Raw genomic sequence first — 71,024 nt, forward strand, 5'->3', positions numbered from 1 at the left:
TTAATATGGAGAAGGCTTAAATGGGTTTGCCTGACCGCTGAATAGTGTTCCAGATAGTCAGTGACCATTGCTCTGGTCCTCATCTCCACTGTGCCTTTTGCAGGGCTTTCACTTACATAAGCTTCAAAGAGAAATTGAAGCGCATGAAATTGTAATGAAAACGTCTAATCAAATTAGTCTCTCAGTGAAGACAAATGAATCCTTATGCCATTTGGGTGCAAACAGGCAGAACTGTCGCCGAGAGTATGTCAAAGATGTGACCCTTTCACATGATGTTCAAGGGGCTTAGACTGGGAGTAGGCAAAGGCTACAGAAGTATTCTGTTCTTAACTCCATTTCAGTGGGTTTGCTTTGGGAACTTCTGTCTCCTTCTCGTGTTCTATTGCCACACATAAGTTAGAGAAACAATTTCACAGCAAAGGTAATCCTGGAGGCAGTGAATTTTAGTTGAAGATGATGTCCTAGTTGAATCAAGTGATTTCTGAGCTTATTTACATAGATGTTTGTATAGGTGTTCTCAATACAACCCTTACTGTCATAAAGCTGCACCACTTCTCTGTTTAATCTGTATTTGCAAAGTGGCAAACATGGGAAATATGCTCCTTGTGAGAGAAATTCAGGAAAATGTAGTAACATCAATGATTCATTCCTTTGTTTTAAATTGTCCTAGTCTGGGTCATCCCATTTAACTGCAGGTGTCTGGTGTCGGTACCAACATCGGGTATGATTTGTACTAGTTCCTCTCAAAAAATGGAAGAAGAGACAGACTGACAGCAGAAGTACAAACCTCTGGTTGAGGTGAGGGCTGAATCTCCCCTGAAGCTACAGTTATCCACTGGTTACAGAGGAAGCCTCTGGCAGGCAGATGCTTCGGGTGTTTCCCCCGTCCTCTCACACTGGGGGCTTTTATTTTTAGCTTTTTCAATTTCAATAAGGAAAATGAAGACAAGCCAGATTTTTGTGGCATCCCCAAAATAGGGATCAAGATCTGCTGGCAGGGTTGAGTTTGCACTGCTGAGCATTTCAGGACCAGGGGAAGGCACTGGAGAGTCTGGTTACTTATTTCTGTGCCCCCTGGCTAGCAGTAGATGCAATAGTAGTAAGACTCTTGATAAGGGAAGCTCCTCTCCAGCTCATGTTCACTGCTGAGACTGCTCCTCACCTCTCTCTTTCCCCCTTTTTCCCTTCATCCTGTGCTGTGTGTGACCAGAGCCGGCCATTGGTATCCAGTGCTTCCCTAATGGGACTGGAGAGCTGTTCTGTGATGTGACCAGCAACGAGAGCACCAGCTTTCGGTGGCTGCTGAATGGCACCGCGCTGAGCGCCCCTGAGGCTTGCGTTAAGGATGGCGGCAAGAAGGTTCTCCTGGACAAAACCGTGCCTGGGGAATTTGTGTGTGAGGTGTACCACGGGAACAGCGTCACGAGGACCAGGCCTGTTGTGCTGTCCTGCAGCTATGGTGAGTAACAGTGTCTGCAGAATACCTCCCTCTTGGTCTCTTACAGGGGAAAAATAAGGAGTTGTTGCTGTGCTCTGACAGCTGCCTTCCAGACTTACCACATCCTCAGTTTAGAAAGTGTCCCCTTGACTTTCCTCTCCCTCCTGTGTCTTGAACTGACACAGCCTACAGCCGCAGAAGGGATGAAAGTTTGGTCAGAAGGTCCTTTTACCCAACTCTGCGGAAAGTCTGTCTGTGCTTCCCAGTGATGGAGACTTTGCACCCTCCTGTGCACAGATCCTCTGCGCTGGTTTAGAAACATGAGCTGCTTCCTACTCTGACATTCATCCATTACCCAGATGGCCTTCTTATTTCTGCAACATCCCTATAAAAACTCCTCCGTTAGTTCAGCCCTGTTGCAGCTGGACTTAGCTGAGGTGTTTTGCCTTGTCTCTTTTCTCCCTGTCTAGGCCAACTACACAAAGATTTAGCAGCCTATACAAATGTCTCCCCATCAGCCCCACGTCATCAGAGGTGGGGTAAAGACACAACCTGCTCAGATTTGTAGTTCTGTGAGAAGGCTGTGACTTTATCCAATGGCAAACTATCCGTAACTGCTGAGTACTCTCCTTGGATGAGGCCATAGTTTAATGAGACAGAAAATCCATATCCTACAACTGATGAAAACTGCCAGAACCTCACGATGCAAAGCACTCATCTGTGTTGTAAACTCACATTCATTAAATAACAACAAATTTTTGGATAAGCTTGAGTGTGATTTCACTTGCATCTCCAGTAGTGAAGGCTTTTTTCTTCTCTGGCAGTGAATATGGTCATCAAAACTACATCAGGATGGCATAATTTAACTATAAGGTTTTTGATTAATTTAGCTGTAATTAATTTAATCACCTTTGCTACTAGAGAAATTGTCTTGTGCAATAGCACCTAGCATTTTAGAAATTAGATCTGAGATGTTCCGGCTCCACAGCAAATATTGCCTTTTCTTCTATGGTTGGCATACAGTTGGTGTGAAAGCAAAATTACTGACATAAACCCTGTATCGTGTGCTGGCATTCAACGGAAATGCTGTAGGCTGTTCACGCCTGATCGCGTTGGTGCCGCTGGCCAATCTGTACGAGTTTGGCACTTGTGATTGTAAAGCAGCGATTTTAATTTTTGTCCAGTTAAACTGGTCAGAGGTTGTTCGGTGTAGTCAGACCCAGGTTGGATGAGGCGCTGGGGAGTGAGGATGCAAACATCCACGAGTTGTTCAGTCAAGCCTTGTGATAAATCACACAAGTGCTGACAGTTACCATTGTTTATTCTGGGTGGCTGCCCAGTCCCCTGGGTGTGATATCAGTTCCCCATTTCCTCCTGAAAAGCCCACAGGGGAATTTAGTGATAGCTCTGTTGGGATGGACACGTGCATGACCACATATTTGGAAGGGTCTGAGAGCAAGAAAGCAGCAGCGATTCTGCTTTTTAGTCACCAAATGTAACCACAATTGTAAAAAGTGAACTAAAGCAGTTCTGAATACTAGTAAAATGAGTTGAAGAGAGAAATGAGTTCAGTTAAATTAAAGACAAGTTCACTACTTTCGTGGGTTTTTATTTGCTCCAGGCAAAGGGGTGAATGTATTTTTTTCTGCTGTAGGTATAAGGTCTATATAAAAGGTCTATATAAAAGCACGTCTTTAGGCAACCTGTTACGCTGTTGTAATTAATCTTGAATAATTGTTAGAGTAAAACAATTTAGCAGAAATACTGTAAACTTCCTAGGCACCAAAGGGCTCTGATTGTCTAAAGCAGAGGATTCAGAAATCAACAAATCAATATATACAGAACGTTTATATTGATTCGTTACTTGTTTTATTACTTGTTTATTACTGATTTTTAGTGCACTATTTTATCTCAGAAGAGACCATTTTAATAAAGGGCAATTTTTTTTTTTACTAAAAAAATATTCAGAAAAAATAATTCCAACAGCCTTTTACAGTATTTTCTAAGCTTTCATCAAAAAGGAAATAAAATAATTATGGAAGTTATTTCTCAGTTGCCAAAAGTTTGATTTTGAGTATAGATCTTTTTGGACTTGGTAACTGTTCCTAAAGAGACTGTAACAAGCACTCTGAAAATACTTTTGAGTGTGGTTTCACTCTCACACACAGGATCACCTGTCTGCAGTTGTTTTTACTGTTCTGGCAAGTATGTGGACTATGACAGCGTGTAATACGTCCTGGAACATGTGAAAAACTTCCTAGCCTCAGGATATGCAGCAATTTGTGTGTTCGGGCTCTTGAAAAGAAGCTGCAAATGAGCCTGTTGGTTTCTGCAGTGCGATGCTCTGCAGGCATGTGTGCAGCCAAAAAATAAGCCAAATGATTCAAAAAGGGATGGTATAGTCTTATCCTAAGGAGTTTTAAGGAATTCATATTATCGCAATAGTTGAGCTGTGTGGTTTTTTTTCATATGGGACGAAGAATTTTCCTACTGGCTGCCCCAGGTTGGAGCAAATTGTCTTGGTGGAGGAGCGACTCTGGATGGGTCTCTCTTTTTCTGCAAGTCTGTGACGGCCTCTACCAGCTCCCCTGCTCTGCACCGACGTCGGTGCAAGGCTGACCTGTCAAAATAACCCTGAGCAAGGGACTCTGATCCGGGTAGTCATTACCACTGACTTGTGTGTGGCCTTCTGCTCAGCCATCTGCAGCCTCTGCCTCCCGCCAGGCGTTTCGCATGGTCTCAGTTGGGAAGGGCAATAAAGAGAAATCTTTCCTCCAGCAGCAGTGAAGCTTCTTTTCCACAGCTCTGACTTGGGTGGCTGGAGTCGCTGGTGCCTGAGGAAGTAGAGGCTCTGATCAGACTTGCTTTGAGATTGGTGTAGTTGTTACATCGCTGCCCTAAGTGGATTCTCTGGGGCCTAATGCAAGCTCGGAGGGTAGACTTGGCAGCTTTTCTTTCAGCTGGAGATGCTAGCCTAAGTCTCCTTCCTCTTCTCAGCTGTTTGTTTTCATAAAACTTGTTGAAATGTTGTATCTTTTAAATCACCACCTTCCCTGTTAAATTTGATTAAAACTTACAAATTATCTTAGATGTTACCGGTCAGAGTAGGCAGAAACAAACACACACAGCTTAGTCACACAAGCCTCTTCTCTTAACAAAAAATTCCATACCATAATTAAACGATGTGACATAAATCATGATGTGCCACAGCTTACAGTATCATCTCCCCTGGTCCAAACCAAAGCAGCAGTAACACCCACATGCTCTGATCTGTCTGCAGGGTTTCTCCTGTTTGCAGAAAGAAGCTTGTCCACCCTGGTGTTATAATTAACAATGCCACATCCTTCTTGCAGGAGACCTGCTGCAATACCCGTGGTTCATTTACATCCTGGCAGGGTGTGCAGGGGGCGTGGTTATCCTGGTGGTGTTTGTGTCCTCAGTCACATGTTGCTGCATGAAGAGGAAACACAAGTTCATCCCAGTGCCTTCAGGTGAGTGGAGCAATCTGTTGCCCCCTGGGGTGAGGCTCATGGAGGACTGTTTCTGGAGGCTGGAGTTGAAATAACCTTAGCATCAACTGGCCTCAGCTGGGTGGCTACTTGTCTTCCAGCCAGCCCTCCCTTGACCTGGTGGAGCAGAAAGCTGCTTGCTCATAGGCAACTGTTCAACCTGTGGGGTCTTGAATTAAACCTTGCTTTTCAATTTTTTACCTCATGCCTTACCACCATGTGCTTCTGGCCACAAAAATACACAGCAAAATATTTCCTATGGGCAAGAAAATTAAGCCTCATTCAGGTCTGATCCTGGAATGACCTCAAGGCTTCTGATGGGAGTCCTTTGTCAGTGAGGCCACCTCAAGCTGTGACGCTGCCAGCACGGCCAAGATGGTCTCTGACAGGTTGGCAATGGCCCTCTGTACTCGGTGTCTGTCTGCTCAAGGAATGGAGCCAGTGCCACAAGAGGAGGTGCAGGCATGTGGTGGTGGTCTGGTCAATGAACATGCCAATGAATGTGCCAAGGCTGCTGGGATGTGGGGGACGCCTTTCCTTCAAGTCTCTGGTTTTGGTTTTACAGAGGACGAGAAGGATGATGGACTAACAATGTCCGTGGTCTCCAGCGAAGGCGCGAAGAGCCCCCCCAATGGAGACCATGTCGAGGCTCAAGCTGCCCAAACTGCTTGGCCTCCTAAGCCTGGTGGGTCCAGTGAGTTGCTCTAAGTTGGACAGGTAGCATGTTTAGGAGGGTGAAGGACAAAATGGAGGTGTGTGGCTGAGGGGGGAGAAGCTGACTGTAGAGGGCAGCCTGGGACTCACTATTGCAAGGAAGCTGCTGCAACTTGTCCAGAGGACAGAAGTTGCAGCAGGTCTTTCATCAGTACCTTATTCATGCTTGTATCCCAGCAGGCTGTTCCAGTATCTCCTGTGCCAATTAATATATACATCTCAAAAACAGCAACCTCTCCCAAACCTAGCAGTCTTCCTGCAGTTTTATGACACACACCTTTCTCATCAGTAACGTTTTATAAGAATAGGCATTGTTTCTGTAAGCAGTCGTCTTCAGGACAGCGTCCACAAATATGCTGAGCCATAAACACAGCTAAATCCCATCAAAGTCAGACGCATGTGTATTTCCTCAAATTTGGGCTAAAGTGAAAATACAGTCACATTTTAAATCCTTCAAAGAAATGGAGAAGGACACCTCACAGCTTTAGCACAATATGATCAAGAGACTGCAGCGATAAAAACCTTTCAGAAATCTCCCATTCTGTGAGTGCTTGATACTAATACTCCTCTTTTTTATTATGTTTTCCTCAATTTCTTTTCACAAACATGAACACTGGCAACACCTTCCCTAGTAACTCACCATCATCAACTGAAGTAGATCCAGCAGAGATATTGTGAACTGGAGCAACATTACGTATGTCATAGCCTGGTCACAGCACTGCTGTCTCCACTTCTGGTGTCCTTCACTGTACATGGTCTCTCAGCAGCTCAGCTATGCTTTATGTCTAACTTTAGATGCTACTTTTCTCTGCTTTCAAAACATTAAATGCTAGTCATGAACATAGTGGAAGAAAGAAAAAAAAAAAAGATATGTCATTCAAGTAATTGTTTAATATTAATAAAGTGTAGAACCTTTTTTTAAGTAAAAAATGTCTACATTGTCAGTTTGGCTAACAAAATATCCCATATTTAAATTTTCTAAAAATAAGTAAAAAGCAGAGGTGTGTGTCGAAAATATTGAGGTGAAAACATATTAAATGTGTGCAGTTAGCCAGCTTTAATTACTCAGATGTAACTGAATAGATTTGGCTTTGATATTTTGGGCAGCTGAGCCCAGAGAGCTTCGGCACCAAAGTGTCTAAAGCCACAATGAACAGCTCAATAATTGAGTAGTTACAAAGAAAACTGAAATTTGGCCTGCAGAGGCCTGGGGAGAGGGGACTGAGTGGCTTAGGCAGCCCACAGCATCAGGGAATGGGGGGAGGATTTCCGTGAGGGTGGGCATAGTGTGAGCAATTATAAACAATTTCTCCCTTCTTTTCCAGATGCTGCCCAGATTGGTCAAGGCATTGAGCCCCAGCCACTGGTGGAAGAAAATTTACCAGTGGAGATAGAGCCTGAGGAAATGCCAGACCCAGAGGTCATAGTTGAAGTGGAAAGTCAGGAAAATGCCTCGGACTGTTTCCTGGATCCAACTGATGACTGATCTGGCGTGCTTGCTGTTCCACCCTGTCTTGAAGCCTATGACACCCATCCTTTGCATCCCATAGTCTCACTGTGTGTAAGAATTGGTCCAGAAAATTTTAGCAGATGAAAGATGTGAGGTGTCAGGCCTGTTAACTTCATTAAAAAAAAAAAAAAAAGAAAAAAAAAAAAAGAAGAAAAAGAGAAAATAAGGAAAAGCACATGCATGGCTTCAAGGCCACACTGCCGTGGGCTGACAGGTTCACTAACAAACAAAACTGGGCAGCTCTTTGATGCTTTAATAGACCTGTGGTTAAACTGTGGAGCCCTAGAGGACAGCCTGAAATGAGACAGGCTTCTCCTCCTGCTCCCTGCCCACCCCATGTCCTCACCAGCCAGCAGTTCCTGCAAGGGGCAGGCTTGACAGAGAGATCAAGGTGGCCAGTCAGTCCCAGATAGGAACAAGGACCTGCCAGAAATTTCCTGAGAAAGCCTCTTCTCAGGAGATTTCAAGGCATTTTTCACAGCTCCTGCAAAAACAACAAAAAAATCCTCAGTGGAGGTTTCAGCTGGCTATCTGCTGTGCTGGGTGTTTATCTGAATTGCTCCTCGGAGCTCCAGACCCTTTGTGATTTGTGCCTCATCTCTCACTGCGTGGGGTCAGGGGTGGTGTTAGGGGCTGCTGTGTGCACACCCCGGGAGGTGACGCTGGCTTGTTCGCCTTGCGTTGCCCTGTAATGGCAGAGGGCTGCCAGTTATCTTTCGCCAGAATTTAACTGCTCGGGTTGCCAGTGAGTTAAAACAGCTCTGTCACTTGCTTGCTTGCTTGCAGCAGAAGGGTGTCTGGGGCTTGGGTGTGTAATTTTGGCAGAAACGTTGATTATAATGTTGAGATCATTCATCAGTGTAACTATTGGTGCCTTTAGTTTAATGATTTAGTTACTGCAAGCTGATTAAGCTGGCCATCTGCCTGTGCTTGTAGACTTTTTTGGTGCTGTGTTATTTGCACAGACAGCAGCAATTTACAGAATCTCTTAGGCAGGTCTTGCTGCTAACGCATGTCCTGTTCTGCTCAGTGGAGGTTTGCGAGTAGAGCAGCTGGGGTAGACTTGCAGGCAAGTAGGATGAAGTGAAGAGGGGGCAAGGACTTGGTCCCAGGCAGCAGGTAGCTGAGTCCCTGGAAAAGTGGCCAAAGCTGCCAGGGGCTGCAGGGCTTTCTGTCCATGGGGAGTGCTGCAGGGTGCACCGCCAGAGCAAGATATATGCTGTACAAGTGCGTTTTGGTAGTTGGAAGCGAGGCATGCTCACGTTAAGCTAGCCCAATGGGCTGGAAGGGCATGGTGAAGGAAAAGCAGAGATGGCCAAAAGGGTTGAGAGGGTGTATATTGCATTCCTCTCTTCCCTTGTCATTTAGTCCCTGTTTTATATTGTGCTAATATCGTGCCATGAACCCCTCAGAAATGGATTTAAGGTATGCCTTGTAAATGCTGCCCAACGAGGTCTGCAAGTACCCCAGCAAAATCAAAACTGAGCTGAACACCTCTTTCCCAGGCAAGGGGGGCTGGTGGGATGGCTGCATGCTTACCTGGAAGTCCTCCATGTTTGTGTCCACAGCAAAGCTCTGCATTGGTGACACCCAGCCATAGGTGGTTGTTCATGTTGTTTCCTTGTCCTGTGACTCTGTTTAGAAGATATTTCGGATCTTGTGCGCTGTGTTGGTGGTGATTCAGCCTGTCTCTGCTTTTTAAGGCTGCCATAGGAATCAGATTTTCCACGGTAAGAGGAAGATAGTAATTCTTTTCCTCACGGTGCTGTGCTATATCCTTTCAATATAAACATTCCTCAAAGGCTGTGAATTGAGTGACCAAAATGTGATGCCGAGCACTTGGGGTGGCAGCGACACTGGGTGAACAGGGGCCAGCGTCCCTGAAATAGGGGGCCGTAGTCAGCTTTGCTTCTCTTCTGCACTTTCTGGCAGCAACAGGCAGGGGTCAGTCGACTCCAGTACATACTTCAAAGGTTGATGCGTGCTCTGAGCGGCACTGGAATAGTTGCTAGCATTTTCGGTGCTGAGGGTGACAGAGCTGGCCCAGGCTTGTCCTGCTGGGCTGGGGCACCCCAACCGCAGCTCACCATAGTGCTGCCTGGCTGCTGTTCAGCCCTGGGAGGGCTGGGGATGCCCCGGCAGCTGTTAGCACCACCGCTGGTGTAACTCCACTCTGGGAAGGATTTTTGCTATTGAGATGGGAATCCGAGACTCGAGACATCTTTATGAGGCTAATTGGACACAGCTGTTTTTCTGCCCTTCCCTGCTGAAGATGTCGTTCAGCAACAGGGCAGAGGTTTCTGTTACTGTGAGGTCGGGAAAGAGGTTGTGCAGCCTGTGCTCTTCCTATAACTGTGTGTGTTCATGCTCAGCTATTGTTCTTTTGTGGTGGTTTTTTTTTATTTTCTTTTCTTTGCAATGGTTTTGTTCCTAATAAAGATCTGTTTTCTAATTTTTTGGGGAAATGTTTAAGTTCTGCTATTTAATAATCGTTTCTTTATAATTTTCACTGAAAGTGTAGAGTGGTTTCCAAATTTTCACCTGACCAAATAAAGGAAAGGTTATAACAAGTTACTGCTGACTAGAACTGACTTGAGTGGTCTAGGGAACAGAGACCACAAGGACTTTTCTTTATAAATATCTCGAGAGTGGGTGTCAAGAAGATGGGACCAGACTCCTTTCAGTGGTGCCCAATGACAGGATGAGGGGCAACAGGCACAGACTGAAGCACAGGAGGTTCCATCTGAATATGAGGAGAAACTTCTTTACCATGTGGTGCCAGAGCACTGGAACAGGCTGCCCAGAGAGGCTGTGGAGACTCCTTCTCTGGAGACATTCAAGACCCGCCTGGACACATTCCTGTGTGATCTGCTCTGGGTGAACCTGCTTTAGCAGGTGGGTTGGACTGGATGATCTCCAGAGGTTCCTTCCAACCCCAAATATTCTGTGATTCTGTAAGTCAGTTCAGGAGAGGCTGTAGGACAGTGGCACATAACCACTCCCCATAGATTTGTGCGTGCTAATGTGCCTGTACATCCATGTGCACTAGCAGCTCACCAAACCCTGCTCTTGTGCCTTGCCTGAACTGTGAGGTGCATGGAAGGGACATAGGGAGATGGTCTTGTTTTATCCATCTCTATCCATCTGTATTTTTTTGGTGACACCTAGGTCTGTTTAGCTTTCAGAACACAGCTCCATTTGCAAGGAGGAACTGACTCTCTCTTAGAATCATATAAGAATTTGGGTTGGAAGGGACCTTCAAAGGTCATCTAGTCCAACCCCCTGCAATGAGCAGGGACATCTTCAACTAGATCAGGTTGCTCAGAGCCCCGTCTAGCCTGGCCTTGGATGTCTCCAGGGATGGGGCATCTATCACCTCTCTGGGCAACCTGGGCCAAGGTTTTACCACTTTCATTGTAAAAAATTTCTTCCTCATGGTCACTCTTACACAAGTGGGCCCAGAGGGTGGGTAAAACCAATGTCCTGATGGTTTGTGATCATACAAAATCCCTTGACTTTATGATTACAGAGTTAGCCCTGGAACAGTGATTTGAATGGATTTGCCTGATCGTTGCCCTTGGGCTCCTCCCTTGAAGCCCAGCATAGCAACAGAAGCATGAGGGCAAGAGCCAGCAGTTTGCGGGGAGCTGGAGTACCAAGCTCTCCCCACCACTATTAGCTCTACAGAGACAATAGAGTAGAAGCTGGGGAGTCTAAGAGCAGATAAGCAAAGCTGACAACGGGCCAGTTTACAATAGCAAATGAAACATTAATTGTAAATATTGAAGACGTGTGTGAGCAGTGGTTGTGTTAACTTCTGATGAAAATGTCAGTGTAGTTGAAAAAACCTCTAGATTTTAGGCATGTGCATAGTAAATTTGTGTCACTTTTTATGACTCATTGCAATTAATTTCAAAATAAGCAAACAAAACTTCATGCGTAACTCAGCTGTAGGATACAGTGTCACTGATAGATATCTTTAACATAATTTCCTTAATATTATCCAACAAATTCTGGTGTTGCTATAAGATCCAGTAGTGTAGGTATTGCTATCACCAGGTGAGGAAGAGCGAGATACCCCATGGACTTCCACAGATAAACACACAGAACTGGTAACAGAAGTGGACAAGAGCAGTAGCATCACCCATTTCTGTCTGAGATGGAAGCACAACTTGGTGGTGTGTCAGTGCAGAAGCTTGTATTAGCATTTGAGTATTGCTTTTGCCTTCGGCCAGGCTGCTCAGTGCCTGGGTGCAATCAAACCCTGCCTGCATGAGGCTAGCGGTGGTGAAGTCCCTCCTGAGCACATGCAATGCTCCTTCTTGTTCTCAGGCATAAAACAGTCTGGGGAACAACATCATTACCCGGTGGGGACCCATGACTTTTGACAACCAGTAACTGCATCCTGTGTTGGTTTTGGTCACAATGAGCACTGCATTTCCTTTCTGCAAGATTGTGTGACTCATCTCTCAGGCAGGGGATGTGGCTGGAGACAGCAGATGAGTCTTTAGTGGGAACCTAGAACCTTAGATTAAGCCGTTCTAAATATTTGTACTCTTTCAGCAAGCAAATGGCAGCAGATGTTGCATTAATTGTATCCAGGTTAACTCAGTTAAGAGATGTCTCTGGGCTGTGCACGAGCACTGGGAAGTGCAGCATCTTTCTGGCTGACCTCCCTCAAACACCCCTTGTGTGGCTCCAGGCTGCCTGGTGGGTTGATGTGGAGGCCTAGGACAGCTCTAGGACTGACAGACTTTTCCTCCAGCCCTCTTGATCACCAGCAAGCGACGTGGGTGAATCACACGGCCATCCACTGTTGATAAAGGCTAAAGAAACTGTTCCCTGTCTGTACCAAAGCACACGGCCTGGAGGGCAAAAAATATTTAATGATAAGGAAGATGAGGGGGAGAGAGGTAGAGACACTCCCCTAAACTCTTCAAATATGGCTTAGGAACTGGATAGCAATTACATTCAAGTAGCATGTGAAGAGCCCAGAGCAGTTCTGCCTATGTGTGCTGACAGCATTACTGGCATTTTCATGGGAGTTTTTCTCAACTCAGCCAGGAGTTGAGATTTCAGTCCCAAACAGCACCTCATCCCTGGGGTTCCCTCATACTCCCATCAACCGTGAAGGCATGAGGGGCCTGGCTTCATCAAATCATTCGTTATGCTTGGAAGTTTAGGTGCCTGACTATACCCCTCCCTTCTCAGCGCACCTACAGATGTGTGCTTGTCAGCTTGGTTCCTGACCCAGGAGCTAGCATTGCCATCTTTGCTCCACACCTCCTATCACCTTAAAGAATCATAGAATCATTTTGGTTGGAAGAGACCCTCAGGATCATTGAGTCCAACCATAACCTAACATAACTCTGGCACTAAACCAAGTCTCTAAGAGCCTTGTCTAAATGCCTTTTGAATACCTCCAGGGATGGTGACTCCACCACTTCCCTGGGCAGCCTGTTCCAATGCCTGACAACTCTTCTTGTGAATAAACGTTTCCTAATATCCAATCTAAAACTCCCCTGGCACAACTTGAGGCTATTTCCTCTCATCTTATCACTTGCTACTTGGGAGAAGAGACCAACACCCTCCATGCTACAACCTCCTTTCAGGTAGTTGTAGAGAGCGATAAGGTCTCCCCTCAGCCTCCTTTTCTCCAGGCTAAACAGCCCCTCTTCAAGCTTTGCTTAGAGAAGGGGCCCTCTGTCAGCACCATGTCTCCCCTTCTCTCAGAGAGCTTGGTTTGGACCTGCTGCCCTGTGACCAGGTATGCCTGATACTGCAGCCAGAGCTGGCTGTGGGTCTGTAGGCAGTGAGTGGAGTGATTTTTGGGTTTTCCCTTCACTCTTCATGTGGTCTCTGGGGGCTGGAGGGGTGGGTGTTGTGAATATGGGGTGAGTCTTTGCCTCCTGGCAGATGGGAATACTTGGCCTATACCCACTTGACATTTTGGGACAGAGGCTGGTCCTGGCACATGTGGAGACATCTGTAGTCTGCTCCTCATAGAATAGTTTGGGTTGGAAGGGACCTTCAAAGGTCATCTAATCCAACCTCCGTGCCATGAGCAGTGACATCTTCAACTAGATCGGGTTGTTCAGAGCCCCGTCCAGCCTGGCCTTGAATGTCTCCAGGGATGGGGTATCTACCACCTCTCTGGGCAACCTGGGCCAGAGTTTTACCACACTCATTGTAAAAAAATTTCTTTGTCATGTCTAGTCTGAATCTCCTGTCCTTTAGTTTAAAACCATTACCCCTTGCCCTGTCACAACAGGCCCTTCTAAAAAGTCTGTCCCTGTCCTTCTTATAGGCTCCTTTTTATTATGCTGTTGTACCAAACACTAAGAATGGTAAGGAATGGTTCTTGTCTATAGAGGTAGCAAATACAGGTGGCTAATGTCAGTTTATTTTTAATTGATTCATTTTTCTGGTTAGCATATTCTATATCACATTTAGCCAATGTCCATGATAAAATATTGGACAGGGCTATAGTATAAAGTGTGTATTTTATAGTTAATATTGGAAATGAGAGAAAAAGCAAAACTGGAAACCTGAATTCTATGCAGAACTTTTAAAACTCACCTTAACTGATGATAGCTACTGATAATTTTAGTATTGTTTAACACTATAGGAACTAGATGTATTACAGACCAAGAATTACTTGGAGACAATTTTCAGTGCAACTTTTGGAATTGCAAATACAGTACATTAAAGAAAATTACTACCTGCTCCTGTATCATATGCAAATGGAATAAATAAATACAGTTTAGTGGCTATCCTCTTGCCAGCATTGCTGTCTCAGCTTTGGTTTATAGAAGTTCTTCTTTGAGAGCAAAACATATTTCCTCAAAACTAAGGAATGAAGCAGTTTTAAAAGGGGTGGTTTTTTGATAATAAAAGTTGTGTAATAAGATATCTCCAAACAAACAAAAAAGGAAAGAAAAAGATGATGTGATGGTGTTTTTGTCTATGAAAAGAATTGCAATAGTGACTTCAAACATGGCTTGAAGCAAAGAGCATTAAGAGTTTGTCGTACTTCTGTGGAAGCTTTCCATCACAGAGCAATAGGCCTCAGAGATTTTTCCTCTGATACAGCAGACAAACCCACAGTTAGGAGATTTGGGACAGAAGGGATGGGATTCAGTGGGGTATGTGAATGGGTAGTCAACTGTCTGACAGTCAGTCCCAATTCACCTCCAGCTAACTGCAGCAGCTCTGGAGGATGGAGGCTTTTCCAACACGGCATATGGGCCTTGGAGCAGGTGATACCTGCTGGATAGGACAACCTCTGCTGCTAGTGTTTGTGTCCTCACAGGGACAAACCGTGGCAGGACTGAAAGAAGAGGAGGATGCTGCAGAAAGAGAGTGACTGCTGCAGATGATCTAAGAGGAAGAAAGGGCACAGACTTAATGGCTGAGGGTGCAGAAGTGATGGTGAGTAACAGCAGTTATAGATGTTGTTTTTTCCCTCAAATGTGTGGGGAGGCTGCAGAGGTCTCAGGCAAGGTCTGTCCTCCATCATCCTGCAAACTCTTTGGGTAATATAAAGCATTCTCCAGAAAGGAGCAGTTGCTGCTGCTTTGTCCTCACACCTACTGTCCCTGACATTTGTTGTGAATTACGTTCCCCAGATGGATGCACTTGTGTCCTGATGGTAGATCACAGCTCCCCTGAGCCCCTCTGGCAATGCTTAGCCTGGGGCACCAGGGACTCCTTACTCTTCTCTGCCTTTCCCATTGACCATTTTTAGGGAATGTGCTGTGCTAGTTTTGGTAAGCCCGAGAAGAGGAGTAAACACAAATCTTTCCATGGCAGTGAATGGAAACAACTTTTTTTTCTTTCCACCCTCCCCCACATTCTCTACTCAGGCCTTTCAGGATTTCTCTCCTCACCTCATTTTCTGGTGTGAGTTTTGCCAAAAGAGATGGGAGAGGGTGGTGGGAAGGCAGGACCCTGGCCAGCTTTTTAGGTATCCTGAATACAGGTAAGAGCTTGCCTATTCCCTTTTCTTCCTATGCACAAGCTGCGCCTGAATTTCTGTTGCTGCCATAGAAGGCCATGGTGAAAAATATGCAAATTAAGCTTCTATTTTTTCATATTCCTGCCCAGCTTTTGGGGGTTTGGAGCTCTTTTTCATCAGATAATGTATTTTCTGTTAAGGAGTTTTGTTTCCTTACCTTTCATTGAGAGTTTAAAGCTTTGTTATTTGGAAAATGCAGATGACTGTTTGTAGCTTTCTCTGGAGAACGAGCTGTAGACGTAGAAGCTGGTTCTCCAGCAAAGGAAAAGATCAGAAGCAGTCAACACTGCCATAAATTTGATATAATCTATCTTAAAAACCCAATGGTTAAACAGCCTCAGTGAGAGAGGAAAGTAGATCCCTGTTTTTATACCGAATGACTGATGCTGCAGAACTAAAGCGAACTTCCAAGATAACACAAGTAACGAGCGCAGCTGTAGTTCCAACCCAGTACATCTTACCTATATGGGCACAGTAACTTTCCACTGAGGCTGAACTGTAAACTTGCAGCTCTGCAAAGCAGACACTAAGGTTCAGCAAATTTTTGCTAAGTTGCTGAAAGCAGGGCATGTAGGGGACATGAGAGAAACGTAGTCAACAAAAAACTCACTCTTCTGTGAAGAAAAAAAAAGGGCTGAAAAGAATGGTAACACCATCCTGAACCTGACCACTGAGACCTTGCTTGTGGCAGTAGATGCTCTGAATAGAAGGTGGTTTTAAACAGCACTGTGCAGACAGGTGGTTGGGAGCCAAGAGTTTGGGTCATGGGAGCATCTGATTCAATTTGCTGTCCTTCTTTGACTATCTGGCTGTCCTTAGAAAGTCCTTTCATCCTCCTCTGCCTCCTCTCCCCATCTGTGTTACTGAGGTGATCACACAGGCCTCCTCTCTAAAAGGGGTTTAAGCCTTGCTGATACACGGCAGCACCTCGCACCTGCGTGTTCATGTGGTGGAGAGCTGGGAGACCCCGTGTGATGCTGCGTACGAGTGTCTGTACGGGCTTCATCGAGCATTGTGGCCCAGGTGCCACAGGATGCCTGAGTGCACAGGATGTGAGGAAGGAGGTTTACTAAAGCTGTTGTGGGGGACGGTGCCTCTCTCACTAAGCTTGCTAACTTGTGAGATGCTGGTTTTCTTCTGACTCTCAAAAGTGTGCCAAAAGGAGCTGGGCCTCATTCATTGCCTTGGTAGAAATACTGTGAAAAGCCACAGCTTTCCTCTATCACCCTGGTGCTCAAATGCATTGTGCAGAACATCCCCTCCTTGCCTTATTGAGCTGTTGAGGCACAGACATTCTCAGATATGCAATGACACAGCACTTTAGCCATCACCCTTCCTGGCTGACAACAGGAGCTGTGGGCTGTAAAGGTTTATAAACATGGGCAATTACGTGCCTATACTTTCTCCTGCTGTGGAAAAGGCCCACTCTTTGCCAATGTTTGTGTAGTTCTGTCCTGGGTTTGTTAAAAAACAAGTTTCTCTTTCAGGGAATTTTGCCTGTCAGCTAAAGGCTTCATATCAACTGCATTTTCCTGGAGAACCAGATACATGTTTTGGTAAACATAGCAATGGAATGCAAACTTATTGATAAGGACAGATGGTTATCTCACAAGAGGGGCGACGAGAAACAAGTGACCAAGAAACTGACCAACTGTGTATAACATTGCATTCACATGAATACTTCATATAAAAGTGGGAGATCATGAGGATCTCATCCCTTTTCCCTTTGCTTTTTCCCTTCTGCTTATGGCCGACATTAGGAGAGGACCTTGCTAGTCGTCCCTGAGAACTGAGGCCTAGTGACAGACTGAATCCAGCTCCGGTTGGCTGCAGAGTCCAATCCAGGACTTTGGGTGCCGGCTCTGCAGTTGCTGAGACTTTCGAGATTGGTTTTGTATATTTTGTATTATTCCTCTATTCTTATTAGTAGCATTAGTAAAACATCTTTACTTTTTTCCAACTCTCTTCTCTCTGTCCTTCATTTCCTCCCGATCGCCTGTCCTGAGTGGAAGGGGGGAGAGGGAGGGGCAAAAGGGGGAAGTCGGGGGGAGAGGAGGTTAACAATACATCTGCCAGGGTTTTATTGTCACCTCGCAATCTAAACCTTCGACAAGTTCCCTGTGGCAGCTGCCCAGCATGTTGGCAGCAGAGCTGAGCACGGTCAGGACAGGGGCAAGCCCATCCTGCTGCCCTGTGCCCCGCATCTTGAGGAGATTCCCACCTGGGTCTGCTGCTGCTTCTCAGACCCTAAGCGGGGCTAGGTCACTCAGCTGAGAGGGAGGGCTCTGCCTGGTCTGATCAGACTGGGCTTTGGTCCTGGTGTGCCTCCTCTGCTTGCTCAGGGCTGCCAGGGAGAGCAGGGTGTCCTGCCAAAACCATGCTGTCTTGCCAAGGCAAGGGTCTCAGGTCCTGCCTTCTGCCCCACTTTCTGTCCTCACGTCTTGCTAGCTGGCAGGACTAGATGAGTTGTTGAATTGGAATGGTTGTACCTCACAATGGATGGACATCAGAGAGACCAAAACCAGGTTCACAGGGCACAAAAAACATATGGGACCAGAGAAGAAGTAGAGGAAACTGAGCTGCCAAGTTGTGGTCCACACTGAGCAGCAAAAGAGCCTTTGTATGCCTTTGTGTGTGGGACTTGTATAAAGGCCATTCAGGGCCCCTCCTAGGAATAAACACCTTTAGTACTGAAATATATTACCCAGTTGTTTGTGCTCAGTCTCCTGGATCACTTCTCATCCTCCCACTCACTCATTTTGGACTGTCCCTCACTCCTTTCTGGAATTAAATAGTATATAAAATAAAACATTGTAAAAGATTTTTAAGTTTTTAATGCATTTGTTAAGGTGGTGATTTCTTGAGAGTGTCAAATCTTGATCGAGAGATTACTTAGATGGTAGCAGCAAGTTGTCTTTCCTGGATATATTTCTAAGAGCAGTTGTTCTTTTAATATCTTCCTTGGGTAGCTAGTTCCTCCCCTCTCTGGTGAAGGGGCATATTATATTTAATACAGGTCTTGTGTATTTGTCACTTCTAAGACTGGAAGAGGCTATTCTATCTGTCTATCTAGCTTCCTGTGTAAGACAGATTGCATCATGCCAACAAACTTTTGGCTGGACTGCAACGTGTTTTACAGTAGTAGTAACATCACTGAAATTGGTAGGATAAGACATTGAAGATCCTAAATCTAGAATTATTGTGGATGGTGGAAATCAGTGTCAGACAAGCAAGACTGAAATGCAAGAAAAACTGCCTGGTGGGATGCTGACATCTGCTCTAGCCTCAGTTGCTGTTGTGAACCACAGATTGTCAGACTGCTTTGAGGAGGTTGCATTCCTTCAGACCAGACTTAAACTTGGGTGTCTTTTGTGAGGTTTGGCTGTGGACACATGCTTACAGGTGGAAAAGAAGAAAATAAGTCTGAGAGATCAAACACTTGGGGCTGATGATGTGGTATTATGGACATCACAAGGGAGCCATTTATCTTCAAATAATCAGCCAAGGACTGTTCTGCGTGACTCTCAGTTTGAAAGCTTCCATCTACCTCTGTTTAGAGAAGGATGAAAAAATTTCTACAGACAGCTGTTTCAACATTGACAGAGCACGTCACTATCTTTGGAATATTTCCTCTGTGTACAGGCAAAGCAGTGCTCTCAGTTTGCATGTAGCAGGCTCCAAGCCGCTGAGTCAGCATCCACACCAAATGTTGGGCCAAAGCTTTATTTAGAGTTCATTAACTTCTTATTTGCACCACTTCATTCAAGCTGGACTTCTTCCTTTCTTGGCTCTGTGTAGGAATAGAAGTGGAGGGGATATGTGTGGCCTTCATCAGCCAAATGGCTGAAACTGTCTGTGAAAGCCAGCATTTCCTCGGCATTTCACAGTGCAGGGGCAACTCCAACGGCCAGGCCAAACTTTGCTTCTTCCCCACTCCACCCACTGCCCACAATTCACCCCATCCTGCAAAGTTACACTAAAGGAGAAGGGAATGTGCCATTCTGAAACCCTCAGCTACCACCCAGAGCAACCCAGATGGAGCCCAGCTGTTAAATCTTGCAGGGTAGGGTGCAAACCCAGGGGAACTCCCAAGAATAAGGTTAGCTGTATCCAAAGCTTCTGCTTCATGTGATATCATCCATCTAGTGTTTCAGTCAAGATCATTCACTCTTCTCCTCACCAGCTGTGCCTAACTGTCTTTGTCAGAAATTTAGAGGTGTGAATTTGCAATACTCTTGTCATCTCTCATGGTGAGGGTCTCAGGTGGTGGTGAGTGCAGGGTGTCTGGCACTTCTTTTAGAGAAGACTAGCCCATGCAAATTCCATTTAATATGACCTAAACTTCATCCCAGAGGAGATGATGCAAATTAGCAAATAGGCTACAAATCCACACCGGCTTGTTGCACACTGACTTTCCTGAGAAGAACACACTAAGTGTATTTGTACTCTTCCTTTTCTAGTATATCTAATAGCGTTCTCATTTTTTTTTTTTTAAGTAAGCCCCAGGCATGCATGTTTATTGGCTAATCACTAAGTTGAGGACTTGAGCTGGGAACAGCTACATATTGTCTCTTGAGATGTTGCCTTTAGATGTGTGGGAGTCCGTCACCTTTACATGGAAATGCAAGTATGATACATTCTCTGTGAGGAAACTGCTTAGCGTATTACAAAGAAGAGACGAGTAAAAGAGAAAGCAGCAAAAACAAGTGTATATGACTACAGCACTTTGTGGCTTTTGCAGTGGAAACAATACCACAGAGATAGCAGTGGCTGCAAACAAACACCCCATTGTCACAGCTGCTTTGTTCTGCTGCATGTCAGAAGATGGAGGTGTCTGGCAATGCAGTTGGCTATCCAGAGGTCAAGCATCCCCAGCCATGGGCTGACAGGCCTGACTGAAGGCATGTCCAGGACCACCATACCAGGAGACATCTTTTCTGTCTATGCCCTAGTTTTCTATATGGCTCGTTCAGCCCAGCAGTGTTATTTCCTGTGTGACGGGTAGGAGGGAGGGTGTCTGCAGCGAGCAGAAGAGCGTGAGGCCATGGTCATCTGCAGGCCTGGCACACCTCACCTTGTCCCACCCAGCACAACCTGGGTTGGTGTTTGCGCTGTGGCAGCACACAGCTGTGAGCAGCAGCTCCCACCGTGCCTGCCTGGCTCCTTGGGGGACATCGCTGCCTGGTGCAGGGGTCGGTCTGCCAGTGCTCCCTGCCATAGCTCTTTTCAGGACGTGCATCCCATGCTGCATCGCCGAAGGCACATGCTGCTCTCCAGGGCTCCTTTGTGGCAGTAGCCCAAAGCTGCTGTGCTTTCCAGAGATACCTTCAGACACCCCCCCCTTAATACCTTTACTTAGGGCTTTCTATTACATGAACCAGAGACATCAATGAAGGGACTTCCAGTGCTTCCCTCCCAGTAACATCCAGAAAATCCCTTGCTTCTTCTAAAATAGGGATCAAAGCCCTCAGGGCTGCAGCACAGCATTATCTTGTTCCTCAAAAGAGGGAGGATAAAGCCACAAGGATATTGCCATTTCCATACTTCTCATCTGGAAGGAAGGCTGAGGTTAGAGACATGGGCTGCTTTCTCCTTGTCTAGTTGTGTCTGATGGTGCAGGAGGTTTCCAACATTGGTTAGAAGAGGCGTTGCTTGGTGGGACGGAACATGCACGTGCTAAGATCTCATGGGCAATCCTTGGTGCAGCTGCGTGGTGTGTCCCTTTGCTGGCTTGGCTGTGCTTTTGTTATACAAAATCTCTAAGCAAGTTGATTTTGTGTACATGCATCCAAGTACTCAGAAAAAGCAAGGCCTGGTGTCAGTTCTATGATGCACAGTGGACAGGAGACATATGCTATTGAGCCCTCAGCACCTCTCTTGAGTGCCTCTTCACTGCTCACAGCAAACTTATTTTTAAATAAACCTTTTATATCCTCTAGGAGTGGTTTCTTGCTCCTGTCTGCCTGTTGCTCTAACAGGGAAAAGGATGCCACATTGGATGTACTGTAACTGATCTGGTGGAGCATAGGGGCTGCCAGTCTGAGTCATGCCAGCTGTGATTTTGCAAGACTGCAGGCATCTAGGCATGACAAACTTGATTAACTGGAAGTGGTGGCCTTCATTATAAATACAGGACACCCTTTAAAGCCTTGTTCTGCTGCTGTGGAGCTTTACCTCTCTTCTCTCTCACCTTCACACACATGTATCTTTCCATTTGCGTTTCATTTGTACCAATCCCCATTACTGCCTGCAGTTCCACAGCGGGCAGTATCCACTGAGCAGGATGGCACCGAGCAAGTTCTGTGTCTGCAGAAGGACAGTCCCTGCCCCAGCACATTTGCAGTGAGTGTGCCAACAAACAGACAAAGCACAGGGGTACGTTGGAAGCGGGTGGTGGCTTTGAGGGATGTTATCTTGAGAAAGAAGCGAGACAAGGTTGAGCTAGAGTGTGGGTAGTGGTTTCAGCATGGTGGGAGCCTCCTTCTGCTCTGCTTTCTGAACCTTGGGGGAAAAAACAAAAGAGAAGGTAGGAGATACTGGGGTGACTGCCTTTGTCCAAAACCCTGTAGGTGCTCAGGCTGGAAGCAGATGTGTCCAAGCATGCAGAAATTGCATGACCCTGCCATCGTGCCCAGGGAGAGAGGTCCCCACAGCTCCCCAGAGCCGGTGCTGCTGGCAGAGTCTGCTTGGCTGGGGAGATGCCTGGGCACAGCAGACTCTCTCTCGCATTGTTTTTCTCCGCAGAGGGTAGAGGTCGGGCGCAGAAATGTCATCTTGCTGCTGTTGCTTCCTCTCTCCTTTTGCATGTGCCTCCCTTGTGCATTCCTTGTAAGGAAACAATAATAAAAAAGAAGAATGAAAAGTGAGGTTTTCCCACGATGTACAGAGGCAGCAATACTGTGATTTTAGTGTGTTTTAGCTCAGGTAACTTTTTCTCCTTCTGTGCAAAAAGAAGTAGTTTTTACCAGTGTTAGTACCAGTTAAAGATGACAAAGCTGGAGAAGGGAAGGTGTCTTACAAGACCTTCCAATAATTGCAAGGAAGAAGAATGAGTGAGAAAGATTTACCTAATATTGTACATCTCCTGTGCCACAGCTTTTCCTCTGTCTTCTTTCTTGGTTTCCATCTGCGATGAAAAGCTGAAAGATTTTAGCAGCTGCTATAGCAGAGGGATTGTGCCGGGGATGATGTGATTCAAAGTCCTCACCACCCCATCTGTTTCATGTTGGAATGAGGAATAAAGATTGTATTAGCTTCTTATGTGTTTTTGGACCTACCTCCCATGCCTTGTCCCAGCTTCCTTCCTCACCATCTTTCTCAGACTAGCCAGCTTCAGGGCTGGTTTCTAGCTAGACCAAGGCAATGTTTTCAACCCTTCCATGTTTGTTCCTCTTTCAAAGCTTGCTCAAGTGGCTTCCATGCCTGCAGGACACCTTTGCATGGCACTAGCCAGCCCCTCACAGATCAGACATTGATGCAAAGTTGATCCTGATGGTTTGCAAGGGAAGCGTGTCTCCTTTCTACATGTTGCCCAACAGCCATCAGCTACCTGCTCCCTTCTGGGGATCCTGGGCTTGCTGTCCCATTGATGCTGATGAGGCTCTGGGGGAGCAGAAGGATTTCCATCACAGCCCCCACCTCAAAAACCACATTTGTCCTATTAGGATGGTGGCACGTGGTTGCTGGATTTGAACTCTTTGTGCGAACATTAAAGAGGACGAGGGGCACTGGCTGGCCCATCAGCTTGATAAACAGACCTTGGGGACATTCCTGCATTTTACTGTGCCTTTTCCTTGCCACTGCATCTTGTCCCCATCCTGACAAAACAACCCATTGAGAGGTACATCTCGGCCATATTTTTTGTGACTGTGCTAGAAACGAGAAGTGCTGGGCTGAGAGCTGGAAGAGGGGAGGGGAGCACGAGGGTTGTACTGACACGTCCCACAACTGCCTGCTCACAGCAGAAAATCCTTTCACCTGCCAGGAGCTATCATTAGACAAGGCAACACTGGATTTTTTCACTCTGAAAATGAACTTTAGGAGGATTTTCCTAATCAAGTGCATGCTGCTTTTATTTCCCAGTGTAAAATGTGAGTTTTTCTTACTTTTTGGGGGACTAATGTTGTTGAAATTGTATTTTAAACCATTTACAAGTTGGTGGGATGTTACTGATAAGAAACTAGTTCCACTTACCCAATGAGTGAAGACCTTTGGGTTATTGCTGTTTTTATTTGATTTAATTTTCAGCCAAAGGGGAGGGCAGGATCTAAGTTTCCTATTCCAGTTATAATAATAAGCTGTAAACAGTTTTGGTTTTAAATTAATGAGCCTTAATTTGACACATGTATAATGAGAAATGTCAGCATGCAGTTTTCTTTCTGCCCTCGAGGTAGCTTGTACTACATAAGAGATCAAGTTCATGGTGCATTATCGCATGTAATTTCCTTTTCTTATCAAAGATGAGCAAATCTTTTAAAAGTGCAAATTATATTCTTCCATAAATATTAACAGAAAGAGTGATATATTTCAGTGTCTTTGGTGCAGCTGAAGAAGTCTAGGATGTGAAAACAGCAAGCAAATACAGGCATCTTTTATATTTTGTGTATTATTGCTCTCATTATTTTTTAAAATATTAATCTAAAAACTTAATCAAGGTGTTAACTCATAGATTAGAGAAGGTTGTAAAAGATAGAGACAATACAATCGTGCATAGATATTTTTTCACCCCTGTTCATTCCACTATAGATTGTGTGTATGGCTGTTTAATGCTTTTCTTTTCCTCCAGAACAAAATTGATAGATAAATAAGGAGGTGTTGTTGGTTTTTTTTGTTTTGTTGTTCTTCTGTACATGATATATAAAACATCTTCCCTGGCAGAAATGAAGATTATTCCCTTGAATGGAAAACTTATGTCAAAGACTTCCTTCTCTAAATTTATTATTGAAGCTTTTCTTTTTAACTCTTTCCTGTGACTGTGAGTTCTATGCTGCCAGATCAGATCTTTCTGCCCCTTGGGCAGCATTTCAGTTGGCACTACCAGAAACGTCATTGCATTAGCTAAACAGATTTTTAGCATCATATGCATGGAATCCTGAGCTTTCCATTAGAAAGACTATGGAAATGGGATAAACATTCAGAAATATGTCTAAGTGGTCTGTCCATAGAGTCGCTGTTGAATTAGCCCTGAAAACGTAGATTTGGGTGTTTTTTTACTTCCAGAGGGAAAAGAAATCCTATTACTGGCTCTAAATATCTGTGCATGACTAAGCAGAAACAAGTATCAGAATTCAAATGTTTTACTATAATCTGTAGTGTCATCTATGTGGAGGATAGTTACTTCCAAGGCTGTTTGACAGCTTGTTTTCTGAATATTTCAATAGATACGTCAAATACATTGTAAAAAATGCAATAGAGATATAATGGCCTCTCCCTAGACTGAGAGTGAATTGCCAAAAGCACTTCAGTATTAATTTTCTTGTTGCAGAGGCACACTATTTTAATTCTTTGATTATCTCTAGTATTGTTAGTTTAATGAAATAGCAACTGGATTTCAGTTCCCCCCCCGTGATGAACTTGTCATCGTCCTAGATACCAGGAATGAAGGACTGTAATAAAAAGACACATCAACATAGTTTTTCTCTCTGTGGGGAAAAAGTGCCTAAAATATATAAAATTCGAGCAGAATCAGGTCTATCTGGTAATGTGAAGACAAATCCTCTCCTGCCGATCAGCTTTATCCAGTAAATTGAAGAGGAGTGATATAAGAAAATGACAAATGAAATAAGCCGTGGCTCTGAGCGCACATCCAGTTATCAGTGACAGCATCCCACCTGGCACTTGTGAGCACTTTTCTACCTCCTTGTGCACATTTTCTACCTGTCACTATCGGGTGGATATAGAATCTTACTTGAAGTGTCCTCCTGCCAAACTTTGGGCCCAGAAGTCCCTGTTCACCAGCGACGGACCTTGCAAGGGGTGTTAAAGCAGCCTGGAGGGGAGAGAGCATGCCCGAAGAGTACATCATCTCCACGGGTAGTAACGTGATTGATGCTTAGCAGCCTTGGCTTTCCTGATTGTCACCTTCAGCAGCCACACACTAAGCACTGCCCAGTGCTGGCAGCACCTTTGGGAAGCACCTACTCTTACCTCTTCTGGAGAGGGGACCTGTCATCGAAGGAGACCTTCAAAGAGAAAAGTTTTTCTTTGGCCTTTGTTTATCTCCTGATGTCTCCAGTGTCCGATCAGTTGACAGGATGTGGTTAGCTGTTTGTTTCTCCCAGCCTTACTTGCCCCACTGTGATCCTGAGCTAGAAAAATCAGGTAGATATATCCCAGAAGGGCAGGGTGCCCGGGATGGGTGAGGAGGGGGCACTGCAAACTGGCAGCACTGGGTCTGCCTCCAGTTCAGTGCCTTACACTCACTGCTTAACATGAGCCACTATTATTAATATTGTTATTGCCATCTCTGTTATTACTGCACTGATCCTTCTGTCCAGGGCCACTACTTGTTTGTGTACTTGCTGTCCACAGTAATGTTTGCAGTGATGGGTGCTCTGGGTACCAGACTGTGCCATGTACAAAAGACACCAAAGTGACCTTATTTTTAGGAAGGGTTAAGTCCACAGGCAGCCATGAATCTTGGCATCCAATATCACTCCAAATGAGTCATGCAGAGTATAAATTCAGCTTTTGAAAGCTGGACTCTTAGCTTCCTTGCCTCTCAGAATTAAACTGGGGGCTAACATTTATCTAATGAATGATCAAGTGATGCTTTGGAGCAGGGGAATAAAACAGCATCAGTAACGCAAAAAGGTTTGAGCAGCTCAGAGTGGGTAGCAAGTGGCAACCTTTTGGGTCACTGCTGTGGCTCCCAAGTATGGCAGTGGGGACGTGAGACACATAGAGACATGCTGACAGGCTGCTTGTCCTTCCCTTTACAGGCTCTGTCAGCAACTTGATTTACACAGCCGTGAATGAGTCAGTTTTTCTCCACATCGCTGTTGCTTCTGAGAACATCTATGATGCAACGTGGCTGAGAGACAGAAAAAAGTTGCTCCAGTTAAAAGATAACAAAGTTAAGTACTACGTAAACAAAGACCAGTGCAGGTGTAAGGTATTCCTCAATGGGACTCTGCGAATAGAGCATGTGGTGAAAGAGGACAGTGGAAAATACACAGTGACTGTTTATCGGAAGGATGGAAAATTGTCAGCAGAAGAAGATAAAATGTTCATCGTTCAGGGTGAGTATTTGCACTGCCCATACCATTTCCAGCACAGCTGAATAAGACTTGGTATTTCTGCTCTCTTCTACAACTCCCCTTTCTGTTCTGGGGGTACTTCTGTGAGATGCACCTCTTTCCTCCCACTGCTGACAGCAATCTGCCACTCTTCTCCCTTCTCTTGCTCCAGCTGATGCCCGCTGGTCCCCTGCTTCTCTCTGGTTCCCCTCTTTGTCAGCCACCAGGTTTCTACGTGGGCCCAAGCAAGCAGCCATGAGCATGACCATGCTGAAGCAGGGTGGGTGTGGATGGCCCCACTGCAGCACTGCAGGCTATGCTGGGACCCCTGGAGCCCTGAGCTGGGGCAGCACCATGGGAGTGGGGCTGTGCCTCCAGCAGCATCCTGCTGCCAGAAACCGCTTGTGGGAGTGCAGAAACCTACATGAGGTATGCCTGTGGCTGATGCACTCTGCACTTCTGGCACTTCTGTTGCTATTTTGTGGGCACTGAGTCATGACTTTTGGACTGTAGCTACTGTTCGAGAAAGGTGAGCACTTTGTATAGCATCTGCCCACCTCCTGAGGAGTGCTCAGGAGCCCAGGTGGCAGTAAATGTTTGTATTTCATAAAATCATAGAATCATTTTGGTTGGAAGAGACCCTCAAGATCATTGAGTCCAACCATAACCTAACTCAGGCACTAAACCATCTCCCTAAGAACCTCATCTACGCATCTTTTAAACCCCTCCAGGGATGGTGACTCCACCACTTCCCTGGGCAGCCTGTTCCAATGCCTGGCATCTCTTTCAGTGAGAAATTTTTCTTGATATCCAATCTAAACCTCCTCTGGGGCAACTTGAGGCCATTTCCTCTCATCATATTGTTTGTTACTTGGGAGAAGAGACCAACAACCTTCATGTTACAGCAAGGCAATCTTATGGGCAATGTGGTCCCACTCGATTTTTGCTCTAACATAAAAAATAGCCAGTAGTCACCTCCCCTGAGATACATCACAATAGGGAAAGAAGACTCCTGCACCCTATCCTTTCATAGCATAACACATAACATTACATCTGCTGCTTCCTCTCCAGACCTCTAAGCTGTAGGGCAGCATGGGCTTTTTTCCCAGGAAGAGGATGATTTTGTTCTGTCCTTCTTCAGCAACCATTCACACCTCTGCCAGCCTCTTTGAGTTTGTGGGCACCATCAGGCACTACAGAAATGATGTACTGATGATATAACAATGACAGCTGGAGCGGTTTTAGCAGGGTTTCTGCACAGTGGGAGGCCCCATGGCTAACAAACTGCTGAGCAGTGTGTCACTACTTTGGGAATTATTGTTGCAATCTGCCTACAGATTCAGGAAGTCATCAGGGCCTGATACTGCTTACTCACGCCTTAAGCCACTGAACTGTCATTGGCATGTCCTGGGTTCAACTTCAGGCTATGTGCTACATCATTTTATCTACTGTTCAGCAGAGAGATGGTCTTACCTCTGAAAGTAGTTTTGGAAGTAAAGTCCTTTAGTAACTGCTGGGCATTAGAGTAATTTGTCAGCCAGATTATATTTTGTTCCTAGGGTTGGACAAACGGTTGTTCCAAAACAAAAAATAGTTTATTATCATGCAACTCCATCACCAGGACCTGGACTCCAGTGTTTCGCACTGGGATGTTCCCCTGAACTAAAGGTTACAGCTTGTGGAAGAGGAGTGGGCTTAACAAAGAAAGGATGGCGGCGGATGTCACATTATGAACCTATACTGCATTTGATACAAGTGACCCTTCTTGGCTTTAAAATTTATGCTCTCTATAACTTACACTGCCTACAACTAGAAGTGGCCCTGCTATGTTTTTGTTTACCTGGTCTAAAAGGCAGAAATCTATTTTTTTTCCATCGATGTCCCTGCCAGCTGCCTCTAGTTGAGGAAAGTCCTGCAGGCTTTTCTGGCTCTTTCAAGGCCACCAGTGATAAGAGAATCTGGAAATGAACTGTAGCTAGGTGATGGCAGAACATAAAAATAGACAGAAATCAGTTCTCTCTGTCTTAACCCCACTGAGAGCTAAGAGGTTGTCCGTTTTATGTTTTCCACTCTGTTTTGATGGGTGTTCATGCTGTGGCTGTTGTGCTAGCTGAGTGTCTTTGGCCACAGATAAAGCACCGTAAATAACTGTTTGCCCTGTCCTAGAGGAAATCTCTCCTGACAGGCATGGCTCTGATCACAGATGACTTCATTTGCACCAAAACTTTGGGGCTGGAGTTGGAGAGGGCTGTGGCTCTAAGTTCCTCCCATCTGTTGCCTCCTTGAAAACACAGTTTCCTCTGCTCACCTGCCTGCCTGCCTGGCTGTGAACCAGGCTCAGCTTGTTGGTGCAGCTCTGCTTTGCTAGGCCGAATATGTAGGCTAATATACTGCATTTCTTTATTATTGCTGCACTACTTCTATACTAGAAGTCTAATTTGCTCTTAATTCTTCTCCAGTCTCATTAGCTGGTGTTATTCCCTTACTGCTTACTGGGAGCTAATTCTCTGTTCTGCTTAATAATGGAGGTTTTCAAAAAGAGAAACCATCTCAGATATGCCTGTCCCTTCTCTTCTTTTTCAGAGCCTGTCCCTCAGCCAATCCTCAGTTCCGAATGCATAAATAAAAGTGCATCTGTCAAGTGCGAAGTAAAGCAGAAGAATAAAGACGAAACATTTATAATAGAACTGACTCAAGATAAAAGCAAAAAAATCCAAAAGAATGCAACAAGGTTGGAATTGCACACACGGTATTCTGGGATGTTCAGATGTGTTGTTAAGAATGAAGTCAGTGAAAAAGTGACTGAAAAAGTAATTAAATGCTCAGGTAAAAACATCTATTTTTGCCAGAATCTGCTAGGGCAGACCCATAAAGCCTTATGAAGTTGTATGTATCTGTAGGACTGATCCAGGTGTCAGGAGCCTCAATTGTTTCTGGTACCCAGTATCACAAGTCTACCACTGCCGTGGTTATTGGGAGCTGATGCTATTGTGGTAGCCAGGATATGAGCTGTACTTTCTGCCTGGCATTCCCCAGCCTTGTGGCACCTCCATCCACCCCACCCTGCTGCTGCCTGCGCCCCACTGCTGCCCTTGTGGCATCCCTGCTCTAAAAGCAGGGTGACCAAGCCAGAGACAGTGAGATGTGAGGTGGGTCATGCTCCTCCTCTTTTTCTGCAGCCGAAGATGTTTAGCCCCATGCTCAGTGGGCCCTGAGGGTTTGCTGGAAGAGGGAGAGAGGTTTTTCTGGCACCAAGAACCTTGTGGGTAGCAGACAGGTGCCCAGGGTGCTATGAGATGCTGCTTCCACCAGGGATGAAGTCTCCTGGGGGAAACTGCAGATTGCCTGCAAGGTCAGGCTGGCTGAGGGATTAATGAACAAGACAGACAGTCTTGCTCATTTTCTCCCTCCCATCCATCACTGCTTAGTCTTCTTCCAAAAGTTGCCAGGGGTACCCTAACAGACTTTCCGGTATGAGCATCCTGACAGACTCCAGTGGTGTCAGTCATCACTAGTGGTAGACCAATGAAGTAAAGGAGAAAGTGGGGAGGTGGGTCTGAAAGTTTTTTAATGACACACAGTAGTCTGTAAAAGGCAGAATGCATTTTACCCCTCATTTTGTATTGTCCTTTATTCCTTTAAAACTAATGGTACTTCACAAAGGTTAACTTCAGTCAAAGAGTCCAAAGCCAAAGGGTTGACTTTAGTAAGATAATATAAAACTATACAAGCTATCATGACATAAATTAATGGCTTATTTTTGGAAAATATGGCTTGGGGTCTTCCCTACATATACGAAGCCATGGCATTGATTTCAAGGGATTTACATGGCTGGGAAAATAGTTGAACATTATTTTTCTCCTCTTCATGTTCATACCTGTGAAAGTGGTTGTTGCCCACTACATATGGATATGGATGGATGCTTTGACAAGTGGAAGAATAAACTGAACTCTCCCACTAGGCCTAGAAATAAGGAGGAGGTTTATGATGAATTTAGCTGAGCTTTGGGGCTGCATGGCTCAGATGAGCATAGCTCAAATGTGCCATGGATTTTCTTACTCACTTGAAGTGTCATTGTTCTAAGCCACAAAGCCAGCAAAAGAACTGAAGGACTGCATTTAAATGAGCAGAGTCAGACGGAAAATGATTAGATAGGCAAAAATGCCATCGCTGTTCCTGGTAAAAGTTTGAACATTAAGGCAAAAACAAGGGACAGACCATCATGGTGTGACACCGGATGTGGTGTTCAGTTCAAAGTTCAGATTCCCAGTGCAATACTAGGGAAAAGTTTTTGAATTTGCTAGGCTTGGATTCATCCTACCTAACTGTGAGCACTTTGCTCAAAGCACTCTCTTTCTCTAGATTCCCTGTAGAGCCAGTGGAGAGTGTGGGGCTCACGAGAGCTGGCTCAGTATTTCCAATTTCCAGCTATTCCTAACATAGTGAATTTAGAGAAAGTCCATGGTGTGAGAAGGGAGGGAGCAAGCTTTAAGGTATAAAGGCCTTACTGAAGTGACCCAAGATCTGCTGAAGCTGATGGAAGGGCAAAGAACTGAGGGACAGGATGGTCTTTGCTCTCCTGTGCAGCCCGTACTTCCTGAAGGATCTTCCTGATGCTTAAAATAGCCATTAAAGGGTTATTTTCTGCTGCATGAGTGCCTGACCTGGTGGGCTGCACAGTCCTGTTGGTGCTGGCACTGGGAAAGGTCTGAGGTGTGGGGGACTGGGATGTGACGTGGACTTTGGAGCCAGGCGTGAAAACATGCCGCTGGATTAGGTCCATTTAAGGTAGGGCAAACTAGTCCAAACACTTTGTCTTAATGAGGAAACACTGGCTGAAGCCCACAGGCCAGGCTCACATGGGCCTACCTGCATTGCTGGTATAGGCAGCCATTAGCCATCAGCCAGTTACTCTGAGTTCACTTCTTTTCACCCTTGAGAAATGTTCTTCTTTCACAGGGTGAGTTGGATGGGAGAGTTTGTTTTTTCTCAAATCATTAACAAAGAAGAAAAAAAAGGTTTGCCACACTGATCTCTAAGGTACAAATATATCATATCTCAGACATCAAAAGCCACTAAACCCACATAGCGCTACCCTTCCTACTCAAACAAAACCCCTCGAATATTTCTGTGTGGTGGCAGGAGTCTGTCAGCTCCATAGCTGATTAAAAATCTCTCAGCTTGCAGTCCTGCTTCCAGTCCTGCTGCCTTCTGTGAGTGTCTGGTCTTGCTTTTTGCATCTGGTCTTGAATTTTGACCTTTAGCAGGCAAGGCATGCTTCAGATGGGCTTCAGTTCAGCTAACTTTTCATATAAGCATAAATATTTTTAAGTCTGCCTGGGCTCACCTTATAGTCAGCTGGGAGAAATAGGCACAGAAAGGGCAAAATACACCTCAATGTGACACTGGCAGCTAAAACAGTTGAGAAGAACCATATCAGTGAGGATGCCAGTCTTTTTTTTGGTGGCCTTTATACTGTAGACATCTCGACTTTGGTGTCATCACTCTTTGCCCTCCATGTGCATGCCCACAAAATGTTAAGGGTGGTACCAGTGGTATTATCTCCTTTGGAGCTCTGTCTCCCAAGAAGGAAGGTGCACTTCTGCTGGGTTCAACTCCACAGTGCCTGTGCTGGAGCATGAACACCAAATGTCAGGACAGCCAAGCAGGAGGTGGCAAAGGAAGGCCAGTGTCCAGCAAGCCGTATCTGGCCAAAATAAGGAACATTGATACAAACTGTTCTTCACCAGGCAAATCAAACTAATTTTGAAGCTGTGGGGTATTTGGTTATGTTTTTATCCTTTTCAATTTTTTTTTTTTTTCCATACAGCCAAAAATTGAAGAGGAAGTACCAAAATACTCTGAAGCAAGTTAGTCTCAGTGTTTCCAGCTCAGTATGAAGTACTTCAAAACTTTATTTTTGTGAGATGCAGAGCACTGCCTGGATGCTCATTGTCCTTAAAAGGGTCCATTGCAAGCAGGAAGGAGGCATTTGTGGTAATTTAAATAAGATGAGCTGGCACACATGAATGCTCTGCTTTCAATTTTCTGCAGAACTTGAATCCATCAGAGAGCAATCAAAATTCTCCACAATGAGGACCAGCTACTTTCTGCTGTGTACAGAGAAAAGGCAAATGATAGGGTCTCTCACTGGGGCTGCCTTTACAATCAATGGAAGAAAATATGGAATTCTAGGTAGACATTGTGGAGTTATATCTTTGCATCTAACATCCTCTTTCATTCCCTTAACTAGGCCAGTTGGACCTTTATCTCATCTTAAGCATAGCAGGAGGTGCAACCTTCTTTGTCATCTTTGTGATTTTGCTTATTTGTTGTATCAGGAAGAAGAAAGCAGAAAGGCTTGGAGATTATGGTAAGTATTTAAGGGGCTTTATGTTGCTATCCAGCTACCTAAAATCTTCGAACTCCCTGCTGACAGCACCCTGGTGAGCAGGAACACTATTTCTGCCTTGACATGAGAAAAAAACCCAACATTTTTGGCATATGGTGAATCTTGGCAGATTAGCTGGCATTGCCAGTCTCAGTTTCTGCTACATGCTTTGAACAAAAGAATTCTTGTTCTCAAGCCATTTTGTTTATTTGTGGGGAAAGAATTGCTCCTCTAAAGCTCGGCCAAGGCCACCAGTCATGAGCATATGTGGGGCCTAAAATATACAATTACATATCCTGTCAGTAGATTTTTTAAAATTAAATTTATAAGGTGTAAAATTAGGATCCTTGAAATCATTAGTCACATTTGGAAACATTGTAGACAGTGAGAAGGGGCAAGAAGGGCTCACCTTTTCTGTGAGTTTCCTCAGGCATCTCATAGAACTTGTTCTCTCTACAAAACAATGTCCTTGGAGGCCTGTGAACACTGGAGATCCAACTTGTGGCAATTTAAAGAGCTGAGGTTTTCAGAGTGGGCAGAGATTTCATCTATTGTCCAAAACTCATGCTTCTCTCAGACCATAAGAAGTACTCTGCCAGAGTCTTCTCTGAGAGTGGTCTTAATTGAGAAGTTGCCTTGAATTACAACCCAGGCATTGCTGTTAGTTTGGGTGGACTGAGTACACTGAGCTGCCACTCAAGAAGAGATGTCTGGCCCACCTGGAAGGGGAGGCTAAAGCAGGAGAGAGGTGGCTCTGGCAAGGAGATCGCCTTGCAGCCATGGGAACACCTTAGTGTTAAAGGCTTGTTTCCAAGTTCTGCCCCCACACATTGTGTCAGGCTTACTGTGTGGTCACTAATACAGCTAGTTGTGTGAGTTACAAAATGGGAGTAAAAGCTCCTTCGCACACTACAACAGTCTTTGTCAAGATAAAGAGGGCAATACCTGAAGGTAACCTCAGCTGATATCTCAAAGGTGCCAAGGGTCAGGCTGAAAAGGGTGAGCATGACAGGTCCTGTGACCAAGGGGAGTGCAACCTCCTGGAACCTGAGCATGGGTAACTCACCATGGCTCTCTCACTGCTCCAGAAGTTACAACCATGAACAACAGGAAGGTGCTTTCCCTGTTCTCTGAGAGAGCTCACCAGAGTGGCACCATGGGATGCCATCTCAGAAGGCTTGCCACAGCTTGTGAGCACAATGCTGGCATGAGCATAGCTATCAAGTGTTAAAAATTTTACATTATGGCTGTTCTTGTTTGAACGGGATACATTATTTCCTCAACTGTGAAGTGATAGCATACCCTTAATTCTTGGGTCTGAATTCAGCAAGAATTGAGAAAAAGAGATGTCTGGTAAAATGAGAACTAATATTAGAGGGTGATTAGCCTCTTTGAAACAACGTGTGCTTAAGGCCATTTCAGTGTCCCAAGAGGTAAATCCCTCAATCCCTAAACTAAGCTGACCAACATTTCAGAAATGAGGAGTCAGTGATCAAAAGTTAGCTGGTATGAATTTACTTCTATGTGTGTGGAAATTAATGCTGGCAAAATGGACTTCTTGCTTACAGGTACCTGGAAATCCCAGCAGGGATAGTGGTGGGGCAGAGTGCTTTCATCATAGAATCATAGAATCATTTTGCTTGGGAAAGACCTTCAGGATCATTAAGTCCAACCATAACCTAACAATAGCACTAAATCATGTCCCTAAGGACCTCATCTAAATGTCTTTTAAACACCTCCAGGGATGGTGACTCCACCATTTCCCTGGGCAGCCTGTTCCAATGCCTGACAACCCTTTCTGTGAATAATTTTTTCATAAACCTCCCCTGGCACAACTTGAGGCCATTTCCTCTTGTCCGATCACTTGCTGCCTGGGAGAAGAGACCAGCCCCCTCCATGCCACAACCTCCTTTCAGGTAGTTGTAGAGAGTGACAAGGTCTCCCCTCAGCCTCCTTTTCTCCAGGCTGAACAGCCCCAGCTCCCTCAGCTGCTCCTCATCAGACGTGCTCCAGGCCCCTCACCAGCTTCATTGCTCTCCTCTGCACTCTCTCTAGTATTGATGTTGCTTCCTGGGCTTACATCCCACGTTCCCTTTGGTGCCCCATTTTGAAAATAAGACAGAGCAGCTCAGGCTGGGAGCATCCATTAGTGAGTGCTGGGGCCTCCCCAGCAAAGTCAGTTCCCCCAACATAGATAGGGCAGAGCTGTCCCAAATGCCCCCAGGTATGTTGACCTCAGCCAGGCAACAAAAAGGCTTTTGGGTTTGCCTGGGGTGCACAGTCAGAGGTGATTTTGCTTGTTGCATTTGAGTAGCAGGAACACCTCAGAGTGATAGTAGCCTTCCAGGTAAGAACAACGTTTGGCTTTTTCTTGCTTGGGCCAAGCACTTTTCCCTGGCTTTTCAACCTCTGCTTACACTTAACTACATGCCTAACTGCTGGGTCCTTCTGTCATTTCAGAAGACGAGCAAGTGATGCAGGCTTGCCAGGTGGACAGTGAGATGGTGGTGCGGGAGCTGCCTCAGCCGCCATCCAACCCGACCCCGAAGCAGCTGCGTATCCAGCAGCGGCCACTGCCGCAGCCCCAGGTGCAGCAGCAAGCAGTGCCCCCACGGCCCCGGCCCCGCACTCAACAGCGTACTCCAAACCATCCAAGAGAAAGACCTTGAATGTCTGTCCTGGGAGGGAAGGTGGTCTCTCGACTCCGCCATTCACTGAGAAAATAAAGTTTCCATTTGTCAGGAACCCCTCCTGCCCAGCCTTGCATAACGCTCAGCTACGAAATGACAGCTTTTGTTACAGAAAATTAGAGCATCAAATGGAGATGAAAAGACCCAGTGGAGGAGATTCAAGGTGATGGGCATTCATCCCTGTCGTTATTTTTCTTCAAGTGTCTTCATGTTAGGGTATGGAACACCGATCCTTGAAACCTGTGTCTTTCTGTGGTTCATTTGTTTTTAGTGCACCTTGTTGTCTTCATGCTTTTGGATGGATTATATCAAGAAGAAGCTAAAGTTCTGGTAAGAAAGCATGGGCCTGAGGATCTTTCCTTTCTCCTGCCACACATTAGGACAGCCCTCTGACTTCAGCATCAAATGCATGACCTTCTGGATCAAAACATAGTTGTGTGTAATTTTCTGGGAGAGGACCTCCAGCACTGGGGATTTCAAAGGGCAGATGAGATAACCATCTGTGAGGCATCTTTGTCCTGCTGAGGGCTAGGGCAACATGCTACACAGCCTCTCCAAGGACTATTTCAGCTCAGTTTTCTGTGACTCCTTTTTGGCAAATAAAATGAAATTTTATTCTCAGCATAGGTCTTTTTGGCTATCCAGACAATCTTTTTTTGTCACAGAAGAGGTCTGGTATCCATTAACTCATGAAACAAGTGTTATGAGTTGCCAGGCAGTCTGATTACTAGTGGCATTGTCTGAATTGCCATGGTTTTTCACTGTAGGGCTGCCTGCTGATGTTGAGGGACCGTAATCCTTTATTCTGCTGGTAAGCACCTCATGTATAACCAGGTGATGACAGAGAACTTTTGGGAGATCTCTCTCCCAAGGGGAGAGGATGGACTGCAATAACTGCACCTGCATTGCCCTCCATGTGCTGGAAAATACTGCTCTCTCTTTTGGTCCTTGGAGATGTTTGTAACTGCCTCTATGGGACAGCTGAGAAGCTGCAACGTCTGAATGGGTACATTGGCCCACCTGGTGCAAGAGCTACCAGAGAGCATGAGGCATCCAGCTAGCAGGTTCTGCATTAGGCAGAAGAATATGTAGAGTCTCTTTCAGGCTTGACTATCCTATATATGCCAGTGGAGTTAAAATAGCCATCCTTGTTTCTCCTCAGAAATGTGGCTATTTTTATCTTCTGGTACAAGGGCAGGGAAGTAACTTGTCAAGGAGAAAGAGGTCTCTGCCTCCCCCAGAGCTCAGTCACTTTTCCTTGAACTTCAATGGTGGACACAACCCTGGGAGTGTCACTTGCTCTTGGCTTAGCTTGCTGCAGCTTGTTTTAAGGCCTTCACTATTTAAAGTTGCATTTGGTAAACATTTCGTGGTTTATTTTGTAACGTGCTATTATGCCTGTAGTGAATGAATAAAGATGAGAGTGGGTGGAGAAGATCTTAGTTCATACCTGTGCTGGTACTTGAGTATCTGTATCTCACTTTGGTACAAAGGAGACAAAAAAACCATTTTAGTCCCTGAGCCATGGAATCATGGATGCAGGAGGTTTCACACCACCCTGGGAGGTACCGGATACCACCTGAGTGCTGGCAGCTGGTGGGTTTGGATGAGCACAATGTCCACCTGCCTGCTGTGGATCATGCTCTGCCTGTGGGGCCAGAGCTTTGCTGGTGCCCTCTGCAGAGCAAGCAGCTGAGCTGGGACTCCTCTGTGTTTATGGGAACACTGGCCCTTCCTGGGACAGAGGGAGGGTTACTGGGACCTGAGGAGGAGGGCAGGCTCCTGCTGGGACTCCCTGCCACTGAATACTGCTCTCTGTGCCCTGAGCTTAACAGGGCTGCAGGAATGCTTTGCAGATGCTCCTTCCCCACTGCAGAGGTTTGGTGAGTTTCTGTCATAAATCTGAGAAGCCCTCCTGGGCTTCCCACTGGCTGCTGTCCTGGTCCCTCCTCTACATGGGGCTGGTGCTGGTGGGGTGACATTTGCCTTGCAGGAGTGCACTAGTGCAGGCATGAGGCGGTGCCAGGGTGACTCTGGTCCAGCACAGAGCTGTGCTCACTCTCCTGGCAAGGAGCTGCCAGAATCATAGAACAGTTTGAGTTGGAAGGGGCCTTCAAAGGTCATCTAGTCCAAAACCCCTACAATGAGCAGGGACATCTTCAACTAGATCAGGTTGCTCAGAGCCTCATCCAACCTGGCCTGGAATGTCTCCAGGGATGGGGCATCTACCACCTCTCTGGGCAACCCAGGCCAGTGTTTCACCACCCTTATGCCCAGTGTAAGAACAGAAGGCAAGAAGCTTTTCTACTGTTAGTCACAAACTGCATCCAAACCCACCCTCAAGACCAGGCTTGAGACCATCCTGTGAACTGTGTAAACCTCTGTTGTCTCAGCTTAAGGCATGTGAGGGCTGAGGACACCCAAAAGCTGCCCTTGGTTCCCTTTCCTGGGGAGCAGGGCTGCCAGCAGGGTCCCTGAGCACAGGTCAGGCCAGAGGCCACCACAATGCGCATTAGTGAAGCGTGGAGGTGCGTATTTTAATACTGCCCTCCACCTGGTTGCCGTAAACACAGGCTGAGAGAAGCACTCTCAGGCTCTGTACAACTCCCTAAGGTCTCCCCTGGGTTACTAGAATCTTGCACTGTTTCTTTCCAGCTAGATGTTTCTTTCTTAGGTGCTAAAAGGCTCAAAGCTAAGTAAAAAGAGCTGAATTTAGCCCTGTTGGGTGGATTTGCACTAAAACACGGTCCTCTTTCAGGCAGAGAAGAAAATACTACAAGCACAGTGTCTCATCAGGGCAAAACTTATTTTTCATTGACGCCTTTTTTTTCATAGTCACCACTGTTTTTGTGATGTCCCGTGTTTGTTCTGATGTGATACAAAGGATGATACTTGTATGGTCCTGAGTTCTACCCAGTGCTCACTTGAAAAGTCAGCATTTTTTTCTGAATGTATGTCATGGAGCATTAAAATCTCGGGGTATTATGCTGTAGCGGATCTTTCACTTCTGGAAAATGATCTGACAGCGAGACCTAAGAAATAACAGGAAGTGCTTGGCTCTGGTGATACTTGCTGCAACCTTTCTTTGTTCTTCTTTCATAGACAAATCTACCAGTGAGTCACACAGATGAAGTGTTTTTCCCCGTTCTTCCTAAGGGGGATGAGACGAGATGGCTGATGTGCTGAGCCATACTCTGTAAGGGTGCTGGCTTGTCCTCCCCGGACTGGGAGACACAGCTGATGCTGCCCGGGTGTTAGCAGGGTGTTGCGTGGTGAAGTGCTGCAGGGCCAGTGCTGAAGGAATGGGAGGAATGCTCTGCCTTTTGATCCAAGCAGGTCTGTTGTTGTGCTGTGCTCCTGCAGCACACATTGGTTGTGCAGTCTGGGTAGGCACGGAAAAGCACAATGGTTGGCTGTATGCAAGATACAAATCTTCTATCTCAGTCTTAATCTGCTTGACTTCAAACCCAAATACCCAAACTTAGCAATTCTAGTAAAGAATACAAGACCTGCTTGTATCTTAGCTGGCCATTAGCCAGTCCACAGGGATGCTCTCTTTCTTCTGATACAGGCAGTTCTGGAGCCAGTTAGATAGTTTCATTTCTAACCCAAAACTTTCAGTCTGTAAAAGGTCAAGTAGGAGATCATGGCTGTTCAAATATCTTTCTTGGCATGCTTGCCAAAATGATGCCATGGGTGAAAAGACAGTGATTTCGTCCTTCTTCTGCAACAAATCTTCAGACTGTGACACAGAGTCAAACTCCAGCTTGGACTGTGTTGCCCATCAGCTCCATTCTCCATTCTGAGAGACAGGGCATCACCTCCTCAGCCATGCTGAAACCTTGCAAAATGCTTAAGAAATGCTGTTTTGCCTTTCAAACTGTCGTCCTCTGTGGGCTGTGCTATGGGCGATAGGCAGGAACAGAGCTCAGCTGAGTGGGTGAGGTGCTCCTTGCAGATGCCGGCCATGCAATGAGCAGGCTGACACGGCTGTCACCTTCTGATCCCCAAACTGGCTGATGGTCACCCTGGGCCCAGAGGGACCAAGGGGCTTGTTCATGTGCTGCAAGTGATAATGTAAGGGGTCTGGCCTCAGACTTTCAGATAAAATCAGTTTCCAGTAGCTATCAAGCTTGTGAAATAACCCTGTCTGATGCTGTGAATAGAAAGTTAAGAGTTAGTTCAAGGTGAGCACAGTAAGAGACTCTGACAGCGAAGTGGCCTCCTCTTTCACCCTCATCTCAGAGGAGGGAGGCCAAATCCAGCCCTCTCCTCACCCTCTCCCCCAACAAAGTGCTTCTTCCCTCCCTGCAGATGGAAGTTTCCAGAAGTGCCTTTTCCCATCCTTGCAGCCCAGCTGCTGCCCTAAGCCATGGACCAGCAGAGGCCATGGGAACACCTCCCTCCTTCAGGGGTGCAGCTTTAGCTTTTATGCCTGCAAAGAGTTGCCAGAGCAGCTGCTTGAAGGGCCTCTGATGACCACCCTAAACTGAAATTGCCCTCTGCCCTGCTGCTGGAGAGGGGGAGAGCTGCAGCTCTGTGGGCAGAAGTGAAGTGAAGTCACTGTGCCAGAACAGCTGGGGCTGATTTGCTTTAGCTGGGCTCCAAGCAGTATCTGCCAAGGAGGAAGCCACCCCTGGCATGTCTGTCCTGAAAGTCCAGGAAGGAGTCAGCACTTTCAATGCCTCCCAGCTCTGCTTTCGAGGGGAAGATGGCAGTGAAAGTAAGAAACTAAGCAAAATTTCTTGCCCTTTGTGGGTTCTCCGGGCAGGGCAAAGGCAAACGAAGGGAATAAGGCAGGCTCTGTGCATGTAGCACACTGGACAACAGGTCAGGTGGACAGGGATGGGCAAGCACAGAAATGGTTACTTGAGAAGATGAACTGGATGACCAGGAAACAGGATTTGAGTCATGTAACTTAATCATGCTTGCAGTCCTGGGATGGGGCTTCTCTTTCCATGCACAGCTCTCATCTTTGGGCAGGACGCAATCATAGGATGCCTTGCTGGGCCTCCTGCGTCCTTTTTAATTCCAGAACCAACTGCCTTGTGCTCACCTCCTGTGACATTTCCCCAGGCAGCACTACTGCAGCATTACTTTCTACTCTAGTTTTCCTTTCCTACAAAACACCCACTCTGGGCGGTTTATTTTTCCACTTTGAATGACATCTTAGCACTCCACCAATGCACACATCAGACTAAGGACACTGTGCCCACAGAGAGGGAGGAGAGGGGACTTCCAAAGCACCCCTGTGGCTTCAGAGCATGGTTCCTCTTCATCGTACCTGCCCCAGGAAGCCCCGCTCCAGGTTGCTTTGCTGTCAGAAATGATTTGAAAGGATGGAAGAGGGGTGCACCTCTTTGCAGAGGAGGCAGTTATTGCTGTCGCCTGCCATACGGGGTGCACAGCTGATGCTGACTCTCCCTTTCTCTCTCCTTCTCCCAGTCTTGCTGGGCACACAGTGAGCACTGTCTGCACAGAGCCCGTGGTACTGGCAGGCCCTGCTCTCCCTCCTTCAGCAAGTGCATCACCAGTGTAAGCTTGGGATTTGATTGAAGCACCTGCAGAGGGATGGAGAGGGCAAAAGCTAAGGCAGACAAATGACTAAGGCGATGTTTGATTCTGCCCACCTGGCTGTCAGCAGCATCAACCTCAATATAGTGCCGGTGCCTTGCGTGCCTTTGTTTTGGGTGGTATTGTTAGACAGTTTCTGCTTTCGGTGCCTCTGAAATGTAGCTTTTGAGATAACAGGAAGAGATAACCCCACAACAGAGACGTTATCCGCATAGTAGGGCTCACTGGTTGCATTTCCCACGTGCTTTCTCTGCCTACATAACAACAGCAGGCAAGACTTTCAGGTTGCTGCCTGCCCTCCCACACAAATACCCGCTTTCATTTCCAGCCCTTTTGAGTGGCGTGGGGCAAGGGGGCCAGTGTGGTGCAAAGGCAGGGGGTGTGAGTAGACACTGGAGTAGCACTGCTGACAACTGGAGGGGAAGAGGTCTGAGACAAAACTATCTGCAGGCATCCCAAAACTGCATTTCTGTGCTTACCTCTCCCCGAACACCAGTGAAATGGGGATAGGCAGTAAGGCTGATGTGTTAGGACAACTAGCTCTCAAAAAGCCTCATGCTGAAATGTAATGCCTGCTGGGACAGTCTGGAACCACTGCTGTTAGCAGCCAGAGTCAGACAAACCCCTTTTCCTCTGTGAAAGGCAAGGTGAGGTTTCCCATGAACAGGAATGAAATAAAGGGGTTCTTCCTTGCCAATGACGATTCTTCCATAAAACATGCATGCACCTTGCCTGCTTCCATGATGGGCTCTTCCCAAAGCCTGCTTCAGTCCCTTTCCCATTTGGCTGGGTGTCCCAGAACCCCCTTTGTTGGCTGGTGGGTTCACTGGAGGGCGCAGAATGTCCTGCTAGGCAGAAGCTGCTAATCTCCCTGCCCTGCAAAACAGCTCTGTGCTAGAGGCTGGGGGCTTACCTTGCTCTGTTCTTACTCCTGACCTCTCATCTCACACTGATGGTGTGTCCCATCCCCTGGTGGCTCTCCCTGCCCTGAGCACTATGCAGATGGCAAACCTAGAAGATCAAGGGTGGTCTGCAGGCTTGGGATGTTGCTGTGATGCCCCTGCTCATAGTGCTGCTGGAGATGGGGTCCTGATTTCTCCTCTTGTCTAAGAAGAGAGTACTCATGAGGTATCAATTTACGTCAGCATCACTGTTTTATTCCATTTCTATTTTTCTGGAGGTTTTACAGCTGTTAGGTGCACCACCTGAGGGAGCTGTGTCTCCAAGAATGGCTGTGCAGTGCTGGTCTTTATGAATGGCTGTACTGCCAACAGGCTCTACAACACAAAGGCGATTGCAAGGCCCATGTGCTGCAGGCATGCTAGTCACTAGCAGCCAAAACTTCAATATTAGTTGGCATCAGTGTGATTTCAGTAGCCAGAGCCAGGGCAAGTGAATGCAGAATGAGGATGTGGTCCCTACTGCAGGGAAGGGCCAGTATATCAAACCTCAAATTCAACCAACAAAACCTCCAACACCCTTTTGCTGAGCTTACAGCTTCTGTAGACTCTATTTTCCTTTTAGTCATTTAAAAAAAGACTAGTTTAGCCAAAAGCTAGCCAGTGCAAAAGAGGAATTGAGTACCAGGAATTTTTTTAAAAAGCCCTGACAGGAAGGAAACATGTCTGCACAGCAAGTGACTTGTAGAAGCCTTTAGTCTCTGTAGTTGAAATTAAATACTGACTTTTGGAGGAGATGCCAGGAATCCAAGGTCTTCCAAAGGAAGGTCTGTTTAATAAGGAAAAAGGGATGGAAATAAATGGTTTCCCCACCCTCTTTCTTTATCAGACATATCACCTTGCCTAGAAATTCAGGCAATTCACTCATGGGCTGCCTAGAGAACTCACACTGCTGAGAACAACAAATATGTCCCTGACTATTGCTGCCAAAGTACACTCTCTTATCAGGCTGATTCTTGTCCACCCCACCCCTCTTCCTTGGCATCCCTGTACCACAGGAACAGCTTGCCTGAGTATGTTCTAGGGAAAAAAAGGCTTGATATGTATGTCTCTGAATATCAAATGTTACCTCCAGTAGACCTCTCTGTTGTTCTTGGGGACATCACATCAGGAAAATTGTGTCAGCTTTAGGAAAATCATCAAATTGCAGCTCTGAAGAGCCACAAATGGTGCCAGGGTTAGAGGGCATGTTGACAAGTGAGGAGAGGCATTTCAAGATGGCAACTGTAGAAGAAATAGCTGTGAATCTCCTTTCTTTCAAAGCATCTGTGCTAGAGAAGAACATCTGCGACCAAGCACCTGAGGCAAATACAGGCATGATGTCTTATCTAGAGATGAAAAACTGCACCACTACTGATAGGCACCAAAGCAGCTGTCTCAACTGACTCGACATACATACTCACATGTTAAGTAGTGAGAACTCTTAGTCCTCCCCCTCTCTTAAAGTTCTGAAGGACATGTGCTTCTGAAGCCCTAATAAGAAATAGTACAGAAGAATGGTTTACGGGCCTAGACTGATCAGAAGGGAAGCAAAAGCTCTGCTTCTCTAAGGTATAAAATGATGCTGTGTCCTTTTGAAAAAAAAAAAAAACCAAAAACCAAAAACCAAAAAAAAACCAAAAAAACTTCTGTAAGACAGTGGGATGAAAGAAATGATACGGATGATACTTCTCTGTGGGACAGGTGAGGCTGTGCCCAGCACTGTGGAGTACACTGTGGGCACTGGCCCTCTGTGGGCTGACCCTGGGGCCAGGCACAGCCGTCTGGGACTGACACACTTGGGATCTGGCTGCTTTGCACCTTCTCCCAGCTCAAAGTGTCATGAAGGAAGCAGAAACTTGTGTGCAAATGATGTGGCTCCCAGCCAGGACCTCAGTCCATGGATCTCTGCCACGCATTTCTTGGCAGCTTTGGCAAGCTGAACATCAGGGTCAGCCTTTAGCCAGGTACAACCCAGAGTGGGCCAGGATGGATGCCCTACCTGAAACATGCCACTGAAGCCATTCCCTGGGGGAACTTGTGTGCATGAAGCATGGAAATTTTGTGCTATGCCTGTTTTACACCCAGAACTGGCCCTTTCCAGTGGTTCTGGGCTCAAGTCTCTACCTTGGGTGGTGAACAGCATGGCTGGAGGAGCAGACACAGAGCCAGACCCATGCTTAAGGGGCAGCTAGCCCATTGCTGATGAGGGAATTGATGGTCTCACTGCAGGAGAAGGGGAATTTGTGGGCTGGCCATACAGTGATGACAACAGTTAAGGGATGCTTTGTTTAAGCACAGCATCTATTAGCCAGCTTCTGGCACACACCTCTAGGCATTGAAGGCAGTTTACAGCACAGAACTACTTAGCAGCTCCTGTATGAAGCCTTGCATTGCAGAATTTGGCCCAAGTGTTTATCCAGCTGTGCTATTAGCTGTCTCCAGGGACAAGAAATGGAAGCAGCAGGTGCACTGCCCACATCACCCTGCTTGGTACTGGTGTGAGTGCAGGGTGCAGAAGAACATGTTGGTGCTGTCATCTAGTGGGACAACATGAGCATGGCCTGGCCATGGCTCTGTGCCCGTCCTCATGTGCCTTTTACTCCTCCCTCGAGCTAATCTACATCCCGACTAATAGGCTCGGGGGTATTTTAGGGCCATAAGTCTTTTCCCTAGAATGGAAAAAATGGAAAGATTGTCATTGTTACAGGCTTCATACACAGTTCTTATCAGGCTTGCGTATCACAGGTTAGGTTTAAAGGGAGTTCATCCAAACTCATGAACTCAGCTGGCCTTCACATACCTCCTCCCACTACAGTGTATTTTGTGCCTGTGAAAGAGGTCAGTCCAATGCACAAATAGAATAATAGTTAACTGCCTATCTAATTTAGATTCTGTTTTGCACTCAAGGAAATCTGACTGATCAAGGCCAGAGACATCTCTTAAACAGCTGATTTCTGTGATTTGTATTCAAAACACAACCTCAGTCACTACTTTCTGGTTTTGTTCTCCACTACAATTAGGCTCAAGTTTTGGTTCCTCTTGCAGCTGCTCAGACATGTTCTGCCACTTACACAACACGTGGTGAACCTCCCTGTCGGCTGCCCCAAATTTTCCCTGAGGGTACGTTGAGATGACTTGTCTTCCGGAAGATGAAAAACAATGTCAGAGACACAGCATTTGGGATGTGTTCAAGGCTGAGTGGCAACGGAAGGGCAGAGGTGGGAATGGGGCCTTGCAGCTCATTTTACATCTTTCCCAGCCTCTAATGGCTTAATCCTGTAAGTTCCTCCTTGTTCCTCTCACAGAAGAGGGACTGCTGGAAAATCTGATGCTGCTAATTCTGATGGAGGAACTGGAACACAAACCACAGCCTGGGCAGGGGGCAACAGGGAAATGAAAGCAGCCTCTCATATGAGAAGCACTGGCATGTTTCTGTTTTTAAAGATGCAGGGATTTCTTAACCATACTTTAAATAGAACTGTAGAACAGCCCAGGTTGGAAGGGACCTCAGAGATCATCTGGTCCCACCTTTTGTGGGAAAGGGAGTCTAGATTAGATCATCTGGCACCCTCTCCAGTTGTGTCTTGAAAACCTCCAGTGATGGGGACTCCATCACTTCCCTGGGGAGGCTGTGCCTGTGATTGATTGTTCTCACTGTAAAGTTTATTTCTCATATGTAGGCGAAACCTCTCCCAGTACAATTTGTATCCATTGCCGCTTGTCCTTTTCATGTGGCTCTTTGTGGTTTAGGTTGAAATCCTTCATCCTTCTATCTCTAAAACATTTCTGTCCGCGTGTGATGGAGGGTGACCTTGGCTGGTGTCCCAAAGGAAATACATTTATGAAGGTATGTGTCTTTGTTGATCCCCTTTCATGCTGTCCTCCTCTACCTTCGCTTCCTACCCTTTTCCTAGTCTTTTTCAGGAAGCACATTAACCTGCAGGTTACATCTGCTGAAGTGCAGTAAGTGTTTGGTTTCCTAAGGACTCCTAGCTTAGTATCTCTTATTTTCTTCTGCTGTTTAAGGCACTCGTTGTCCCCTGCTTAACTATTCCAGTTCATCTTGCCAGCTACAGCAGCTGCAGATGCTGAGCGGTGCAAGCTGATGGTGAGCAGACAAAAGTCCTGGTGGGATTCCCCTTCCACACACGGGAATGATGCGGAGGTCAGGAAAAAAAAGCCGGGCGGAGCAATTCCCCGGGTCTGGCCTGATCCGAGGGAAACCCCAGCAAGGCCAGAAGAGGGCACTTGCAAACAACCCTTTCGTGCACGGCGCTCTCTGCTCTTGGGCTGTTCCCTCTCTTTTTTTTCCTGCTTCCTCCCCCTCCCCCCCCCCCCCCCCGCCCCCTCTCCTTTGCACAAGCCCTGAGAGCCTTTTTCATCTTCCTAGGAATTTTCTGCTTTGTGGCATGAAAGTCGAGCACAGAGCCCCGCTCGGCGTGCGGGCAGCGGCGGGCTGCACCTCTCCTGCCTGCATCCAGACACCGCAACCCTCCCCCGTTGCCCCAAATTCTCTACCTCTCTCCACACATGCCCATGCCTGCACCCAGCAATGTACTCATCTACAAAACCACACAGCAATTCTGGGATCAAAACCAGATTTTTTTTTTTTAATCTTTTTTTTCCCCAAAATCTCCCTGAAACACACAGGCTTCAGTAAAACAGTACCTGTGTTCAAACCACAGTCAGGCTTGGAGGAAGGGAAAAAACACCCCACCTCAGCATGCAAGAATGTCAAGCTGAAATCAGTGCCAGACTCGGCTGTCTCTTTGAGACGCTACTACACTACACGCTGTCCCTCTTTGTGCTAATACTGGTTGAATGTTGTTCTTTGAAAAGCCTGTTTTTCCAAAGGCTGAAAACATTGAGCCAGAGATCTTGCACATCGGACTTCAAATCAAAGGTGTCAGGACTGAGAAATGTACAGAGATCAGCTTCACTGAGGGATGGCCAGATGCAACACCAGTATCAGCCAGATTATAAAGCTCTTGGCATTTGTTCGGAGTGAGTTTTGACTGCAGCATCCCTACCACACTTCCTTTCTGGGAGTGTGAGCATCCCACGGTCTTTCCCTCCCTCACGTGTGCAGAGATGCACTCTTTTCACCTCAAACATGCACTGTTTCCTCCTCACTTCTCATGGGTGCTTGCAGATTCAAGCATGAAATCTCTACCAACAAATGCTTTTTACATGCTCTGCTGTGTGGCTTTGCTGTATAAACTTATGCCCTAATTGCATTACTTGCCTCCAACTCCCTTCCTCAGGTGAGCACGCCACTCTCTTAGTCAAGGCGTGCACGCAATAAACATTTCATGCTCTATAGCTGTGGCCAGATAACCAACATGTAACTCACACTTATGTGTACATCACCACTTTTTAAGCACAGAGACATCAACTGCTCTACAAGAAATTCATATAACAGACTGTGTATATACAGGCACTTTTTCCACATAGTCCATACAACATGAAGTATAAATATACTCATTTACTTGGCACATACACACATGCACACACTAACTTTCCTTTCTCCAGAACAGACAAGCCTTTGTTGTTAGGCTGTCTCTGCTTCTCTGGTCTTCCTTTCCCCCATTGTTTCTGACTCTGTTTTTCCTAATGACCTGACTCTCCTGCTTGTTGAGGCTGTCAACTAAGCTGCAAGGTGCTGCGGATGAGATGCTTGAAATCACGTTTGTCCAAGGCCTTTTCCTGGGACGGCATATGGCTTGTTAAAACTGGCTTCACGTGTGCTAAGTGAATCTGCTCCTACCCTGTTTTAAGCGTACAAACCACCACGTTTTAATGAAACGCTTTCTCCTGGTGAGATGTTTTGTGCTGCAGGGGCAAAGGACTGGGTTCCTCCTCAGGGAGGTGCAGTATCTATTCCATCGCTGTTGCACCAGCAAAAACCCTGACAACCGCTCTTGCAAACAGCTTGTTCTTGCCCAGGACAAGCCAAGCAGCCATACCCAGCCTGCCTAGGCTTGCCCAAGCACCTTGGCCTGTGGTGATGCGCTGCTGCCTCATTTGTTTGATGAGCTGGTTGCTCATACGCTGGAAGCTCAGGGAGCGGCAGAAAGCTGGGGTGCAACAAGTTGCAGCAGTGAGTGACATGGGCACTTGGGTGAACATAAGGGGCTTTGGGGTGGCTTGTTGGCATCAGTAAAGGCTTTGCGGCTTTTGGGAGGGCACAGCTCATACTGGGGGTCCTTATTGCTGGAGTGGGGGCAGGCAGCCAGGCCATGCTGTGCTGTGATGGGTGGGGAACGGGAGGTGGTGAGGGTCTTTGCCACCCTTCCTGCCCCATGGCGGAGCCTTCCCTCACCCCCACACTGAGCACAAGGCACTGCTTTCCAGCCATTCCTGAGGAGGTTTCTTGCACCTCACTGCTGCCCAGTTTGCCCGGGGTTCTGAAGAAGGCTGCCTTGGTGGGGTTTTTGCAAGTAGTGGGCTGCCGCTGCACCCAGCTGCCAGCCTCTGCAGAGGAGCAGGACCTGCACCTTGGGGAATGGATTTTAGCCCCAGACAGATTTCAGGTGCTTTCTCAGCTGTGTTCTGCATTTAAGTAAGAGCTTCCTGCTGCTTAGGGTGAGTTCTCTCAGGTTGGGAGCTTGGAGCTGTGAGGATGATACTGAGAGGTATGTGTTGGCTTTGTGGGATTCACCTGGTGCAAAAACAATGTCTGGGTTTGTGGACCTGAACACTAGTGGTGTCCTGTCACAGTGCTAAGGTGGCATGCAGAAAAAGAAGCTGTGCCAAGTGTCTATCTTTTCTGTTTGCACTGACCCCATGGATATGTGTTGTGGGAGGCTCTGCTGAAGCAGGGTGAATGGATGTCAGTTCAGCTCAAAGGGATGTGGTGTGGCACAATGTGATGTGGTAGGGAGCCATGCTTTTGATGATGACTCTTAGACTCTGGTGGGGAAGACGTGGGCAGGCTCTGTGGTGCCTCTGAGGGTGGTAGCACTTTGCTCTAAACAGCCTTGAGGTCTTGTGAGTGACAGTGGTGGCAGACCCTTGAATGAAATACCTTCAAAGATGTCTCACTGACAAGCTGGCCTCCACTGGCTTGTCCTGGCAGTGCTGTGTCAGCAGGCCCTTTGATGCTGAACCTATTTTCCTCCCCTACTGGTCTGGGTCTGCTGGGTCCGTCACTGGGGTTAGAGTCCCAAATTGCTCACATGTTCCTTTTTGTATTGTCTCATTCATTCTCTTCTGTCCAGAACAGACAAGAGGCAGGAAGCAACGTCCAGCAGATGTATTGCCTGCCCTGCATGGTCTTCTCAGGACAGGCTACTTTCTCAAAGCAGTGACACTGGTGCTACTTCCACTTGCTTCCCTCTTTTCATCCCTTCATAGAAAGCCATGGCGAGTCACAACAGTTATATTTATGTTTAACAGAGGCATGTTTTGTGTAAGATATTTTATTTTCCCGCGAGCTCTCTCATCTGCTTAGTTGGGGATGGCAGCTGGTGCTGCCATGGTGGGGAGCAACTCCAGCTTGTTTTGCTCCACTGCTCCATTTGCCTCTTCCAGAGGGTTCCCAGCCAAACTAAAGACAGGAGCCAAATGTATCTTTTGCAGAGCAATGGCTCCAGCTCCCCACCCCCAGCATCTTGCTGACCTGAAGACCTCTGGGCATAAACAAAGTGCAGTGTTAGTGGAAAATTGGTGCAGCCCCCACAAGGTCTTTAGGAAACATATGAGCCTGGATGGAGCCAGCTGTTCTGCGTAGGAAGGCAAGCGGTTAGCCCAGATGATGCACAGGAGAAAGGCGAGCCAGAGCTGGAGCACATTATTTGTCTTGTGGCCGAGAAGATGAGTGGCTTGGGCTGGATGTGGGCAAACGGTGCTTGGCTACGTTTTGAGGAGTGACCTCCAAGGCAAGCTGAAAGAGCCATAGATGTCAGCTTTTATGGAAAAGATGCTGGAAACCCCACAGCCCTAGCAGGCTTATGGTGCAGTGTATTTCTGTCCGTAACAATTAGCTGGGTCTTTGCACAAGCTTACTGTCGCCTGCAGTCTTGTCCTCACAGTGAAAGGCACAAACCCAGTAAGCGGGCGGTAGCACGTGCTGTCTGATGCACAGCTCTTCCATTTGCTTCTGGACAGACTTTGTGAGATAGATAAGCATCCAGAGGATGAGAGGAAAATCCTCCTTGAATCCTGAGGAGGTGATTCATGTTCAAAACATTATTTCAACCATAACCTATGTTCCAAGGTCTGGGATGCATGTGGTTATGGATACTATGAAACACGTTTTTTAAGCAGGGTGATTTGTTGGTGTCAATGAGGAGGCCACTGCTTTTTAGCCTCCTTATGAAATCCAGCTAGGCTCTGCAAGTGTGTGTTGGGGATAATCTGTATGCACACACTGAAGGCCCTTCCTCGTGCTTTGAGACTCAAAGCAGAGGGTGAGGCAGCATCCTCTTTGTGAAGTGTGTCGAAATGGTCCAGTTTTCTTCCAGAAGTTTCTGGGTGACCAGCCATGTTAACAGAGCTGCAGCTGTGTCTCCACAGGGATGTTGTTTTTTCAAGCTGAAACAAAGAACAATTTCCTCAAAGATGCGCTGAGGATAAAAGTGATTATGCTGGAAGAAGCAGTGTTGTTGCTTCAGTGATACTTTGGCTCAGACCTCTTCCCTCAAAATTGGAGAACTATAGGATCAAAGCTTAATTTCAGATGGAAGGGGTGCCCCTGGAGGCCATCTAGTCCAAGCCCCACTGAAAGCCTCAAATGAAGCCGGTAGACTGTGAGGCATTGTCATATTGACGAGTAGAGAAACTTTGGAAATAAATCTTGGCCTATTGGGATTCAGTATGATTTTTGCAGTAATGTAGGAAGGGTCAGAGTTTTGTCTTGGCTGTAGATTGCATCCAGACTCCTGGATGTCCATATCACCCGCCAGAAGGGTGGTAGTGCTCGTCCAAGCACAGTCCCTTACTTCACCATGGATAACACTGCTGTCTTCACCATTGCCTGCTGTATCTGGCTGGGACAGTGAGCTCTTTGCCCATCGTTGTGGTTGTGGTCTCCCTGCTTTGCCTGGGTAAATGGTTGCTTCTTTCTCTCTCTGCAGCAAGCATATGGCAGTGCAGTGAAGGAAGCACAAGGGCTGCATCACATGCTGCTTTGACCCCCCCGAATGAAAGGATGGCACAATGTGGTGTGTGGGGCAGGCACGCGTGATCCCAGAAGCAAAGCAGCTGGGAGGAGGCTGCCTTTGATGTCTCATGGCTTCATGTGGGTGGTGATTTTGCCTTGCTGCTGCTGCTTCCTTCTCCTGATGCATGTCCTACCCACTTCTTCCACCTTTTTGCATCCAGGGGAAGAAAGGAAGGTGCTCAGAAACTTGCCTTTTTAAGAAGCAAATGTTCCCGCTAGCTAGAAGCAGTTGTGCCCTGTCATAGCCTTGGTAGGAGGTGTATCTTGTCACACAGAAGGTTAATGCGTCCGGCGTTTCTGCTCTCTGAGTCTCTGAGTACGTGTTCTTGGAGGCCCAAACGCTTCCCCAGACCTCCCAGGTTTGCATGAGTTTGCAGCAGTGCTTCCTGCTACTGGTTGGTCTGGACGTACAAAGGGAACAAATGTTGGATATTATTTAGCACTTCAAGTTGGGTCATGCTGCAGCCAGGAAGCGCAATGATTCGTAATGGAGAACATATGGGATCTCACACAAACACCCTCACATGGTCCATCCTCATTTCCCTGCCTGTAAAATGGAAATAATAATTCAGCATCTCAAAGAGGAGTTGCGGAGCTTGCTTAACAGATTAAAATTTGCAAAATGCTCACAGACCTTAATCCCCAAGGGGTGGCGGGAGGGTATAGTGTTTTTAATTGCAGGAGCATTGCCAGTCTGCCTCCTTCCCTTGCACCCGGTGGAAAGGAGATGCTGGGTGGCCTGTTTGAATGGAGGCCACAGTGCATGGGGTGCTTGGTCCCTGACCACATGGGGACCTCTGGGGCTCCTGCTGTACCAGAGGAGGTCATTGCAGCAGAGTGACCCAGCTGTGTCTGTCTGTGTGATGGCCACCCCACAGCCCTTGTGGCAACAGCACCTGAGCTGAATCAGTCCCACTTGGTGGGGGGTAAGGTGTTGGATGGCTTCTCTGGCCCTGTTGTTCCCGTAGCTGTCTGGATCTGTTTCTCAGTGCCTGTGTGGAAAACTGGTACCCTTCCATGCAGCTGTCCTTCCACATGTGTGCTCTACATCAAATGCTGACTCCAAGAGCAGAAGCACTGAAAAGTCCCCACAGATAAGATTATTTCCACAGATAGTAACATAAAGTAAAAGTCAAGGGACTATTTATTTTTTCCTCCTCCATCTCCTCTTTTTTTTTTTTAAGCTAGGCTTTTTATTTTGCCTTCAAGGAAAGCAGTACTTACCTTTATCTTAGAGCTGGTTTTAAAAAATCATTTTGGTTTTCCATGCTGACCTTTCTGAGGCAGCTGAAAGGAACAGCATTTAGAGAAGAGAGCTGGGTAAGGCAGAAACCCCACCTCTTCATCCTCCTCAGCCAGGGCACCGTGTCCTCACTCCCTCCATTCCTCCCTCCCTCCATCCCTTGGTTTCTAAGGGAGGAGGACATTGTCTCTGTTCTGTTTCCTGATTGACAGGCTCTGACACAGACACACACTCCCCCTTTCCTGCTGGGTTGGTTGATATTTCCTTGGCCTGTTTTCTTGTGCTGAGCCCAACACACTGATGTGACAGGCTTCAGGCTCAAGACCTTTCAAGACCAAAAGCCTGGGCTCCTGTAATACAGGAGGTACTCTCTAGTCTTCCATGGCAGAAGTTGTAAGAAGGTGCACAAGGCCACCTGAGAGGCACGGTGGCTGAGCTGCGCTGTGACCAGTGGTGTTGGTGTTTGGCCAGGGTGAGACCGAGTCTCCCATCATCTTGGTATGGCCTGAAAACCTGAAAGTGTGAGCATGCAGCGCAAAGAAATTGTCCCCAAAACCCCAGCTGCCACTACCTGGCCATGGACACCAAATGGCTGGGTGAGCTCCCAGGGCTGATAGTGTGAAAGAGGGTCCCTGGCATCCCCCCTAAGAGGTTGGGATGGGGCTGGCACTCTTGCTGGGCCAGGGACTCATCCTGGAAATCCTTCATGGCAGCCGGTGAAAATCTGTCAAAGCTGAGATGCACTGAGCAAACCAACTCACTAGTAAATGAAGTGGCATTTTTCCAGAGAAATATTTGCTCAGCAGAAACTGTGCGGCTGCATCTGATATGGACTCTGTAAACGGCCATTATCCTGTTGCGGATGAAAGCAATATAATTGAATTTAAGGAAAAGGCCTAGGAGGGAATAAACTTTTCTTTTGCATAGTTTCCCAGAAGCTCTCTTCTTTTTGTCAATAGGTTACAGTTAAGACATGGAAACAAAAATAAGAATCAAGGGAGGGCAAATGAGGAGGAAAACTAGGGATGTCCATCTTCACTAGGGCTGGCCATATGTAGCAATAAACGTTCACAAAATGTGCTTGTGAATAAAACATGCAGCCTGCCTTCCTCAGTGATTGTGACCCATTTTATTCCCAAACACTCTGTTGAAAAAAAAAAAAACAACATCCAACTTTTCTACTCGCAAAGATGTTCACGAAAGCAAGCTATCTTTTAGAGTTATGTGAATAACTATAATTGAATGCTCAGGCTGGCGTTGTTCTGCAAGCTGTTTTGAAGAGCCCTATCAGTTGCATAATAGGCTCGTGGAACAATTCAGCATGATTGCAAATAACTTGCGATGAGGAGGAGATGTTTCTCTTGCCTATAAAGCATGGTGCCTAGCTAGAAGCAATATGGGATGACTTACGTGACCAATGGCATAACGCAAACGGTGAATGAGGAGTAGGATATTTTCTGCAAAAGGGTCCCAGCTAAACCATATGTTAAAATGCATTCACGCAAACTGCTTGTCGCAGCCACCCAAACAGCAATCCCTTCTGTAAGTAGACTGGCTGCTGGTTCAGGGACAGATAACGGGGCTGAGTTTGTCAGAGGATTTATCTGCAGTGAGCAATTTGATCAACTTTAATCATATGTGACAGCAATGTGGAGTGTAAAGTTGTGGTCAATCAGTTTGAATTAATCCCTCCATCAATGTCACTGAACTGAAGATCAGGGCGAGTTGGTGTTGTTTTCTCACTTAGCCCCTTGCCAAGAGCAGCGTCTCTCCCTGCCTGCAGGTATCTCCACCTGTCCTGCACTGGCCTATGTGCCTCTTCATGAACCTTCTCTGTCCACAGCATCAAAGGCAGCAATGGAAATGAGATATCAGTTCACACAGAGTCCATTCACCTCTGGCAAAGTCCCCTCCAGTGGATTTTTCTTCTTTTTTCTTTCCGTGTGGAGCAGCAAGTTGTATTTCATATGCCCAGAATGCCTGGGCTTTCCTGGTGTCTCCCGGATGGTTCTTAAACATTAAACTATAATTGCACCATCAGGGAGCTTTCCTTTCTGATGGTCTGCCAACATGTTCCCTTTAAAAAAATTATATCTATCGAGGTTAGCAGCTTGGGCAGGAAAGAATCTAGACAAATGCAGGCTGCCCCATCTTTGGGCCAATTAATCTGAAACAGATATCCAGTGAGAGGGTGATAGAGGAAATGCTGAATGAGATCTGTGGGGAGTGGATGGCAATTTAGCCAGGCTGTAAACTTGCAATTCAGATGCTGGCAGCAGCGCTCAGTGATTATCGGCTGTGGAGAGGGCAGAGGAGGACTCTGCCGCAGTGGGCAAGGGATGATGCATCCCCAGACAGCACCTACAAGGCTGTGCACTTCAGGCATCCCAGGACCAGCTCCAGCTTGATGAACTGCTAGTTATTTCTAGAGGAAAAGGCCAGCAAAGCTACCAGGTTAGCTTAGCGTCTTGGTGGAAATAACCTGTTGGAAAGTGCAGGAGAGAAGTCTGCGCTGCTCAGACCCTTGCCCATGAAACAGTTTTTCATGCAGCACAAGCTTCCCCGTGCAGGGGCCATATCTTGGTAATGCAGAGAGCATCCATGGAAAATTAAGAACGGTGGTTTTTGGGCAGAAACACTTGGAGAAAGCTGGGTGGCTGCTGAGATGGGGCAGTGTGGACTGCAGCAGAGCCCATGGGTAGGGAAGTTGTGAGCACCTCGTTCCTCTGCTTGGGAAGTCGTCAGAGTCTGCTGCCACCAGCAATTCCTGGCAACCCCCTGGCAGGACGATAAATTAAGAAAACATGAACTGACTTAAAACACGGCAGAGCGAAGAGGAAAAGCTGTGTATTTTGTTTCCTTTATTCCATCTATGAGGATTTGAGACTTTTTGGCTTAGAAAGGAATGAAAAATTGTTCCAAATGCTTCATTTTGACAATAGCGAAATGAAACCCTTTGACTGCCTGAAGAGCTGCTTGGTCACTGTTTTTTGGTGAACAGCTATTTTGGTGAAACACTATTTTATATGAACAGCTATGCAAGCTGTGATGAGGCCATGATGGTTTTGTTGCCATCAGATCTGAATCTGTTGGAAAAAGCAAAAATCAGTTGTATTCAGGTGCAGCATCAGCCTGTCACCAGTAGAAAAGGGGGGGTTGTCACGAGATGGAGGCATGACTTCTCCAAGGAATGCCATGAAGTCTGTGATAAGATTAGTAGTAATCTGATGAACATTATCCAATGGGGGAGGAATGTGTCTAGGAAAAGTTTGATAGTGAGGTCTAATAGCAAGAAGGAGATTACCCTGAAATAATGAATGCCTTTGCACTACAAATTGCTTTGGGAAAAAAAAGAGTTTTCACTCATTCTCTCTCTCTCTTTCTCTCTTTCTTCCCCTCTCCCCCTCCCTCTCCCTTTCCTCTGTTTGAATTGTAGTTATAATGCAAATAACCTAACATCTATAAACCCTCTCTCAGAAGCTTTTCTTCCATTCCTGACCCTGGCTTAGAAAAAAACCTCAAAGCAACAGAGAACCTTAGACAAAAATGTTCAGGAATGGGTAGCATGCAATATTTTTATAAAGACTTTAGTCCTGCTAGTTGTGCTATTTAAGGATGAATTGGATGCAGCAGGGAGGTCAGCAGGAGCTGCTGTTAATAGCCAATCTTTTTCAAGATACATATATTAAAAAACAAAAAAACAAAACAAATAAGAAACCCCAAACCCAAACACATTCCCTTTTATGAAATATATAGCTGAAATGATAGGAGCTGCTGCCCAGATTGCAAGTGGTACCAAAGGTGGGTCAGATATTTGAGCTATGGGAGGAGAGATGTGATCAGAGAAGAGAGTAATAGAGAGTGAGCACAGGAGGTAGGTGTGGAGCAAGGGAGGGAGCTGTATAATTTTGTGCAGAAAAGCCACAAAAATATCACGGAAGCAGATAAAGGAGGATGTAAACAAACATCAAAGAAGGGCTTGTAGCTCCACTTTAGAGAGTTTTAGGGGAAACGAGCCTGAAATAGTGAATAGGAAATCTCTCCTTTGTTTCCCTTCTGTGTTTAGGAAAACAGGCTTTACCAGTGCTTGCATCCTCAATCCTTCTTCCAAGGAGAGAGATGTCCCCTGCAAGTGGCTGGCTGTGTGCCCTGCTGCAGGGGGTGCTGAGGGGCAGCCGAGACACTCCTTTTACCTATAGAACTCTGCTGACCAGTTGCTCAAAATGTTCATCTTTCAGGCAATGGTCACTATTCCAGCCTGCGTCTATGCAGAAAGGTTGTGTTCTCTGGAAAATGTGAAGATGTGGTTCAACCAATTGTTAGGAAGAAACTAGGGATGTTCTCAGCAGCCTTTTGGCCAAAACCCGGGAGAATGAAAGGCTGAAATTAGGCAGGGAAATAACCTCTGCTATGAAGAGCTCTCTCACTTTATGCCTGCAAGTTTGCTTTCTTATGAGTACATTTTGATTGCTTTAAAGTCATGTACTGTGTGTGGATGGTACTTTTTTCTGTGGCTAAGCTCTCAAAGTGAGCAGCTGAACAAGGCTTTGCAGTCTGCATGAGTGGCTGATTTCCCTGCACAGCGACAAGTCTGGTTAAATGCATTTTGGGCTGTGCAAAGTGCACGCAGAGCCCTGGTCTGACCCCTGGAAAGCTTGGATAGGGGCAGAAGACCCTGTACTGCAGCTCCTTCATGCCTATTAGAAGCAAAGAGCATGCTGCTGAAATGCCTGGCAGGACAGCCAGGGAAGATGATCTCCCCTATGGCTTTAGGAGCCCTGCAGCCGCTAGCGGTCCTGAAGGACTTCTCCTAGACCTTTCAAGGAAAATTATGTGGACAACAGATATAAAAAGCAAGCACTGGAAGACTGTAAAGCACGTGGGATATTCTGTTCTTTGGGCAAACAGATGTGATGTCCACAGCTACTTCAGTGCCTGGGTCAGGGCAAACCCCAGTATTGATACAGGCAGGGGGATGAAGGGACTGAGCGCAGCCCTGCGGAGAAGGACTGGGGACTACTGGTGAATGGGAGATTGGACATGAGCTGGCAATGTGTGCTTGAAGCCCAGAAGGCCAATTGTATCCTGGGCTGCATCAAAAGGAGCGTGGCCAGCGGGTCGAGGGAGGTGATTCTGCCCCTCTGCTCTGGTGAGACCCCACCTGGAGTCCTGCATCCACCTCCTCTGGAGCCCTCAGTACAGGAAAGGCATGGACCTGTTAGAGAGTGTCCAGAAGAGGGACAAAAGCTGATCAGAGGGCTGGAACACCTCTGCTATTAGGACAAGCTGAGACATTTGTGGTTGTTCAGCCTGGAGAAGAGAGAGCTCTAGGGACACCTTATTGTGGCCTTTCAGTACTTAAAAGGGGCCTACAAGAAGGATGGGGACAGACTTCCTAGAAGGCTGTGTTACAAGAGGACAAGGGGTAATGGTTTTAAACTAAAGGAGGGGAGATTCAGGATAGACATGAGGAAGAAATTTTTACAATGAGAGTGGCAAAAACATTTTGCCCAGAGAGGTGGTAGATGCCCCATCCCTGGAGACATTGAAGGCCAGGCTAGACGAGGCTCTGAGCAACCTGATGTAGTTGAAGATGTCCCTGCTTATTGCAGGGGGTTGGACTAGATGAGCTTTCCCTTCCAATCCAAACTATTCTCTTATTCTCTGATTCCAGTAGGCAGCAGTGCTTCAGAGACTTGCAGAACTAAATTCCTATTTTCCTTCTGTTTTTCTTTGAAGACAAAAATAAAAGAAGCCTTTCCTTCCTCATGAGCTAGGGAAAACTGTAGCAGTGGACACTGAGGTTAATGGCTGCCTTCTCTGGGATGGGAGGCAGGATTTCTATCTGGAGTGGGTGGAGATGCAGCTGTAGGGTAGAAGCGACTGACCTCAGTCATGCCGGATCCTCTCACCCCATGGGGGCACAGCGCCTGAGCCGTCCCCATCCCTCCCTGTGCCAATGCTGGTGCATCAGCATCTGCCACAGGCATTGAATCCATTAGCCCCTGGGCACCCCACGGGTATGCCCGGCCCAATAGACAGCAGCTTCCTGCATGTGGCCACTGCCAGCCCCCCAAGTTGGGGGAAGAAGGGGCTCAAGCCCAACATGGGGGTTTCTGGATGTGGCAATTGCAGGCAAGTTGAAATGGGGATAGGCCTGAGGAGAGCAGTGAGGCTAAGAAACAAGCCTGTCCTGCTCTTGGGCTGTGTGCACAGGTGTGTGGGGGACAGAAAGTGTATGCCTTCCCCTCTTCCCCCAAGAGCCAGGGTGGGCTGCTTCATATTTTTCCTGCCCAACAAGTTAGCACAGAAGTCTCTACCAGAGACAGTCCTTTTGGACCACTTGAACACTGCTTCCCTCCATAGCCCACTGCTTCCTCCCTCCCCACCATGGGAAGGGGAGCAGCATCCTCAGAGGGCTTGGTAGCATCTCAAGACCTTTGGGAGCTCATTTTGGAGGCCCCTGTCCCGTACTGCGATTCTTATCTGGCTGGAGGACAGGATGGGTAACCGGAGCTGCCAGCACTGTATCTGATATCCCGTGGGATGGAAAGCTCGGTCTGAACCAAAGGGGCCATTTAGTGTTGTGAATTATTGAGTGTATTGCAATGTGGAGGAGCCGACTCAGCCAGCTGAGGTCAGCCAGCCTGCACTTCACTTTTAGAAACGCTGGCTGACCGGGAGCCAAAACACCCCTCCAGCCCAGCAAAGCTGTGGTGCACAGGCTGGAGCCCGCCACAGCGAGGTGGAGACATGGGAGCCACAGGGAGGTGATGCCAAGGGTGTAACTGGCAGTGGGAGTGAGGGATGTGGGGATGTGTTCTCCCTCTGGGGCTGGGGAAAGCAGGCTGGGCAGTGAGCTGTGAGCCCGCTCCCGGTGCTTAATATTTATTAATGACTTGGAAAAGTGGTGGAAGCAGCGAAGCAGCAAGTTTTGCAGATGGCATGAAATTATTTAGGTTAGAGTAGACCGTGCAGATGCCCGGTGGGACCTACCAAAGGTAGGCGAAGGGCCAGGAGAACCTTGCTGTTGACAAACACGTTGGAGAAGGCTGCCTCCCTGCTGCTGCCGCCTCGCTGGGTTCTCAATTGACTGCAGCTGTCTGGGTGACGGCGGGGGGAGGCTGGGTGTCACTGCACACAGTTCAGTGGGAACATCTGCTCAGTCTGCAGCAGCCGTCTCAAAAGAGAACAAAATGGCTGGCTATATAAAGAACAGGATAAAAAAAGCCCATGATGAAAATACCACCTTTCTGCTGTCTAAGCAGAGCAGGTGAATTACAGGCTGGAGTCATCCTCTTGTTGCACAAGTAACATAGGTGAAGAATGGGGAGCAAAAATGGGGAAAGAAAATGATGGATGCAGAGAAACTGAAAATAGCGACTGTCTTGTTCCCCCTTGTATGAGGAGGATTGTGGTGAGGTGTTTGAAAAATAAAGACAAATCAGTTTATCCTCCTAAATAAGCCATAATCAGAGAGACATGCATTGATACTGATGGACAAATGGCTAATGTGGGCAAAGGGATGGACACCTTCAAGCAGTGCATCACCAGCCCAGGGGATGAGATGGTGCAGGATGCGTTGTCCACACCAAGAGTCCAGTGTGATCCAGGGCAGGACTGGGCATGCTGCTGAATCACAAAGACATTCAGGTATAGAATCGTAGAATCATTTTGGTTGGAAGAGACCCTCAGGATCATCAAGTCCAACCATAACCTAACCTAATTCCAGCACTAAACCATGTCCCTAAGAACCTTGTCTAAATGCCTTTTAAACACCTCCAGGGATGGTGACTCTACCACTTCCCTGGGCAGCCTGTTCCAATGCCTCACAACCCTTTCCGTGAAGACTTTTTTCCTAATATCCAATCTAAAACTCCCCTGGCACAACTTGAGGCCATTTCCTCTTGTCCTATCACTTGCTACTTGGGAGAAGAGACCAATACCCTCCATGCTACAGCCTCCTTTCAGGTAGTAGTAGACAGTGATAAGGTCTCCCCTCAGCCTCCTTTTCTCCAGGCTGAACAGCCCCAGTTCCTTAAACCGCTTCTAATAGCACTTGTGCTCCAGGCCCCTCACCAGCTGGGTACTGGGGTGCAGCTCCTATGAGCTGCCCTCAAGGCTCCCTGCAGCTTTTCCCTAAGGCACACTAATGGCCACAGCATGAAGGTGATGCTGAGCTGGGAAGGCGGTGAGTTGTCCCCACAGCAGCACGAAGCCACCAGCTAGCACATGGGAGCCATCACCACCTCTAACTTCTTCACAGAAGAGGACTGAGGTGGTGGGCTGTGCCAACAACATAGCCGGGAAAAGGAGGCTGAGAAGACTGGGGCTTAAATCCTGCTAATCCTTGCCTCACCACCTACCTGTTGGCACCCAGGACTGAGGTTCAGCCTTCTCCCTGAGGTGGGAGGGAACAGCACCTGTTTGCATGGGGCTTTCGGCTGCCTGGTGCAGATGGGATAAAAGCAGCGTGCAAAGGTTGGGCCTTGGCAGCTAATGGAGAAAAACGTGAGTTTGAAATAGCTTATCTTGGAGATGAATATATTCATAACACTGAAAAGGAGCTGTTTATCACCCAGGATCTTAGAATTGTGGGGCTGTAAACAGCATTTGGTCTCTTGCACAGGTCTTTTTCACTCCTCTGGAGCAAGGCAAGGGGAGTAATCGCTCATCACAGGCGCTCACTACACCGCTGCGTAAAATTCTTCTAGAGTGGTTAAATCACTCATGCAAGACAAGCCTTCGCCTCTGATACAGTTAGGAAATGTGACCTAGTTAAGCCCAGCCCGTTTTCTGAGTGCGATGAAATGGAAGCGACTTGTGCTTGCTGAAATTTGACACCAGAAATAGGGCATTTGCTGCTCTCCCAGCCAGTGAAGCCACCGAGCCCACAGAGTGAATGTGTGCGGATGGGTTTTGGGGTGTATGAGGCAGCCCCCTGCCACAGCAACCCCGTCCCAAACCTCTGCAGCTGTCTGGATGGGCACCAGCAACCCCCACAGCCCCGGACATCTCCGCTCTGTGCTTCGCTCTCCTCCGTGAAATCCAATTAAAAGGTGAAATGAATTTCAGAATCACTGCTAGGGTCCAGGAAATGTCCATGCACAGTGGGGGAAAAAGGTCTGTCTGCTGGTGCTGGAGCAGCGGAGGACTAGCTCTGGTCTCGTTTTAAGCTCAGCCCCACTGAAAAGCTGCTGCTGCAGCTGCAAGGGAGCTATAAACGTACCATGCAATAACGTTATCGCTTTGATGGATGCTGTAAAGGCTTTGAATGCCTTTTTTTTTTTTTTTTTCTTTTATGCTGTGGCCTTGTACCTTGCAGCCTCCCTTGCTATAATGTGCTGGTTTCTTTTGTAACACAAATCCTGCCCTCTCCTCTCTCCCTATCTCTTTTTAATGGGCATAATACCTTCCTTCATTGCCCCTTTCCTGGAAGAAAAAAGAAATGAGGAAAAAAAGCCTTTCTCCTCTGCTTTTCCTTCTCCCAGGGCAGGTTTATGTCTCTCCAACATCTATTAGCATGGAGGTGACCAGAAAGGAGCTCCAGTGGAGGCTGCTCAAGTGCCTGGAGCAATTATCTTGGAGAGAGACTGGCCTTGTGGAGACTGCAGGCTCCTTGGTCCTCTGGAGGAGAAGGAAACTTCGTCATGCTGAAAATCATTGGTTTTGGCATTTTCTTCCTCAGAAATAGTTTCCCTTTTGACAGTGTTATGCTTTGGGCAGTCCACTTGAATGCACTGCTCATGTCTTGGACCCTCCAAGGCGCTGGCATGAGAGCTTGGGAGCGCACCACGGTGATGTGATCTTGATTTGCCATTTTGGGAGCGCACTGCAAATGGCTGGACTGGCTGATGCAATGGATCCTTTCCCAGAAGGATTCCCCTCTGTCCTCTTTCCCTTCTCAGCAGCTTTCTTCCAGCCCTCCCTCCTCCGTGTGCCTGCAAACTGTGGAGCTTGCTGCTGCCAGCTAGGATGGAGGCCAAAAGCATAGAGCGGGGTGCGAAGCAATTAGGTTCACAGGAGAAAAGGTGCCTGAAGGCTGTTAAAGTTTCAGGCACAGCCCCTGGCTGGGGGGGGGTGCTATGCCATGGAGTGCCAGAGGCTGGGAGGGTCCTCTGGGGAAAGTCACCCTCTAAGCCTGTCCTGGCCTTTCTGTACCTTTTCCACAAATGTCTGCTCCTGGCCACTGCTACAGATAGTTGCCAAGCTGGATGCCCACCAGTCTGGTGAAGCATGGTCCTTCTTATGTCCTGCTCTCCTGCAGCTTTCTAATTTTGTTCACCCTCCTTCTTCTGCCTCTCTGGTGTTTCCCTGCTGGGATGGCTGCTTCTCTTTCCCACTCTGCTCTGGCCCTGTTCTCGCCTTATATGATTTGTTTCAACGTTCAGTGCTTGCTTGGCTTTGGCTCTGGGTGACTCATTCTCTGCGTCTTGCCTCAGTCTCAACTCTTGGCTATCTCTTGGACATCTGCTCTGTGCTGCATCATTCAAACGTAGCCTGTCTGAAAAACGAAGCCCTGCTCCGTCCCCTGACACAACCCCGTTGCAGCAAAAACATGCCTTCCCTGGAGAGCTGAGGCTTCTCCAAGGGCACAGTGGGATCCCTGGTGGATAGCATCAACAGCAAGACATCGGTACAGCCTGCTCCTCCTATCCCCAGCCTAAAGGTAAATTTGTCTCCCAGTCAGTCCCAACTATGTTTGTTTCATCAACCAGGTGCCCTGGAGACGTTCAGTTTCTCAGGGGCACTGAGTGCAGGGAGCTCACTGCAGGAGGATGCACTTGTACCTGTAAGAATGGAGTAAGAGTGTAATTTCTTTTAGTCTTACTTCCAAGTTTGCTTCCACATAGGGCTGGATGTACCTGGTCAGTAAGGGTATAAAATCTAACAAAAGTAGAAGGTTGAGATTCGTGCCAGTATCATTAGACTAGAAAAAACTTGATTAATGTGTCCTCTTTCTTCCCTTCTTTCCTTAAATGAATTCAGACCAGGCCAATGTTTCCTTCTTGGTGAAGGATTTCTGAGGTTCTGACTCCATGGAAAGTTTGACGGGCGCGGGTGCGCGGCCAATTTTTGAAAACAGCATTTGTTGAGGGTTTGCTCAGTGCTTGGAATATAAAACTGAACTAAACATATACATTCCATTGCTGTGCTAAGAGGGCTTTATGTGTATACTGTCCAAACACACAGGAAGGACTCTGCTGGTCAAACCAACTGGCCAAGTTAAATACAAAGACATGCACTTAAGAAACTCCTGTGCATATTTGCAGTTGAACATCTGTGCTGTGAAGAGACAAAACCCAGGTGCATTTCCGAGTGAAGACTTCCACAGCTTCTTAATGTCAACAATAAGAAGACATTTTATAGGTGCTTTTCACCTTGAAGCACCTCCAGATACTTTGCAGATCTGTGTGTACATACCAACATTTGCCCAGCAATGAAGGGGAAGCTCTGGCATGGGATGCAGCAGCCGTTCTGTGTTTATCTATCTACAGTGCCCCTGGGCACCTTCTCCTCCTTTCCAAGCCCTGCATTGCCAAATAGTGCTGTTAGCTCTCTCAAACTTCCCCCTCCAGCCTCCTTCCCCTACATTTCTGTAAGCTTTCACCATATCCCTCCTTGCATCCCTTGCTCCCAGTGTTGCCCTTCTGTGCTGTGTTTCTTGTGCCTGGACAGCCCTCCCTGCTCTCTCCTGTGCATGCACTATTCCTCTTCCTTGGCAGTCCTCTGCAAAACTGTCCTCCTGATGCACTCCCCCCTTCCTTCCTTTCCTCCATACTCCTCCGCACTTGAACTTTTAACTTTCAGTTCAATTTGCATGCCATGCCTGTTTCAGCTTGCATGCCGCCTGGGATAGCAAAGATGTTTTATCTGCAGTGACAAATTACCGCATAAAGTTACAGTGCTACATGAAAAGAACAGCCACCCTAATGGTATTGCAACCTGATGGCCACGATATGCCAGGGAGAAGAAGGTTGAAGAAAACAAAGGTCAGTGCTGATATATTAAGGCCTGAAAGAAAGACACACGCTTAAAAGGTTTCCTTATCAAATGCTTTGCCACTATACACTTTCTGAGATCATCTCTTGATTCCCAGAGTCTCCTGTTATAGGCAGAGGAAGGACAAAATCCCTTGCACCTCAGAGGTGGCCAGAGCATACTGATCTTAAGAGCCATCTAGCAAATCTCCATGGGGCTGAGGTTCCCAGCTTTCAATTATACCAGTGGTACAATTTAAATTGTCTCAAGTGAGGACTCCAATGCCATGTGCCTAACCTCACCCAGTCCCTCTGTTCCTCTGCCGTGCCTGTTCACTTTAATTTTTGCTTCTGGACTGGTCTTTGAGTTTTCAGATGATTTTACAACAGTGAGTGCTCCATGGAGTGCTGGGCAGCTGGCAAGCAACCTGCCCTGAGCTGTTGCTCATCATCTACTTCACACTTGCAAATCCCTGTTTTCCACCCTTCTCCATTGCCTTTGTCCCGAGCTTCATCTCTAGCTCTTCAATGCAGAGAGTCATTTATGATGAGCTCATGTAGCACCTCATACCTCCTTCCACCCTGGGCATGACCAGAGCTGATCTCAGTATAACAGGCAGCTTAGAGCCTTTGGCCCATTGCCCCACAAATGTGCTGGATAGTCTGACACGTGGCATGTGTACATTAGAAACAGGCTTGAGATTGTTGTCACCAATTTCTACAACAAAACAGGCTGGAAAGTAGCCAGGGGACAGTACCAGGCCTTGGCTGTGAGTACTTCTAGTCAGCAAAACAAGGAGAACCAGATAACTTTGACAGCTCAAAGGTGATTGAATACCATCAGTGTGAAACTTTAGGTTGCTGAATGAGGTAGACACATGAGGGTGGTGAAAAATAGGACTGAAAGGGACCTTCTGTATCATTTTGCCCATTTCCCTGCTGTTTAAGGTAGCTATGGTATCGGTAAAGAACTGCCTCACCTCTGCGTTAAAACAAGCTGGGATTTTTTTTTCATGATAAAATCTCCTGGAAGGCAATCCCAGAAATGCATTTCTTGGATATTCAAGACCATCTTCTAATTTCCAGCTGAAATGTAGTCCTCACAAAATTATAGGCACTTGTTCTTGAGCCAGCACTGCCCTTTCACTCAAATGGCTCATCTCTCTTCTTGGTACTTCCCTCTGGGGTATTTGTAACCAACAAATATATCTTTTCCAGCCTGCATTTTGCTAGACTCAAGAAACCAAGTTCATTTAGTCTCTTCTTGTATATGAAGGCTCTTCCGTCCCCTGGTCATCCGAGGAGAGAAAGGTGCAGAAAAGGCAATTTTAAATTAATTTGTCTTTTATATGGACATACAATATTCTATACTTCTACGACGGCGTTAAAATCTTGCTAGTTCTATTAGAAATCCCTCATCTGACATGTCTTGGGTTCACATTTGTCTTTCTCACATCTGCATGCTATTGCCAGCTTACAGTCATTTGATCGGCTAGAGCGCTCAGGTCTTTCTCCTCCTCTGTCACTTCCAACTGATGAGCTCCCAGCTGGTAGCAGAAATTCTCGTTATTACTCCCTCAGGGCATGACCTTGCATTTTGTACTATTAAATTTGATTCCATCTCTATTGCTTCTGTCCCTTTTCCGTAGGAAAACTGCTCTGATTAGTCACTGCATAATGCCTTAGAGACCTAAAGACATATACACTATATTTTTATTTTTAGAAACCGTTTGCTGTTTCAGTATTTTCATTCAGTGAATGATGCTGATGTCTCTCTGTATTACCACATCTTTCTAACAGAAACTCCAGGCTGATGTGGAGAAGGGCAGGGGGAAATTGCCTCCCAGATGAAATATGTGGCAAGAACAGATACATTTCCAAACTGTTTCAAGGAAATAATTTTTTAAGTTACTTGTCACTTGGCTGCACGAGATGATCAGACACACTGTCCAATCAGCAGCAAACCAGAAATGTACAGGTATGAAAATGTCCTGTTTTACCTAACTATTTTTTCCAAAGTGATCCATCATTGCTGTGAGTGAATTTACTGTGTCTTGCTGCTGGGACGCAGCTCTTGTCTGCAGAGCTGTCACAGTGATGGCTCCCAGCACTTTGGTTTTTAACCATTACAACTATTTTTATGATGTTCTAAGTACTTCAGAAACAACTGTCTTTATTGCTTAGTTATTGCGCTCAATTACCGTGGCAGTGGGCAGCTTATGAAGATCTGCAATGGTGATGAGAATTCATTTATTCTAACCTCTCTTTCACAATTACAAATAATGCAATGGGGAGATCATTTTACCCAGAGAAGGTCTGATGTAATTCAAAACAACCCCTCCATCCTTAAGATGCTGTAGCAGCTCTGAAGAGCATCTGCTGCTGCTTTGTAAGGAGACACCTTTGCGTGCTGAGGAAAATTGCCACCGCAAGAGCTATTTTACGGAAAAACGTATTTCAGAAAACAGCTGGGGAGAGGTGCACACAACAATACTGCAGAATTGTATTTCCCATGTCTAAATGGTCTGGTGTATGTTTGTGAGGTGTTTCATGGGGCTGTGGGCTCTTCACTGGCTTTGTAGGTGTTTGAGCAGCACCTAAAGCAATGGGACTTCCTGCCCTGAGGGGACCTCTGCAAAGTCCATCTCTGCAAATGAGTATTGAGGTTACTTTGGCTGATGGTAAACCAGAAAAGGCTGACGCATGTAGGGAGCTGTAGTACTGACATGGTATTAAAATCAAAGGTGGTTTCCATTTGTTCTCACTTATGCAAATGGGGCACATCCCAGAGGTACATGACAACTTGCCATGGTGTCTTCAGATGGACAAAATTCAGTTCTCATGAAATAACCAAATCTTCTTTCCACACCGTGCTCTGCGTATGCTCTGAGGATCCCCTGTGGGGATGGGGTGTCCGAGGAGAGGACTCTTGCTGTGTGCCCACGATACAGGCTTTGGTAGAACCTCAGCACCCTGCTCAAGGCAGCAGAGGGGCAGGATCTCTGTGTGCCCTTTTTAAGCTGCGCATCGTGAGGTTTTGCCAGCAAAGACTGTATTTCCTGCCTTGTCCAGACATGCTAACAAGGCACTCATGACATCTGACAGGGCCTACCTATGGAGACGTGAAAGAAAATAGCAGAGGGAGAGGGAAGGCGAAACGTCGTTTTGGAAGCACAAGAACTTCTGAAACATTAATCTGGTGAATAACTCCCTGCCAACAGAATTTCACTAAACCACTGATCTGAATCATGTCACAGATGGCATCGTCTTCCAAAGTGTTAGCAAAACACAGGGCTCCACCTTCAGTGGCCATGCATCGTTATTTCTGATCCAGCACAACAACAAGCCTGTGAAAAACAGAGCTTGTAATAACTGCAGCTCAGGAAAATTAAAAAAAAAGAAAAACCAAAAAGGACAACCTGTTTGAGATCTGAATAGCTGGCTTGCAGAAGGAGAATTGCCCATTTTGCTCAGTGCAGCAGTGAAGATGGGCTCATAGGATAAAGAGCACCACATGCTCCAATAGACTGTGTGGTACGCTTTGATGCCTTTTTATAAGTGTAAAAATCTCAAGTGGCATTTCTGAGTGAAAGGTGAAAGTGCTAGGCTTGATAAAGTAGGACCAGTGATAACATAAAGTGGAAGGAGGAGGAAGAGACTGTATGTCAGCCAGGAGCCTCTGTTTATGTTGTGGCTGCAGGAAGAATTTAGGCTTGAAACATTGTTTTAAATATTAAACCCAGTGTAGCCTGATGCCAGAATGGTAAAATAATAGTGCTCTTGGGCATGTGATCTCTGGTACCGGCAGCTGCATCTCTGTTATCTCAGCCTAAAGTCTTTCTGGCACCTGAATTTGGGTGCCCATCCTGGCCACGTCTGAGTTTTTCAGTAAGCAGAGGTCCCCACCTCCCCACACCTGATTTCCATGCAGGAGGACATACTGTCTCCAGGAGCTGTAGTTGCTTTGAATGGGCACTGCAGGCAGCTCTAAAATATAAGCCCCTCTCCTGGGTGCCTGGGGTCTGGCAGCCTGTTCTCAGCTGGAGTTTCACAGGAAGCAGAGCTGAGACTTCCAATGCCCTGGTTTCTCAAAGAGGGACAGGCCTCCCAAGGATACCGGTACCTGTCTCATGGGCTCTACCCTGGCATCTGTCCCAGACCTACCACTGAGAAGTCTGTACAAAAGATGGCCAGCTTCTGTGAGACATGTTTCCCTCAGACACCCTCGCGCAACAATGCTAAAAGAACAATACTGAGGATTGCGAAAGCAAGCCCTCCACAAGCAGGATGGCAAAGGAGGAGAGACAGAATAATGGTTGCCTTGTGCAGTCTTATTTTGGGCTCTATGAGCATTTGGCTTGGCTGCTATTTCAGTCCCTGGAGCCCTGCCTCTCTTAGTGCAGCTATGGAGGGGCTGAACAGCAGAACATCAGGAAGGATGAGGCTATTGCCAGTTAACCTGGACTCCTTGAGAACCTGGAAGGTGGTTAGTCATTGAGGTAGAGGCTGAAGGAAGAGACTGTCTTGTTGGCAAGACTCCAGAGTGCTGTCCCAGAGAGCTGGATTTTCTCCCTGCCTCCGCTGCTGTGTGCCTGTGGGATATCATGGACATCACTTCAACCAGGCGTTCACAGGTATTCACTGCCTCTGTGTGCTCTTGTTTCCCAGTGCCCATCTTGAAGTCCTAGGGGGGTGCCGATCTCTGCAGTGGTAGAGATCAGTGACAGCCCTGATCTGAACCTTGAACGCTCTGCTAACATGCTGATCCCTGGGTAGGCAGAGCTAGGCAGCTCAGAGAGGGTATCAGAAACGACTGCCTCTTCCCATCAGATGGTGAGCTGGTGATAATAAATGCAGGAGTTGCTGTAAGCACTTCAGCATTATAATGGTGTTATAGAAGAACCTAAGAGGAAATTAATAGGGCCAGAGTAACCGGATTTGAATAGCGTGTAGTACAAAAGGCTGAGGAATCCATCAGCCTGAGGCAAGACCTCTCTCTCACAGAAGATGTCAGCCCAGCCAGTTAAAGTCAGGCAGCGTTAGAAGAAACTGAATATAATGCCAACCTGCATAATAGACACTGCTACCACCTATCACAGTAATGAGATTTCATGAAGAAAAGCCCATCTTGGTGGCTTCCAGAAGGATTTCCTTTAGCAGACAGCTGGGCACATGGGCTGATTAAACACAGATACAAGTTTGAGCAACTGAACAGCCTATTATGTTTTGCTGTACCCAGGCAGTTCTAGCTAAAAAAGATGCAGCAAACACATCCAGTCCATTTTTAGTTTGTCTCTGAATGTACAAACACTGTGAGATAACTAACCATTTAGTCTCTCCAACAAGCACAGTGCAGCACAAGACCCTTAGCAGTCCTTCCATGGGAATGGGCACCATGCTCAGTCCCCAGGGGTGGGAATAGCATCTTGCAGCTTCTGCCATGACACAGCAAGAGGCAGGATGCATAGACTTGCTGTCACCGCGTCATGCAGGCTGATGAAGAAAAGCAGGACAACGACACCCTGGGTTAGAAGACAGGAGCTGCCACAGTGCTTCTTCTGTACCAGAGGAGGACATGAAAGCAGGACTTGGCCATGCGTCCCTCCACACTTGGCTCTGCAGGCAGTACAGCTGTGATGCTTCATGGCTGGCCAGAGCTGCAGGCACAGCCCCGTCCCTCCCAGCAATACGTCAGTGAGGTTCTTATACCTTTTCGCTGTTTTGAAAATCAGCTGCTGCCAGTCTCAGTTAAGGCACTGCCAGCTGGAGTTGGGGTTATGCTTGTGATTTTGATCTGCGATTGCCTGGTGACTTGTCAAAAGCAGCGAGGCTCATCATGGAAGGAGATGGAGTGAAACCTTGCTGACACTGGGCTTGTAGGCAGGGAGCCCCTCAGACCTCGTTTCCTCCCACATAAAGATTTTGTATTTCTCAGGGTAATCTGGGTCCCAGTTCCCTTCCTCAGGACCCCTCTGCCTTCCTGACAAATGACGTTACTTGTCAGCAAAAGAGTGGCTTCCAGCACCAAGCTTTTTGAAAAAGTTTTACAATCTTGTGAGACAATGTAGTGAAAAGAAGGTGACAGGGCAACTAAGTGAAGGGATGCCAAAGGCAGGGAAGGTTTAGACTTCTCTCCTTGTGAATCTTTATAAAGCTTGGACTGAGGCAAGGCCATGATTCCTTAAATCACTCAATGCCTTGGAAGCCACTGACTGGCTCACAGCATAGGCATAATGTATGTTTCTGTTTCTAATGTTCTTATTATCATCATCAGTCCTACTAACCAAGCAATGATAGAAAAATGCATCATTTAAGGAACAGTGTCCACTGTCCATTTCTACACAATATGGTTTTAATTACACTCAAAGGTTCTAATGATAAATTAGGGCCTAGTCAGTGTTCTTTGAACACTTCCTCTGCAGGAGGAAGACTCATTTGCTATGATCCCATACAGGACTCAACTAAGGGATGGCCTTGCCTTCATGAGAAGATCATTGGTATCAGAGCCAGCAGAACAGAGAGTCCATGGCTGCCAAAATCTGCAGCATGGATTTATCAAAACCACCACGCTGTGGTGTTCGCATTCATGTCTGATCCATAGAGGAAGTTCTCACCG

General features: G+C 46.8%; 2 protein-coding genes across 2 annotated transcripts in view; both read left to right on the forward strand.

Annotated features, from left to right (window-relative positions):
* The window catches only part of LOC308047975 (uncharacterized protein), a 9,185-nt gene extending 1,624 nt beyond the window's left edge, over positions 1-7,561 (forward strand). The window contains exons 3-6 of the mRNA XM_080356805.1: positions 1,211-1,459; positions 4,792-4,929; positions 5,513-5,632; positions 6,987-7,561. Of these exons, the coding sequence (XP_080212931.1) occupies positions 1,211-1,459; positions 4,792-4,929; positions 5,513-5,632; positions 6,987-7,147 (668 nt within the window). The 3' untranslated portion in view covers positions 7,148-7,561. The remainder of the gene's footprint in view (positions 1-1,210; positions 1,460-4,791; positions 4,930-5,512; positions 5,633-6,986) is intronic.
* A 15,603-nt stretch (positions 7,562-23,164) lies between these two features.
* On the forward strand, positions 23,165-35,519 carry CD2 (CD2 molecule). The gene is made up of 5 exons (XM_080353782.1): positions 23,165-23,278; positions 26,129-26,428; positions 29,009-29,251; positions 32,679-32,798; positions 35,277-35,519. The coding sequence occupies exons 1-5, from the start codon at positions 23,218-23,220 to the stop codon at positions 35,483-35,485; spliced, it is 933 nt and encodes a 310-aa protein (XP_080209908.1). The 5' UTR covers positions 23,165-23,217; the 3' UTR covers positions 35,486-35,519.
* The last annotated feature ends 35,505 nt before the right edge of the window (positions 35,520-71,024 follow it).

This window comes from Nesoenas mayeri (genome assembly GCF_963082525.1).
Source record: "Nesoenas mayeri genome assembly, chromosome: 1".
NCBI lineage: Eukaryota > Metazoa > Chordata > Aves > Columbiformes > Columbidae > Nesoenas > Nesoenas mayeri.

Coding starts and splice junctions, on each gene's coding strand:
- CD2 (XM_080353782.1), top strand. CDS start 23,218: ATGAACTTTAGGAGGATTTTCCTAATCAAGTGCATGCTGCTTTTATTT. Junction 29,252..32,678: donor AAAAGTAATTAAATGCTCAG/GTAAAAACATCT, acceptor TCCCTTAACTAG/GCCAGTTGGACCTTTATCTC. Junction 32,799..35,276: donor AGAAAGGCTTGGAGATTATG/GTAAGTATTTAA, acceptor CTGTCATTTCAG/AAGACGAGCAAGTGATGCAG.